General features: G+C 38.9%; 3 protein-coding genes, 1 long non-coding RNA gene and 1 other non-coding gene across 7 annotated transcripts; 3 read left to right on the forward strand and 2 right to left on the reverse strand.

The window, feature by feature from the left end:
- Nucleotides 1-8,596: 8,596 nt before the first annotated feature.
- LOC147844832 (uncharacterized) lies at nucleotides 8,597-13,613 on the forward strand. The gene has a single exon (XM_087248677.2). The coding sequence runs from the start codon at nucleotides 8,808-8,810 to the stop codon at nucleotides 10,404-10,406; it is 1,599 nt and encodes a 532-aa protein (XP_087104803.1). The 5' UTR covers nucleotides 8,597-8,807; the 3' UTR covers nucleotides 10,407-13,613.
- A 3,833-nt stretch (nucleotides 13,614-17,446) lies between these two features.
- On the forward strand, nucleotides 17,447-20,556 carry LOC110439400 (uncharacterized). Its single transcript, XM_087248733.2, has one exon. The coding sequence runs from the start codon at nucleotides 17,559-17,561 to the stop codon at nucleotides 18,969-18,971; it is 1,413 nt and encodes a 470-aa protein (XP_087104859.1). The 5' UTR covers nucleotides 17,447-17,558; the 3' UTR covers nucleotides 18,972-20,556.
- A 2,554-nt stretch (nucleotides 20,557-23,110) lies between these two features.
- LOC148680286 (uncharacterized) lies at nucleotides 23,111-24,617 on the forward strand. The gene is made up of 2 exons (XR_015942992.1): nucleotides 23,111-23,959; nucleotides 24,048-24,617. It is a non-coding gene; the product is annotated as an uncharacterized LOC148680286 (long non-coding RNA).
- Nucleotides 24,618-43,772: 19,155 nt separating this feature from the next.
- trnat-ugu (transfer RNA threonine (anticodon UGU)) lies at nucleotides 43,773-43,846 on the reverse strand. Its single transcript has one exon. It is a non-coding gene; the product is annotated as a tRNA-Thr (tRNA).
- Nucleotides 43,847-51,514: 7,668 nt separating this feature from the next.
- si:dkey-30f3.2 lies at nucleotides 51,515-58,742 on the reverse strand. Of its 3 annotated transcripts, XM_088649660.1 has the most exons (4): nucleotides 58,689-58,742; nucleotides 58,186-58,337; nucleotides 53,034-53,068; nucleotides 51,515-52,941 (listed from the first exon to the last, which is right to left on the reverse strand). In XM_088649660.1, exon 4 carries the CDS (start codon nucleotides 52,934-52,936, stop codon nucleotides 52,031-52,033), a length of 906 nt encoding a protein of 301 aa, XP_088505786.1. In that variant the 5' UTR covers nucleotides 52,937-52,941; nucleotides 53,034-53,068; nucleotides 58,186-58,337; nucleotides 58,689-58,742; the 3' UTR covers nucleotides 51,515-52,030. The 3 variants fall into 3 exon arrangements, with proteins under 3 accessions (XP_088505786.1, NP_001428641.1, XP_087101878.1); NM_001441712.1 differs by lacking the exon at nucleotides 53,034-53,068; XM_087245752.1 differs by lacking the exons at nucleotides 53,034-53,068; nucleotides 58,186-58,337.
- Nucleotides 58,743-60,948: the final 2,206 nt, after the last annotated feature.

Genomic DNA, 60,948 nt, shown 5'->3' on the forward strand with positions numbered 1-60,948 from the left:
AATTTACTAAAAAAAAATTTACTATTTACTAAGCTTTAAAGAGAAATACTGTACCATATTTTTAGTAGCAGTGAAGGTAAATCCAAGTTTACAATTCTCCAGGTAATCTTTTCTTCTGAGAAAAGGAGCCTTGTATTGGATCGCCTCGGAAAGGATTCTGGCAAAATCAAACAGTGTTTGGAGTCAACTAGGTAACCAATGAATTCATAAATGTAGAAACGGTCTTTTTTGAGGGGATATATATATATATATATATATATATATATATATATATATGCATTTATGACAAATTGTATAGAATTTATATGTGTATATATTTTTGTTTCTATTGTTTTTGTTAGGGCTTTCACAAGAAAACAAAGCTGCCAGGTGTCCAGCCAGCACAGAGCCTCACAGCCTCCAAAAAGATGCCACCTCTTATGGTATATTTGTCCTAAAAGTAACTTTGCTTTTATTCTGTGTTATTGTAACTGTAGCATTTCAAATAATTATTCACTTTAATATATATATATATATATATATATATATATATATATATATATATATATATATATATATATTAATCAGACCACAGAAAATGTATAATATTAAAAATATTGCAAAATTAGAAAATGTTAATTCTATATTACACTTTTGAGATTACTAATTGTCAAACTGTCAAAAAAGAATTTCCATGGTAACTACCCCGCCCCCTCCCCCATTGACTAAGGGTGCTTTCACACCTGTGAATTGATTCAGTTGTTCCGAAACAGAGATTACAATTGTTACATTGTTGCTCTTTGCTCTTGGAGCAGTTTGCTTTCACACTGCAAAGTTTCTAATCGGACCAAAAGAGCTAAAACAAGTCATGTGCGAGTAAACTCTCCTCACATTGGTCAGAGTGTCAGGGTTTATTTTGCAGCGTCCCGCTCAGCTGTCAGGAGAGGTGGTGGTTTGATGGCGATTAACAGGGTGCGCGCGACGTGTCTGAGGAGAGATGCAGTGGGGAGGGGTGAGAAGGGTGCGCGACGATGCCTATTTGAGGACCGGGAGGGAGACGCGAGATTACTGGGAGATCATCACTCGTTTGCGGGCATCCGGAGACTCGCCAAACTTCCTGCCCTACTTATAATTCTCTCTTCATATAGCCGTAAGCCTATTGCATATCCATAAAACACTGTGATATAACTGAGCTCGGATCGGATTGTTTTCTCACTGCAGTCAAACCACTCCAGGGTTTGTTTTAATCGAGCCGAGACCACCTCATTCAAGCGATCTCGGAGCGATTACTTTGGCGCGGAACAGAGCGCGATTGCCCTGTTCACATATGCCAAATGAACCGCGCTAACTGGGCAAACGAGACACGTTCCGAAACAAAAGTGTAGGTGTCGTAGCACCCTAAGACTTAATAAACCTTCCATATAGTTGAACTTGATTCTATCTTTTGGTTCAATAGATGACCTTAGTGAGCTGTGACTCTATTGTGGGGAAAATAATATAGAAGTGGGAGACCAAGGAAAGAAAGGGGAAAAGCACTGAAAACCACCACCTTGTTCTTGGGTAAGGACCTTTCGAAATAAGATGGTCAATCTCAGTGCTCTGCCTAACCCTGGGAGAAATAACATGTATTATTTCTTCATTACAGATTCAGTGTGACACGTGTGACCCTGACCCCACAAAGCCGTACAACAGTGCAGCATGTTAATCCCATACTCTTTAAGTTAATAGTTCAAGTTTTGTTAAATTAAATGTTATCTTGAATTGAACCTTTTTTTTAAATATACACAAATAAGTAAATAAAAACATTTTATTGCAAGTTTAAAGTATGGACTTTCTGTTTTAATTTGTGTGCCTACATTCTGTCTAATCAGCATTTCACACACATTCACAACATTTCACAATATTTTCTTTTAAATTTAAAACACAATTAAGAAATTGTATAAACCTATTTCAGGAAACATTTAAGAGGATCAACCGTAATCTACGTAACTGCTTATCGGGGAAAATGAAGGCAAAAACATACTGATTTATTTATTTATTTTAAATCATAAAATTAAGGTAAAAATGTGCTATACTGCTTATATTATAGTAAAATGGTTCTTGGATAGGCTGGTTTAATAGATATGAATTTAACATCTTCATATCAAAGGCAAGAAAAATATATTGAATGGAGAATGATGCGCGCTGATAGTGTTCACAGGAGCCTAGTGCGTTCACTTGATGGCATGTACGCTGTTTGCGTGTCCAATCCTGAATAAGGGAGCGTTTTCAAGCCAACTGTGAGAACAGCGCCTACTAGGGTTACAGAAAACAATAGTCACAGAATTTGGTGTAACACCGGCACCCACATGAACACTACCTTTACTTTTTCTCCTTTTAATTTATACTCTTGTAATATTTCAATAACTAAATCTTGACTACAGTCTGAGTGTTTTGTTTCAATACTTAAAAGAGCAGAATTACAATCTGAGCCAACTAAACTTTCCTTAATTCCAGAATCTTTCACCCATTGTAATGCTAAACTTATTGCCAACATTTCCCCAACTTTACCCTAATTGACCTAGTTAAGCCTTAAAATGTCACTAAGTTGAATACTTGCATCTTAAAAAATATGACGGTGTGAATTGAACAAAGCACTGCAAAGTGTTTCACGGATCAAAGAGCCCAACTAAATCAGCCCCTCACTCCATAATGGTGACACAAAAAACAACTAAATTTCTGTTGGATCTTAATCAGATTATGGAAGTCCAAGCAGTCAGTAATAAGTGTGTCTGCTGTTGTTTGTGGAGTCGTTTAAGGATCCTCTGCTGAGACTGAAGGTGTTTTATTTTACTTGATTTTATTTAATGCTGTAACTAAAGTCACTCTTTATGTTTCTTGTTTCTTTCCTTCAGTGATTGTGATTATTAACAGCAGGTGGTCATCAGTGTCTGAATTTACTCATTAGTGTTCATTAACTCTGTCAGGTGAACTATATTGGTGAACTAGTTGATGGAATAGTGAACAAGGGCACAAAGTGTGATTTCAAACACAGACTTCAAAATGTCGAGTCTGAACTCTGTTCGCTCACAGTTTTGGTTACTTTCTCGAAAACAAAAATGTTACCCAGAATGCACTGTTTTTAACAGAATACTACTGTTTTAGTGAAAAAACATTATTTAACCATAGAATCTGACCGTTTTTAACAGCAATGTTTTACAGTGTCGCTTCAACAACTGTCACTCCAACTGTTCAGCTACCCTTCACCTCCCTGCATCAGTTTTCAGCAAGCCGTTCTTTGAGCAAGCCGTTTCAGCCATATAGTAAAGACTCCAAAAAAATTGAATCCAACCCAGTCATGGGAGCACACCTTTTTTTGCTGTGCTCTAGTAAACACAGCAGAAATTCCAAGTGTTGAAGAAGGCATGTGCCTCCAGGCAAGTGGACTTGGGAAAAAAAGTGAGGTTTTCTGATGTGCATTGCACACCATAGAAATTCATTGATATTGTTGAAGATGCCTTTCCTCCTCTTAAACATTCTGGAGGCTTTAAAATAATGTGTTGCTGCAGGAGCAAGCAACTCATTGATATTGTTATGCCACCAGATGGTTATTCAGTAAACTTTCCCAAGAACAGAAGCAGTTTGAACAAAGCTGTGGCGTACATTGTTCCGCTGCAATGTAAACTTCCTCTGAATGGTGATCATCAAAAGGTAGGTAATGTCAATAACTTTTTGTTGTGGGTTATATGTAAATTTTCCCTTAGTGTTGTTGTGAATTACATTTTAGGAAGACAGTATGGGACAAGGTAAGCCTTTGCAGCAAGCATGGGTGAACTGCAAACAAGTAGTTTCACTATATGTTATGGAAAGTCACAGAATACAATGTAACACAAGGTAAGACAGAGTCAATCCTGAAATCCTATGTATTATTGCCAGAGAACGGCTAAGATTTTGTCCACAAACCTTTTTAAACTAGGAATACTGCTCAATCTAAAGTAACTTTTGTAAATATAACTAACAGTAGGAATAGTATAAAGTACATTGTAATGATCTTCCGATTCAATTCTATTCCCTGAACATGTCAATATGGCCATTAGTGAGTAAGGGTCTGTCCTCACCGACTGCATTTTTCAACTCTACCACACGGGTTTACCGTTGTTTTCTATGTGAACACATGGTTGATGGACATGTTTGACTTTTAAGCTTGAATCTTTAGAAAGGCCACGTATTTGAGCAACGTATTTTTTAGACTGTACAGTCATAACTCATTTTCAGAGCAGTGGGCCAATCAGAAGTAATCATAGGTGGGACAATCGTTGCCAGTTTCTGTTTGCACACACTGTGTGGTGGTTTGCAGTGTAGGCATGCGTGCAGAGGGTGAACTGTGAACCATAACATGCATCACAAACACACATGAACGGCAATAATTTTTCAAAGTCTGTTTTCTATTTTTCAGTCAATGTCACCTCGTCAAGTCTTTAAATGACACTGTAATGTAAATGCTAGTAAAACTTGTGTTTAATAAAATAAAAAAAATAAAAAATAAACATGCGTTTGAAGGCTTCGGCTGTTCTCCGGCACTTGCCGACTGTTTGCAAATTCAAGACCATGGTGTTTCCGAGCGACCAATCCGTTTCTGATTAATAATAGCCTATGCTTTGCCGAGTTCAAGTTCAAGTTGCTTTATTGGCATGACATTCAGTACAGTATTGCCAAAGCATTTCAAATATGAAATATATTAAAACCATTGAAAAAAAATAATAATGATAATAATACAGATAAGGTATAATGACAAAAACAATACATTTGATAAATATAACAACAACAACAATAATAATAATAATAATAAAAAGTTTAAATTATTTAAATAAGATACATGAACTTAAATTAACCATTTCTTATGGTGTGTAGGGTGTATACATATTTTCCAGCTAGTCTCGATGTCAATTCGTCCTCTCTCTCTCAAGTTCAAGTTCTTTTATCGGCATGACATTCAGTGCAGTATTGAAAAAGCACATCAAATATTATGTTTATTAAGAAGGTTCCAGTTGTTTCAGAAATTGTTGGAGTCAACAGATTTTTCAATTGTTTTGAGCTGTTTTTGGGTGTACTCTACTTTCTGATTGTGTTTTTATATTTTATTAAGCTCCTCATAGTACCGAAGACGTAAATCTGTATTTTCTGGTTGCCTGTGTTTTTGATTTGCTAGTTGTCTTAATTTTTTCCTCATTGTTTTAACCATGACTGAAGTTTTTTTTTTCCTTCTTCTTCTTTTCAGCAGCAGCAAAAGCCCCTACCCCTCCACAATGGAGGCGGATATGGCTAAGGTTGCCCGTCGCCTCAGCCAGCGGTGCGAGCTGCATCCCTGGACCCAGATGGAATTTCGCAGCTTCTGCGTGGCCACACTAGTGTGGCTACACCATCTGGGTCATGTAAGCATTAGGGAGCTTAAGGTAAGGCCAGAGCCAACACCTTTTAGTCGCGTTCAAAACACTGACTTGTTTGCTTTTTGAGCCCTGTAACAGGCCTCATATCTGTTCTTATGCTCTACACGCACAGGTGCGGGAGTGGCTGGGCAGGCGGCCAGAGGGGGACGCTGTCATTCTGACGCTTCCCAGCGAAGCCGTGAGCCTGAGCTGGAAAGAGGAAGAGGCAAGTTGATCCTAACCAAAGATAATTACCGTAAAAAAATTTATGACTAAAACTGTCTGGTGAGAAATGCCATTGTAGAACATTTTAATTCATGATTAAACTGATGTCCTTGTATGTTGTAAAGTGTTACATGTCTCGTGTGTAACCTATGCACCTCTCTCTTTTGCCGCAGTGGCTGGAGTGCTATTTCAGGCACGTCCGTCCACTCTGCCTTAAGGCTCAGGCTCCGGGAACAGATGACAGAGGATGCTTCTTCCTGGGAGCGTCAGGACTCCCCCTCACTAACCCCACCGCAGACATACAGCGCCTGAAAGCAAAGCAAGTGTTTTTAGCCTGTTATTTTGTGTGTAAATTTCTACCCATGCACTTTTCAGGAATTACATATACACACATGCATACATACATACATACTGGAGCTGCACGATTCTGGCTAAAATGAGAATCAGAATTTTTTTTTGCTTAAAATAAAGATCACGATTTTCTCACAATTCTATAAAGGTATGGTAAAAACAAACATATGGCACAACATCGATAATAATATTATGTGTAGATCTAAATAGTTCTATTCTACTTATAATAATTCTGATGTTGAATTATTATGTTTGAGATATATGTTTGCAATCTGTCATTGACAACATCATTAGACAGTTTTATTCACTGGTAAAATCAGACATTTGTCATTATTAGATTATATTCAACAATATATTGGCTAGAGTAGTTATACTGACACTGTAAACATTTATTTTCATGCACAACTGTGTGTTCGCTATGAAAGAAAAACATCAAATGCTTGTCATAATCATAACTCTATAATGCGATATGATCATTTAAATGAAGTGCACACTTTCGGATTCATTTTGACTGCTGTTCATACTTCGCATGCTGCTCCCAAACGATCACTCTGTGCCACAAACTGAATATTATTTACAACTTTATTACCTGTTACTCGCAACATATGCAGGTTCTGTTAACGAAAGTAGACACGCGCACGCCCTCTCTGTGATAACAGCTCACAGTCTGCAGCTCCTGTCACATGTGATTTCCTGACCACGAATACAGCATAATATTAATTTTTAGGGGAATTATACCTTATAAATACTGTATATGACTCATTCAACATCATTTGGAGGTGTCAATGTCACTGAGTAACGTGTGTGAAACAATAAAAAGACTCATGAAGCCGCCTTTTCTTCTCTCTGAACTTAAAAATATGATTGACAGAATCGTAGAAATGCTGGATTAAGATCGTTTAGGGGGTCGAATCGAGATCTTGATCTTTTTACGATTAATTGTGCAGCTCTAATACATACATACATGCATACATACAAGAAAGAAAATGACCTCAGATTCTGTCTGGCCCCAGCCATCACTGACATCTTGCTCTATACATTTCAACAGGTACGTCAAGAGGCAGCCCGCACTGCCCCCTACCACCGCCGCTCGATATATAAACAGTAAATAGTAGTAAATATAAATAAAAAATCTATAATAATACATTTAACAATCTGTATATTCAGGATAAAACAGTAATAAAAACAATAATAGTCAGTGTAAGAATTGAAATATTACAAATATTCTGATATCTTTGACAATTCAAAACATGAGCTGAAGACAGGGCCAATGGACTCCACAACCCACCAGGGGGGAATGTGTGAAAAACCAGTTCCTGCTGCATTTGCATCTGACTATGCTGAGACTCAGCTTCATCCCCCCAACTCACACATATGGTCATTTCAGTGTTTCAATGTTTTAGAATAACCAAACTGACTTTAACTATCATGTTTGATATCATTTGAAATGTCTCAGTGCGATTGGTACAATGGTCTCATTCTCTCAGAAATAGACATAATCAAAACAGTAAATATATAACTTCAGGCATCTTTTGAACCACTGTGAAGGGTGTGACTTTTTACACACACCCCCTTCCTTGAGGGAATTCTTGGATTATTTAAGGCAAGGTTTGAGAAAAACTCAGCGCGATTCTGCCTACCCAGACCAGCCCATAACATAGAGCTTAGGCTCCACGTTATGTAAAATTTACACATTATGTATATTTCAAAGTCAGGAATGCATCTTTTTCATCTTGGATTTATCTTTGATAATTTGATGTTTTGTATTGATCGTTTATGAATTGACTGATTGAATTGGCATAATACATTTACCTGACTAATAAATTGTTATGTTTTGAATTATTCAAATAGTCCTCGTGTTTTTATCACTGATAAATGTTGTTGTCCATAGCACTACAAGCCACTGTACAGGTTAGTAACGGACTAAAACATGTTAGACGGAGCAGCGTGGCACGCTATACAATGTTGTTAGAGATCCGACTAGCAAATTGGCATTATTTCATGTTTACGTAGACTGCAAAAGGCCAACTATGGGTTTTCTATTTAGAACAACAAAATATTGTTGAAACTACTTTAAATGTGGATATTTAGGCCTTCATCTACAAACTTATAATCCTGTGCGATTATTATTAAAATACTTTGTCTTGATTAAGTAGATAACAGACCTATGGGGACCACATAAAAATCTCCTAAATTGAGTAAGTAGAGTTCTGCCTTCTTAGGAGAGTGGTTAATCGCCTCTGTTTAATGACCAAGACTGACAAGCTTGTATTAAGAGATTGTATACCCGGCCGGTGCAAGACTCGGGATGCTATAGGAATCTGAGTAAATGAGAATAAGGTATAATAACAAATTAAAATAATATTCAATCATAATCTAAAATAATGTAAAAGGAAACAAAATAACTTTATCAATGTTTTCTTATTGGAGTCAGATAAAACGAAAGATATACTCCTATCAAATTTATATATGTATTTAACTCAATACTATTTGTGCTTAAAAGAAGACAGTGACGCGCAAGAATCCTTCTGCCGTCTGATTGGCTGCCGTCGTTGAACCAAACAGGCGGACCTTACAAAGTGGTGACCAACCAACGTGATCTCCCCTCCTGAGGCGAGTGACTTCTTCTCCAGCGCGAGTTTCAGTCTTGATTTCCAAAGGAAGTATGAGGTTTGATCTGCTCCTTCGCTGTCTACGACTATCTTGGTAAGTTCGTTCCTTTATCTTGTAGAAGTGTTGAGGGAAAGCCTTCGTTACACCCCACATATAGACACATTTGTAGAACGGGTCGGAATACCCAATTTTAGACCGGAGACCGAATCCGGTGGGAAATAATTAGTGGGAAACATGGCTTCGCAGGCACAGTACAGTGATAGTGTAGATCAGGGAATTATGGAGGATCATGCCCTACAAATAAAAGAAACCCTTTTCCAACTAAGAGGAAAAGGCTTAGATCTCACGTGGAAAAATAACGAAATAATATCCTGGTATATGACAGAAGGAGAAAAGTTAGCCTCAAAATCGAAATACAAAAAAACCCTAACTGCCATCGTCTACCTCCTGCGAAAAAATGATGTTAAGACAATAGCCGATTACAAGCACATGATTGTTAACATAAAAGAAATAGAAAGGACACGATCTGAGGAATTACAAAAATTACGAAAACAAGTTGAAGCGTTCGAGTATGAAAAGCAAGGATGGGCGAGACAGAGCGAGTTAATGGCGAGGAAAATAGATGGGCTTCAACAGAAACTCCAAACCGACGACAACTATATATCTGCTCTTGAAGACTGTTGTGATAATGCAGGCTTCCCAGTGGCTGCAGTTAAACAAGCAGCACTAGGTAAACTGAAAGATCAAGCGACAACTAATGATAATAATAATGATGATGAAGACGATAAAGATAATGTTGCTGCATTAGAGAGCCAAAGACCGAAACAAATTCAGAACCGAGCCTCCGCTCAAAGCCACGAACCAAACCAGCGAAGTCCCGTTGTAACCAGAACAAAATCAAACGAAGCGCCTCCGAAAGTGACAAAAGTTGCCGTCTTAAAAACCATCACGAATGCGAACGATGAAATAACCACGATCAGCCGTCCGCTAACATGCGACGAATGTTGTAAACACAAACAAGTCATAGGTATGATGCCCAATAAGGGACCATTTGAGCCATACTGGGAAACATTGATGCTACAGGCCACAGTGTACAAACTTGAAGTCAGAAATGTATGGCAAATCGCACTATTGACTATTCCTGAGGAACTCAGACCAAAATTAACTGCGGAGATGAAATCTGGGGACATCATAAAACGCAATAACAGGGAAACTGACGAAGCTATTTACGAGCGATTAAAACAAACTCTACTAGACATAAGGGGCCCAACGGTTTTGGATTGGAGTAAAATATTAGAGATAAAACAAGGAAATAGTGAATCATTTGAAAGCTACGCTGAACGCCTGTGGGTAACATATAAAGAGAATGCTGGTATGGAAAACGCTAGCCGGGATCACGATCCACTGTTACAGATAATAAAAAGCAATGCTGGCATCCCTGTACAGAGAGCTTTAGCAAATGGCGTAGACCCATCCGAAAATACTTTCAGATCCATAGTAGACATGGGTTCGAGAATAGAGAGTAGATGGAAATCAAAACCCAGAGCTGTAGCATCGGCTCAGTGGTTAACAGAAGGAAAAGGCGAAAATTACTCAAAACAGACAAAAGTATACTGCCATTATTGCAACAAACCTAATCACATAGCCAGAGACTGCCGTCGTCGAGAAAAGAGATGGGGAGAGAAAAAAGCCCACAAATCACCGGATCCTCGTGGTGAGGATTCCGAATTATTAAAACAATTCTCAAGCTTCATTTCTGAGTTCAGAAAACAAAATAGCCAAACTAGGACCGAAAGTGCCCGTAACACAAACGAAAGTTATCATTCACCATAGGAAACCGTGGCCTCCATAGCTGTCGGGAACATAGTCAAAAGCTGAAACCGAATCAAGATAAGGGCTAATCTAGGAGGCCGGTTAGCCGACATACTTCTTGATACCGGCGCAACTTGTTCCCTCACAAATATTCCATTACCCCTAACAGATAAAACAATCCAAATACAAGGCATTGACGACACATTAATGATTGCAACATTAACACCGCCTGTTCAACTCGATTTAGGCGTTACAACACTGAGAGAATCCTTCTGGTTTTCACCAGAAAATAGCGAGGGAACTGTGTTGGGGATGGACATCATGAGAAAACATGGCTTTGTAATTCATTGTTTTGAAAAACAAGTTGAGATACAGACAAACAAAACAACAAAGAAATGTCTGCCGAAAAACAAAGCCAGCGTCATGTCCATAACCATCACAGATCCCGTTCAACAACTAATAAACAAACATGAAAGCATTTGGGCTACACATGAACATGATTGCGGTCTTATCGATTACGTAGTACACCTTGAGGGGGAACCACCTCCCCCACAAAAACAATACCGCATCAAGCCAGAGGCAGAGGCAGCTGTTCATGACATTGTAAAACAGCTCGAAGCGAGGGGAATTGTTCGGCGACGCAGTTCAACCACAAACTCTCCATGTCTACCAGTACCGAAACCAAACGGCAAGTGGCGTCTTTGTATTGATTATCAACGTCTAAACAAAGTACTACCTAAAGCCACCGCTATAGTTGCCAACCCGTCGACATTCCTGTCCCAAATTTCAACCAGTGCGTCTTGGTTTACTGTGTTAGACATAAAGAACGGGTTTTGGTCTGTCAAAATTAGACGCGAAGATCAGTAGAAATTGGCATTTACTGTAAATCAGATACAGTACACATGGGAACGGATGCCACAAGGTCTCCATAACAGTTCCGCAATTTTCTACAGAGTGCTCGAAGATGCACTAAATTCATTGACAAGCACAGGAAATGTGATCCACTATGTAGATGACATACTCGTTGCAACAGATGGATCTGTTGATGATCATCTGCAACTTGTTGACGAACTATTGGTAACACTCGGCAGGGCCGGCTTCAAGTTGAACAAAGAGAAAGCTCAGATTGCCCAAAAAGAGGTCCAATACATGGGTTATACAACCACACAAAGCCATCGAGCGCTAACAGATGACAGACGCAAATGCATCGCAGAACTGCCCCACACGCTGAACGCATTACAAAAAGTTTTGGGAACAGCGAATTATTTGAGAGAATTTATTCCCGATTTCGCAAACATTACTACTCCTCTTTATGCTCTCGTAAAAGGGAAATCAAAGCCCTCAGACATAATTGAATGGTCAGACAGCCATGACAAAACGTTTGAAAAACTGAAACAACATCTATGCTCTGCGCCTGCACTCGGTCTGCCCTGTCCATCAAAGCCCTTTCACTTACAAGTTGACGCGAACGAAAACACGCTAAGTGGTGTCTTAGCTCAAGATCATGGGGGGAAATTACGCCCGATTGCATACTACAGCCGAAAAAAATCCTCCATTGAACAGGGTTTCGACCCATGTACACAGCACGTACTGGCGGTTCAATGGATGCTGACAACAACAGAACCAATCGTGGGTTTTCAACCTGTTGTCATACATACAATGCACACGCCAGTACAAATGCTGCTACAGGGACGAATAAAAGGCGTATCTTCACAGAGATTAGCAAGATGGCTAGCAGATATACAAGCACGAGAGATCACAACAATGAATAGCCGTATTTTACCACATCTGCTGGGGGATGTGGAGGGTCACCCACACACGTCAAGTCAGACCAGAGACAGAGTCCGGTTTATGACCAAAAGCTTCCAAATCAGACCCAAGTGTATATTGACGGGTCTAGATATTGGCATGATGGCAATTTTCACACAGGATGTGCTGTATGGACCCCCCACTCCCCTAATGCAGATGCTAGCCAGTTGCTAATCAAGCTAACCGCTAATACATCAGCACAGGAAGCCGAACTCATTGTGCTACTTGAAGCAATCCGAACACACCCAGAACCCATATGCATATACACCGACAGTCGTTATGCATTTGGCGTGGTCCATGATTTCATGGCTCAGTGGCAATTGCGAAAATTCTTAACATCCGCAGGAACGCCGATAAAACACTTTAATATTATAACTGCGATCTGGCACTCCGTTAAAACACACGAGTCTCCAATATCAGTTATTAAAGTGCGCGCTCACATCATCCGAAACCCAGACAAACACGAACAAAATAACAACATTGTAGCAGTGAAAGGAGACGAATGGCAGCTGGACAACCTAAATGCTCCTGTTGTGAGTGTGATCCGAACTACCCCCCTCGATTTAAAGCAGTATCAGCAAGAACTATGGCTCACAGAAGGGGAACTCGTTCCACATCTCCAACAGGATCAATTAGTAAATGTCACAGAAGGGATGATTTTGAGAGACGGGAAGTACATCGTTCCAGATGCTCTAAAAAAAACCAGTGATAAAACTATACCACGAGTATGCACATGTATCAGCTCCCAAAACACAGCAGCTGATTCAAAAAAATTTCTGGTGGCCAGAAATGACATCAGATATTTAAAGATGGTGCGATACATGCATAGTATGTGCCACCATTAACCAAGGCAGATCAGGGCGCACAAAATTATGCAGACCAGAACCACCCAAAGGGCCCTGGGAATTTTTGCAGTTGGATTTCATTGGCCCACTACCTAGTGCCAAAGGGGGATATCGTTATTGCTTAGTAATAATTGACAAATTCTCAAAATAGGTAGAAGTGATCCCCACACGCAACAACAGTGCAAACACAGTGGCATGAGTGTTAGCGAACCAAATTCTTCCTCTGTGGGGAGCCCCAATTCAAATTGAATCTGATCAAGGAACCCACTTCACTGGTCAGATAATGAAATCCATATGCAAAATGTTAAACATAAAACAAAGATTTCATGTTCCATACAGACCACAAAGCTCGGGAATGGTGGAACGTGTAAATCGTACCATAAAAGAAAACATCTCAAAACAAATTTCACAACACGACAACAAATGGATTGATGCATTGCCCACTGTCCTGACAGTACTGCGGGCAACACCCTCAAAAGCCACAGGCATCAGCCCATTTGAAATCATGACTGGGAGAGTCATGAAAATACCCATTGATCCAGAGATTGCTCCAACAGACATGGGACCTCTCATGGTTGCAACTAAACAATCTGAGCTAAAACAGTTGCAAGAAAGATTGGAAGTGCTTTATGCACAAACCACACTGAAACAACAGCAATCAGATTTAAATAATGATGCACAATTCAACCCAAACACTAAAATAAAATTTTCAGAAGGAGACATGGTAATGATGCGAGTATTTGTGAAACAAGGTGCTTTCACACCCAGATGGCATGGGCCATATGAGATTAAGGCTGTGTGCAACAGCTGTGTTGCCACCTCAATAAAAGGAAAACTACGATGGTATCACATGTCACAGTGCAAATTATTTAAAGGTACCCAGAAACAGTGAATAACCTATTTCCCTTCTCGCCTTCTAGGTTGACTGCAGCATTACCGTGGAGGCCGGATGAGAGAAAGGTGTCTGGACCAACATGCATCAGACTGGGTCAACGGGTTTCACTCACACACAACCTGAAATGTGGAAGGTGGGTGTGGAAATTTTCCAAGGGGCCATCCACACCAAACATCACAATCACACCAAAAGATGTAATTACATGGCCTCCCGGCTTAGCTCCGGACCAAATTTGCACACCAAAAATTTGTTGTGGTTTAGGTAGCACCCACCCACCAACAGAAAGCATTTCAGGTCACACACAAGCACCCAAATTTTTACACAATGTCACAGCCTGGTATCAACTTAAAATAGATCCAGGTGCCATAATCGGGAAAATGAAGAAGCACTTTAACATCGAGACCAGCAGCCTGTAAGTACATTTAAGAATTGTTTCAGTTGTTGTGTATGGTTTGAGGACTTGTTTTCAGCTGTTTGTGTAAAGTTGTAGGACATTTAAACTTGCTTTCAGTTGTGTATAATACTACAAGTGTTTAGCCACTGTTTCCTTGGTTACTATAAGAGCTTGTGTAGCGAACGCGGTCGGTTTCGCGTCGTCCGCCTCAGTTTCGGCCCTTGTTTTGACTCGGGAGGCGTGTCCAAACGCCAGGTAACCACTATATAGTAAGCACGCTAGCTTAGTCGGCAGGAGAAGCACTTTAACATCGAGACCAGCAGCCTGTAAGTACATTTAAGACTTGTTTCAGTTGTTGTGTATGGTTTGAGGACTTGTTTTCAGCTGTTTGTGTAAAGTTGTAGGACATTTAAACTTGCTTTCAGTTGTGTATAATACTACAAGTGTTTAGCCACTGTTTCCTTGGTTACTATAAGAGCTTGTGTAGCGAACGCGGTCGGTTTCGCGTCGTCCGCCTCAGTTTCGGCCCTTGTTTTGACTCTCGAGGCGTGTCCAGCTGAATTCAATCAGCTAACGCTAGTGCTTTGGGGTTATATAAACAACTAGTTCACCGCGGCAGCGGTCGCGGCACCCTTGTGTGAAGACCGACGAGTGTAAAGACCATCAACTCTACCTGCGCGACTCCACCGAGCAAAGACACCGACAAAGCACTTGAGTACTTTACTTTCTTTTTTCTTTTTTTTTTTTTACGTTATCTTTTGTTGTCAGTGCACTTTTATTATGTGTTTTCTAATTCCTGTTGTTACTAACACTCGCAAAACACGGGAGGTACGCTGCAGGCGTAATCCTCACAACCTTCGTTCAATACATGTATCTGCTATTTCACAACTCTCTCTCTCCGTGGGCCTCTGGAACTGTCAATCAGCTGTTAACAAGGCAGATTTTATTACCTCCATAGCTACATATTCTGACTATAATCTCATGGCTCTAACTGAGACCTGCTACACATGCTACTCTTTCTGCTAATTTCTCTTTTTCCCCACACTCCTCGTCACACAGGGAGAGGGGGTGGGACTGGACTACTAATTTCCAAAGAATGGAAATTTACTCTGATACCGTCCCTGCCAACAATCAGCTCCTTTGAATTCCACGCAGTCACCATTATCCACCCCTTCTACATAAATGTGGTTGTCATCTACCGCCCACCAGGTAAATTAGGTCACTTCTTAGATGAACTGGATGTTCTTCTCTCATCTTTTTCTAATATTGACTCTCCCTTGTTGGTGCTAGGTGACTTCAACATTTACGTTGACAAACCGCAAGCTGCAGACTTTCAGACTCTGCTTGCCTCTTTTGACCTAAAAAGAGCACCTACCTCTGCTACCCACAAATCAGGTAATCAGCTTGACCTTATTTACACACGACACTGCTTCGCTGATCAAACAATAGTAACTCCACTACAAATATCTGATCATTTCCTTCTTTCTCTCAACATCCACATTACTACTGAGCCGCCACACACTCCAACACTGGTTACCTTTCGCAGAAACCTACGATCTCTCTCACCCAATAGACTATCCACCATTGTTTCAGACTCTCTTCCTCCATCTTGCAAACTCTCTGCACTTGATTCGAACAGTGCCACTGATACACTCTGCTCCACACTAGCATCATGTCTAGACCAATTATGTCCTCTTGCATCCAGGCCAGCCCGTGCCAGTCCTCCTGCACCCTGGCTCTTGGATGCTCTCCGTGAGCATCGCTCAAAACTTCGAGCTGCAGAAAGAATTTGGCGGAAAACAAAAAATCCTGCACAGCTCTTAACATACCAAACTCTTCTGTCCTCTTTCTCAGCTGAGGTTACTTCGGCAAAGCAGACATATTACCATCTGAAAATCAACAATGCCACTAATCCTCCTCCTCCACCCGCATTCTCCACACTTACTACTGATGACTTTGCTACATGCTTTTGCACCAAAACTGCAAAAATCAGTGCTCAATTTGCTGCACCTACAACAAACATGCAAGGTACACCACCAACACCACACACACTCACCTCTTTTTCTCAGCTCTCTGAGTCTGAGGTGTCCAAACTGGTGTTATCTAGCCATGCAACCACCTGTCCACTCGATCCCATTCCCTCTCATCTCTTGCAAGCCATCTCTCCTGCAGTCATACCAACACTGACTCACATAATTAACACATCTCTTGACTCTGGTTTATTCCCCACTTCATTTAAGCAGGCTAGTGTAACCCCACTGCTAAAGAAACCCAACCTGGACCATACGCTACTTGAAAACTACAGACCAGTATCCCTGCTTCCATTCATGGCCAAGATTCTGGAGAAAGTAGTGTTCAATCAAGTCCTGGACTTTCTTACTCAAAACAATCTCATGGACAACAAGCAATCCGGCTTTAAGAAAGGCCACTCAACTGAGACTGCCCTGCTCTCGGTCGTGGAGGATCTCAGACTGGCTAAAGCAGACTCTAAATCATCAGTTCTCATTTTGCTGGACTTGTCAGCTGCTTTTGACACTGTCAACCACCAGATCCTGCTATCTACGCTCGAGTCACTGGGCGTTGCGGGCACTGTTATACAATGGTTCAGATCTTACCTCACTGACAGATCATTCAGGGTGTCTTGGAGGGGTGAGGTGTCCAACCTACAGCATCTAAACACTGGGGTACCTCAAGGCTCTGTTCTTGGGCCACTTCTCTTCTCCATCTACACATCATCTCTAGGACCAGTCATCCAGAGACATGGATTCTCCTACCACTGCTATGCTGATGATACCCAGCTATACCTCTCTTTTCATCCTGATGATCCCTCGGTTCCAGCTCGCATTTCAGCCTGCCTGTTGGATATTTCACACTGGATGAAAGATCATCATAATCTGTAATTGCCTCTCTGAATATCACACTAACTGTACAAAAAAATAAAAAAATAAAAAAAAACTAATACTACTAATACTTTCCTTCTTAGACTTTACAGACCTGAAACTTGCTTATAGCACTTATTCATTGTTGCTCTTGGTTGTGTAAATTGCTTCCTTGTCCTCATTTGTAAGTCGCTTTGGATAAAAGCGTCTGCTAAATGACTAAATGTAAATGTAAACACCCTCTATCAAAACAAAAACAATGGGACGGACCCAAAATTATGTTATTACATCAAAGACTTAGAACCAGTAACATATAGATGTACACACACAGAAACACATAACAACACACACATGTATTTCACTGAGTCTAATTACAACCTCACATTATACACACCTACTGAACAAAAGCCGAAAACTTTCATATGGACAAACAGAAAAGAAGGAACATACTGTGTGGGGAAATGTTCCCCAGATATGGAAAAATTTACAAATCCACAAAACTGCTCATTGACTTCGACATATTGTTTCAATATAACAACCTGTGGATATACGAAACCTCAAGTATGTCCAAAACTTTACCTAACACCACCTGGCGGATTGATTAAGGGAAATGTAAATAAGACTCTTTTGCATGATGTGAATTTGGTAATGACGCATATAACATACAATATTTCCAATATACTGTCTGCCTACTCTAAGCATTGTAATGTTGATGATGAATCATATGCATGGCTACAGTCACGAATCGATGATTTAATTTCTGATTATAAGAACAGACTTGCTGTCCAAATTCCACCTGTTTGCTCAAAACGTGACCTGCTCGGAAATATAGCAGGCCTATTTGGTTCGGCTAATTCATTAACTAAAACATACAAGATTTCTAAACAATTTAAATTTTCCACATGGTTGACAGACCAGATGACCGCTGGTTTTCAACACATCACCAATAGTAATGACAACCTAATCAAAGCGATCAGATCTGAGGCGCAGGCGCTTCTAATGATCAGCCACACATTGTTCAATCAGACCCGTACCATCGAACGTGACTTAGCCTGCAGAACATTTGCACAATATTTATTTGCTACAACCAGACAAGAAATTCTGGACCTCCGTCTCCATAAAACACCTAGACATGTTTTAAGTGACTTGATTGAAATCTTAGATTTAGATAGGTGGCTTTCATCAGAGAAAATGAAAAATGTAAAATATTTTGAATTATTAGCTACTGTCATGATATATACTGGAGAAGAATGTGTTGGATGCCTTGGGTTTTTTGGAGGACTAGCCTGGGTCTATGGAGGACTAGCCTGTCCTGCCAACCATTCATTCTGTTTGGAAATCACAGAGGACTTTTCAATGGGTCAAATCAACATCCTTGGAAGGATGCCAATAGATGCAGAAGTCTCCCCATGGTGGGACGACACTTTCTACGAACGAGGAACACGGACACTGGTTGACACCATGAATCTGGTGGAAAGAACCATCTCAGAGACTGAATATCATCTTTTCCAAGCACAGGTAGAGACAAACCTGGCCCGAAAGACTGCAACGATCCTGTCCAGCTCGTCTACGCGCTCTGCACTGAATGCCTACACATGGTGGGACTGGATACTTCGGAGCTGTGCCATTGGCAGTGCACTCATCTTTATGTTCACACTGTTCCAATGCTGTTATTTCAGATGTCTCATCAGATCGTTAAGGACATCAACGAACATTGCTCTGACACTCAGCCCATTACAGGTGCCAAAGCTTCAAGAACTCTGATGACCCCGCAGGATAAAATAGCCCACGGGGCCAAAGGGGGAAAACTGTAAGGCTGGTATCAGGAATGATTATTTACGACATCTGTGTTTTAATGAGAACAGCTACCTGATAAGCATCAAAGAGCTCACATCTGTCGCTCTCAGTGTGAGAGCGAAACTTCCCCCGGACACGTATCTCCTGTTATACCCTCTCCCCTTTTGTCTCTGTTTACCTAACGCATTGAAGGTTCCAGCGTGTCTGATAAAGAAGGTCTCACCCCTTTAGATATTGAAACATTTGCCCTCGGTCCGGTAATAAAATTATAATCAGGCCCCTCAAGCAAAACATCCCCTCACCAAGAACAAAGAAACACACAAATGGTAATACCACAGAAACCCCAACCGAAACTTCTTCCCATGAAAATGCCCTGTAGAGAGATGGCCAAATGTAAATATCAAAGAAACACCCTGAGGTGCAAAGACGGGTACTTAATGGAAGGTGGCAGAGAAGTCGGGGAATCTGTATCCAGATCTCCCGCACAATTGCTGTGTGTAGTCTTTTTCATCTTCAGGTAAACTTCTAAACTTTCATTTATGTACTTTGAATTGGCTAAACGTTTCACTAATGTAATTTTGATTGATTGATGTTACATAATGAATTGATTAATGTTTTGATTGCTTGAATTGATTTTGAATTATCCTGGTTACCTGATAAATAAATTGTTATGTTTTGAATTATTCAAATAGTCCTCGTGTTATTATCACTGATAAATGTTGTTGTCCATAGCATTACAAGCCACTGTACAGGTTAGTAACGGACTAAAACATGTTTGACGGAGCAGCGTGGCACGCTAAACAATGTTGTTAGAGATCCGACTAGCAAATTGGCATTATTTCATGTATACGTAGACTGCAAAAGGCCAACTATGGGTTTTCTATTTAGAACAACAAAATATTGTTGAAACTAATTTAAATGTGGATATTTAGGCCTTCATCTACAAACTTATAATCCTGTGCGATTATTATTAAAATACTTTGTCTTGATTAAGTAGATAACAGATCTATGGGGACCACATAAAAATCTTCTAAATTGAGTAAGTAGAGTTCTGCCTTCTTAGGAGAGTGGTTAATCGCCTCTGTTTAATGACCAAGACTGACAAGCTTGTATTAAGAGATTGTATACCCGGCCGGTGCAAGACTCTGGATGCTATAGGAATCTGAGTAAATGAGAATAAGGTATAATAACAAATTAAAAGAATATTCAATCATAATCTAAAATAATGTAAAAGGAAACAAAATAACTTTATCAATGTTTTATTATTGGAGTCAGATAAAACGAAAGATATACTCATATCAAATTTATATATGTATTTAACTCAATACTATTTGTGCTTAAAAGAAGACAGTGACGCGCAAGAATCCTTCTGCCGTCTGATTGGCTGCCGTCGTTGAACCAAACAGGCGGACCTTACACCATCTCTGGCAAACATCCATACACAATCATTCAAAACAGACAATTTCAGTCTACATAATTCACCTTTACCACTTGTGTTAGGACTGTGGGGGGAAAACGGAGGAAACCCACACGAACGTGGGAAAAACATGCAAACTCCACACAGAAACGGCAACTGACCCAGCGACCTTCTTGCTGTTAGGCAACAGTGCTGCGCCACTGAGTCGCCCGCAAAAGAATAATGTGTGCTGTTTTAAAATGTTACAAGCCCTGGTAGCCATTTGGCATGCAAATTAGGGGGAAGACAGATTTTCAACCTACTTCAAAATATATTTGTTTTTGTTCCTGTACAAAAATTAATTGCTCAAATGTGAAGATGCGCGTGTTCTTCTCAATTTTTCAGGAAGGAAAGGCTCCCGATTACAATAATGCTAAAGAGATGCGAGACGCCACCCATTTACAAGATGGAAATATGTCAGAGCTCAAAAGAAGAAGATTAAGTGTAAGTTTTTTTTATGTATAAAATATATAAAATATCTTGATTTGTTCATTTTCTTTTCGGCTCAGTCCCTTTATTATCCAGGGTCGCCACAGCAGAATGAACCGGCAACTTATCAAGCATCCTCGTTTTTTGTGTTCCTGTACAAACATTGATTGCTCAAATGTGTAAATGCGTGTGCTCTTCTATATATTTTTCAGGACGGACAGTCTGACCATGTTGTTGATGTTACTGAGAGGAGCCAGGAAAATAGCCCACAGCTACGTACAATTGTGAGCCAACAGACAGTGACTGAAAGAAAGAGAGATTGTGAGTTTACTAAAATATATTCATTCATTTTCTGTTCGGCTCAGTCCCTTTATTAATCTGGGGTTGCCACAGCGGAATGAACCGCAAATTATCAAGCATCCTCAATTTGGTTTCTGTACAAACAATTATTGCTCAAATGTGGTGATGCGTGTGTTCTTCTTAATATTTTGTCTTCTGATGACAGCGATGTGACAGTAACGCGAGAACCCACTTCAGAAAGAGACCTACGTATTCCTGAGCTGAAAAGAACCGAAAGTGTGATCCTAAGTTTCTTTGAATATTTTAGCACATCTTTGGAGACTTGGTGTGGAAAAAACAAGTGTCTTCATTTTAAATAGTGACTACTTATAGCTACAGTCAAAATACCAGTCCCGGCCGCGTTTTTAATTGTCAACGGTTATCCGTTGACTAGAACGTGTCCACTGCACTGTCGACTCAGGGCTCTATTTTGACAGTCCATGCGCAGGGCGCAAACGCATTCAGGGCGTGTCAATCCACTTTTGCTAATATAAGGACGGAAAATTTCGCTTTGCGCCATGCCACATGGTCTAAAAGGGTTGAGCTTATTTTCTTAATGAGTTATAGGTGTGTTCAGAGTCTCAGAGTTCAGATCAGAGTCTCACCTCATTCCTTTTAAGAGTCAGTTGCGTCGCGTCATGGCGCATTTGCTATTTACATGACGTAAAGTAAGAGTAAGTGGAAAAACTGAGCATTACACTAGCAAAAAAAAAAGTTAAACAGCATCTAAAGTGCGAGAATGAGAGAGAAATTATTAAATTTCACTTTCGCTCTTTTGAATAGGACAACCTTGTACAAACAGACATCAATTAGCCTATAAATAATTAATTTTGTTTGTTAAGCGCAAAGATTTGTTTCAAAACTTTCTAAATTCAGTTCTAATTTCCAGCAAACGGTTAAAAGAACAAATCACGAAGTGTGGTCAAAAAACTGAGTTATATCCTAATACACATGCTAGCTTGTTCTTAAAACAAATAAATACGCATATAATAAATAATACTGCTAATAATCATAACATTATACAAAAGCAAATTGTTATGAATGAACTGAAAACACCTCCCGAGATGAAGAAGGGATGAAGTTAGTGGTTTTTCTATTGATGTAGGCTAGTCTATTGAATACTGATTGTCTATTGATAGTGTAAGAGTCCATCTATTAGCCCAAAGACGAAACTAACAGCATGGTCGAAGGTTTAATGCATGTAAGCCTTTTCTAGTGCTTTTGAAAAAAATAACTGTTAGAAGAGTTGCACAGCTGGTTTCTTCATCACTTCTCAGATTAGATGTGTATTGGTGCATTGCATCTTGTCTCATGAAATTCCATAACAGTTCTCAGGGTCTGGTATTGTGGATTCTTACACTGTATGGAATACAGAGCAGAATGTCATAAAAAGTGAGCAAGGAAGACAGACACAAAGGGTCAGCATTTTATATCTAACTAATAAACTGAAATATGTTTTTTTATTATTATTATATTTTATTACAAAAATTGTCTGACTTTCCCCAGACTTCACAGTTATGGCAAGGAAATCTTGCCTAAAGACTGCCCTGCTGTTTTTGAGGCTGCGCTTAAAGACTTCAGTTCAGTCATAGGATAACTCCTGGAGCTGTCACCGGGGAGAGTCTAACCAAGAATGAACAGCTGCTTATCCTCTACTACCCAGGGGCCATCGTTCTGAGGCTTCTGCAGCAGCCTGGAGTTGTCACTAAGGTGACTAAGTCTTAACTCTTTACTACTCACTCTTTTCAAGAATAACTCAATTTGCAAACTAACATTTTTTGAACAAGTGTTAGTTACACCTTAGCATAGTTGTTCAGAATTGGACTATAGTTATTGTTATTTTACAATTTTTATTTATTTTTTATTATATTCTTTACTCTGTTTTAACTCTCAAAACTCTCTTTTTGCAGGTTAAGGAATGGGAAGGCATAATTCACAACGAGGCCGGTGTTTCTATTGCTGAGAAGAAGCACAAAACAACTGCATCACAAATAGCAGAAGTGCAACTGTAGGATATAATGAAACTTGTAAGTTTAAATAGGAATTGAAATCATAAAGCCATAATAGCAAGTTAAATATAATGGAAATTTACTTGTTCTTTGGTTTCTCTTGCACTTCAGTGAGGTGTGGCCAGTGATGTGTCAGCCAGCTCATTTTTTGTGTTGAGCACCAGGAGCCTAATTTATAAACTACCAAATGATTTTAAAAAGGTTTCAATACAGGTGACAGTACACCTATATTTCTCTTGACATTTTTGTATGTCCACTTATCGCATTCTCATGATGCCCTGCGTTCTATTTATCTCCTCAGTGTGATCTGTGGTGATGCTCTGAGGGAGTTTGAGATGTCAGTGAAGAAGCTTCCAGAAGCGAAAAGTGGTGGCGCGGCTGTCATGGCACACACCAGAGTCACTGGTAAAGCACTACAGAATGAGAACTCCTGGAGATGCATTTCTGGCTTCTAAGGTTGTTGACCAGGTTGCTGGTAAAACACAGTACACATCTAATGACTCCGATGATTCTTATTCTTAATTCTGCATGTCACAGCAGTGATTATTTCGCCCTTTCTTCAATATTTTTTTGTGATCTTACAACCATCTAGTGCACCTGCCAGCTGAGAGATGAGCTGACGGCCTACAGCAGTTGGGCAGAGTCCTATCCAGTGACCCTTGAGGTGCCTGCTCTGTAAAGGACAGGCAGGCAGGAGCTGTGTGAACAACAGCATGCCCTTGGTTAGTATACACCAGTTAAAAATCACACAAATGGTGAAATCTTTACAAACAGGAATCCAAAAATGATTTATGTTTTGTTTTTTCCCAGAACACTTTGTTGGCCGCTGACCCTCTGAGGACAAAATAGATGCCTGGATCAGGAAGCAGAGATGGACATCAAATGTCCCAAAGACTTCAGTTATTATGAAGCAATGGAAGCCTGTTTAGTGTCTGCACCAGGTAATGGACAGCAGCTTGTGCAGAGGATGGTTTTGAATCAACGCTGGAAACAGCGGGAATAAATCCTTGCGCATTAAATGCACAATGACCATTTCCACTGCCAGCCTCTGTCCTTAGTTTATGGATGATGCATTCAACACTCCAGCAAAAATGATAGAGATGTCATTCTCTTCATGGCAACCAGAGACATTGGAGACAATGAGGAGCTAGAAAAGAGCTGAAAGTGGACTGGATGTAAAACAACATATGTCATTTAGTCCTTTATTTCCAACACCTCAAACTTTTGCAACCTACAGATTTTTCCTGAAATATTTTAGTTAAAGCTCTAGCGAAGATAAGTTGCTGCAGCTAAAAAGTTCATAGTTGGATCTCCGGCGTGGGCTGGCAGTCACACACGAATACATCAATACACACACACACACACACACACACACACACACACACACACACACACACACATACCAACAATTTAATTCTAATAATGTTAGCAACAAGCAATTCTTTTAGTGTTGCTTTTTGATATGATATTTGATGTGTTTTATTGCATCTATTTCTATCAAACTTTCTGGAACAGTTCTTCGCCATACTCAAACCATGTTGTCGCAGTCAACTCCTTTATGTGTCTAAACCGACGTATGCTGCTGGTTACCTGGACAACCTGTTAACAGCAGAAAAGTCATCCATATGGAGTGAAGTGGTCTGCTGCTTGCTCTAAACGTCAGAACGGCGTCATATTGCCTCATAGCGTTCGTTTAAAAGATGAAACGCAGCCATACGTACATCTGGCTACATAATTCATGATGTCCATAAATGTATATAGGGCTACATTTTATGAAGAGCCTATGTTGGTTGTGGAACAACCTATCCATTACTATAAATAGAAAATCAGTATTTAAATAAGCATGGTATGACAAAAGGTTACATAGTGCTATTAAATGAAAATGGTCAAATTCATTAATTTATCTTTAAACTTTCTTTTGAGTTTATTTATCAGGGGTCACCACCACAGAATGAACTGCCAACTTATTCAGCATATGTTTCACACAGTGGATGCCCTTCCAGCTGCAACCCAGTACTGGAAACCACCCATACATTCTTACATACACACGCACATACACTATGGCCAATTTAGTTTATTCAATTCACCTATAGCGCATGGTTGGACTGTGGGGGGAAACAGGAGCACCCGGAGGAAATAGAAAGTAAACAGGGAGAACATGTAAACCTCACTCATATAAACCCCAACGCCAACAGACCCAAATCAGCAACATTTATTTATATATATATATATATATATATATATATATATATATATATATATATATATATATATATGTATGTATATGTTTTTTTTTTTAAGTTAATTATTTTTCAACTTCAATAAATCATTAAAATGGAAATCGTTTGAAAATTAAATCTTTAAAAAAAAATAGCCAGTATCTTAAATGGCCAATTTTATGAAAAATGAAGACATGCAGTTTAGGATAATCAATAATACATATCCAGCAGGTTGTTTTAAACATGTGGTTTTCACAAAAAAGCTAATTGATGTTAACATTATTATTATTATTATTATTATTATTATTATAGGTAAATATCATATACACAAAAGTAAATGGAATAACAGTAAACCTTGGTTAATTAATAGTTCTTTTCTTTTAAAAATACAAATGTATTATTCCACATTTAAGTTTGTAAATTGATGTTGTTAAAAGATAATAAAAGAGCTCTTCATCAAAAGGATTTAAGTGTGCTTATAAAAAAATGTAATTTAATGCACTTTTAAGTTGTAGTAATTGTGCATTATTTTAGGTGTACTTAAGTGTCACATAAGAAAAATGCAATTCAGTTTATATTGACAAACGCATTTAAATGATACCTTTGATAAGCATTACACTTTAAATATATTTTTATAGTAGACTTTATTGCAGCTTTTTGGTAGATCTGGGGCCGTATGTATAAAGTTTCTCAGAGTAGAATTTTACTCTTAAGTGTGTCAATTTTAATAATGACTTAAATTTATCTTTATTTCTAGACTTAAGATTACTGCAAAAATGAAAGTAATAATGACTCTGCATTTTTTGGTGACTGGAAAGATGCAGCAGTGCATCAACAAAGACTTATGGTGTACTCACAATATGTCCAGTTGCCTTGAACCGGGCCGAACCACCCTTGTCCCCACTCTCAGCTTCCCCGTGTGCCTGCACTCACATTGCATTCGCGCCGAAGCACGTTTACATTATCGATGATGCGCTGTTCAGTTAGAAGCGGGAAGGTATTTCACAGATTCAATCTTCAAGTTGTGTTTTATGCCAATTACAAGATTCTGGATCTTGTACCAAAATGGCTTGGGTCAACACGTGATGCTCTGGTTCTTTTAGCATCACTGGGTTATTTGAACAAAATTATGTTCCCCCTGGATGTCATCTAGAACACTTTTCTACTTGGTCCAGTTTGGTTTTCTTTTTGAATCCATATTTTAAGGGCTTTAAACTTTGGTTTTTCTTTTATATACAGCTAAGAGTGCAATTTACAATTATGTGACTTAGCAGCTTAGTAACTAAAGAAGCATCACATTTGTCCATGCAATCAATCAATTTGTGTACGATTATGTAAAATGCTTGTATTTGTTTGTATTTTCTTTTCACATAACACAAAACTGCTTCTTAATGATATTTTAGTATGTTGAATAATTTTGTGTTAATTCATCAGTGAATGGTGTCATGCTGCTTTGACTTCATTCTTGCAGGCTCCTGATAGACTGATTCAGAGGTCAAGGACAGCCATTTTGTTGTAATCACTGTAGTCCTTGATTTACAACACTCAAGTCAGAACTTAAGAATCAGTCTCAAACTCTACTGAAAGTGGCTTTTAGATTCTTTATAAATCTCTCATACTTATGAAAAAAAAAAAAAGTCCTACTTCTTACTGAGAATTTTTTGATACTTAAGTCAAAGTTTAAGACTACTCTTAGGAGCATTTTTAAGAAGTTTTATGCATACGGTATGGCCCCTGCTCTTTATTAATTACTTAGGAGTATTAAAGAGATTCAAGTGGAAAGTATTTAAAAAAAAAATAAAAAAATTTATTTATAGTTTTTTTTATTGACAGATTTTTTTTATATAGTGAGTAGCTGAGCTGATGTAGTTTGCATTCAAATTTTAGTTTTTTCTGCATTTCTTTTAATATAGCAACCTAGTGTAAAAAAGCCCATGGCTTTTCTGAGCATTTTATCCTTAACGGTTATTGAAATGTGCATGAATAAGTCTTATTCAGCTTGTTTATATATTGCTTTACATTTTCTCAAATAAAACAAACAAAATACACTTTCCACTCAAGTTGTGGTGAAAAAAACCCAACAACAAAAAAGCTTTACATTCAGACATGCTAACACTCCCACTATTTCATACTACTCCCACATGCAACTGCTTCAGGGTCAGCCATTTTAAAGTCTAGGCCCCACCTCTTCCTGGAACATACCATTATTGTAGTCCCAACAAATTACATAAACATAACAATTAAACAATCTTACAAAATACACAACATACTGCAAAATAGTTAACTCGCACTGTAATTCATAAAAACTATATTCCAACATACACATTTTTTCACAGCCCATTTAAAATATTATCAGTGCCAGTGCGATTACAAATCACCCCCGTGATGTGGTATTACTAGGACTCATTATATATAGGACTTATTATAGATGCAATCGACATGAACCTCAGCTGCAGCCGGTGATCAACGAGATTAGCGAGCGCAGGCGGGGGCGAAGTTGATAACGAAGCCGTCAATCATTTATTTATTTATAACAACAAAAGATTTACAGTACAAATAAAACAGAATACAGTCTCTACAAACTATAGTTCATTTTTTAACAATAATTATAAATAATTATCAAAAAGGGGAAGCGAGAGCGTAATATAAACATACAAATGAACAGGCCTATTAAATACAAGGCAATAAGCACACATTTTAGGAGTTTAAACATCCCTCTAGGCTAATACTTCTTGTTTGAATATGCTAAAGGGCTTTACATTTATCTACATTTTTGGCTATTAAACTTTCCAATATATATTAGTGTAAAACCCAAAACAAGGTGTTTTAATTAAGTCTTAAACAATGATGAAGATTATTTTGGATAATGAAAGCATTTTCAAAAAAGCACTTTAATCCAAAAAGATTGAACAAATAGACATTCCTAAAATAAATGAGCTACACTTTAAGGGTGCTTTCACACCTGTGGATCGATTTAGTTGTTCCGAAACAGAGATTACAAATGTTACATTGTTGCTCTTTGCTCTTAGAGCGGTTTGCTTTCACAATGCAAAGTTTCTAATCGGACCAAAAGAGCTAAAACAAGTCACAAGCGAGTAAACTCTCCTCACATTGGTCAGAGTGTCAGGGTATATTTTGCAGTGTCCCGCTCAGCTGTCAGGAGAGGTGGTAGTTTGGTGGTGATTGACAGGGTGCGCGCGACGTGTCTGAGGAGAGATGCAGGCCCCGTTTACACTAGTGCGTTTTAGTTTGAAAACGCATAAGTTTTGCTACGGTTACGCCATCCGTCCACACTACGCCGGAGTTCTCGAGCGCCGAAAACGGAGCGTTTCGAAAACGTTGGAGAGGCCGTTTTCATTCTGAAATGCAGCTGCTCCGTCTCAGTGTGGATGATGGAAAACGGAGACATCTGAAAACGGAGGCGGGGCTGCTGAGATTCGCTACCTGATTGGGGCTTTAGTGCCATTGCGTATCCTTCCCTTATTCGTCAAGCCCCCCTCACATGACTATAACACATGAAGACAGCTGACCAGCCTTCACTGTAAACAACAACATGGACACGGAAATTGGAGCGTTGTTTGCATTATTGTCTGTTTTAGGCGCCATTGTGCAGTTAAACTCTGCATTTTTTGCTACAGCAGATGCATATATTCGCAAGAGACAAGCTATCGTTCGAGCTCTCGCTAATTGCTCGCGTTTCAAGCGACGTAAGCCCTATTTAGAACGCCGATTTTGGATTACACCGGGAAGAACCAGTGCATGGTGGGACATGTTTGTAAGTGAAGTAGTTGTTCCCGAGGATTGGCATAAGAACTTTCGGATGTCTAGGTCGGGCATGATCCACCTCAGCGAAAAACTTCGTCCGTTTGTGGAAGGACAGACGACGAGATTGCGGGCACCAGTGGATGTACTCACAAAGGTTGCGTGTACCTTGTATTATCTGAGTGACGAGGGAAGGATCAGACAAACTGCAAATGCATTTGGACTGTCCAGACAGGTCGTTTCAATCATCATTCGACAAGTATGTAAAGCTATTACCACCACCCTGGGCCCCGAATACATCAAGGCACCGAAAACAGAGGCCAAAGTTAATGAACTGGTCGCCAACTTTTATAGGACACACGGAATGCCGCAGTGCTTGGGTGCAATTGACTGCACACACATCGAGATAAGAAGACCTCTATCCAACTCCACAGACTTTATTAATAGAAAGGGTAAATATTCTTTGAATATACAAGCATTGTGTGACTATAAGTACTGTTGCATGGACGTCAATGTAAAATGGCCGGGGAGCGTACATGACGCGCGTATATTTGCCAATTCTCAACTGAGTAGCGACCTAAAGGATGGAACGATACCCCCCTGTCCTAAGAAGTTGTTGGATGATGAGGAGGCTGTTTCCGTGTTTCTTCTGGGTGATCCAGCTTATCCTCTGATGCCGTATCTCATGAAAGAATACCCAAACGGCGGAGTTACACCACAAGAGCAGTACTATGGGCTATCACTTTGCAAGGCACGCATGGTGATCGAGTGTGCGTTTGGACGTTTGAAAGCACGATTTGCGGCTCTGAGAAGGGCAATGGACATAAATATGAATGATCTTCCTTTTGTTATTTATGCGTGCTTTGTGTTACACAACTACTGTGAAACGCTTAACGAACCCATAAACGAACACTGCATAGATGCTGCATTACAATATGAAAGGGACTTTCAGCCATCCAACAGAATAGTTGAGAGAGCAGACAAAGAAGCTGAAGGAAAACGAGTGAGATGCGTATTGACAAGATTTCTTGACCCCTGAGCCATTTCAGCTGTCTGCCTTTTTTTTTAAAGCATGTACATGTTTAAGTTTGAAATTTGTATTAACTTTTCATCATGACTATTGTCTTTTTACTACAATGTCAATATACTGTCAAAATAAAGTCATGACAAAGTGATTTGATGTGTGCTTGTATCTATTACACCTGATTACATAAACAATATAATTTGTTTGTTAGAGTAAATATAAGTAAACTTGAAACATCGCAACACAAGCATTAAGGCGTGTTGAGTATAAATACAAAATGAAATACAAACAAAACATTCAGTTTTGCTGTTCATTTAGTACAGACCACGTAGATCTAATTACAAAACGACATAAACACTAAAATAAATAGAAAGTGGTTTATTGACAGATAATTTGCGTATGATATAATGTAAACATTGCACAACACACACAAAAAATTATACATTTTAAATGAAATACAAAGAAAATATAACACTTATAACATTTTAAAACAAAAGCGCACTTATAAGTTTTATAGAAGTGTATATATATATATATATATATATATATATATATATATATATATATAAAGAGAGATATGTGCAAGTTGGTTTGTGCATAAGTATGTAATATGTGCAAGTTAGTACAATAAACAGTGGCATAAACAGTAAACATTACACATCAAATGTATACAGTAAAAGTTAAAATATAAACAAAATAAAATATAAACAAAATACTTTAAACATTTATAAACAAATCACACTTTTAACTATGTACAGCTGTGCATATAAGTTGCATAAGTGTATGTACACTCTGAAACAAAAACAAAAAAACTACAAATTTGTGTAGTCGCCATATGGCGAGGGGCTGTGTTGGGTTGTATGTGCTGCTGGTGGATTGTACTCTCCAAGTGGTCTTCTTGTGGGTAAGCGGTCGTATGAGTAATGGTTTGGAAATGGTGGGTGGGGTGATGGAGGAGGCATGTGACCACGGCTTCCCGAACCTACAATATGCTGCACCAGCATTTCAATGTTTGTATTCAGGCGGTAGATGGTTGATGACCACTTGCTCATCATCTGAACAAACTCGTTGTCAGAAGACTCGAGTTGCTGAAGAAGGCGTCTTTTCAGTTCCAGGTCCTCCTGAGCAAGGGCATCAGATGAGAGCTTGCGCTTTAACCTTTCGGTTCTGTGCCCGCTGAGAGTGGCATCAAGTCTCTGGCGACGATGACCACTTACTGCGGACGGAGAACCCTCTGTAACACTTTCTCCAGCAGAAATTGACATCCCTGTAGATGACTGTTCTGAGACTTCTGAACCAATGCAAGAAGTCTCTATGCCTTCCGACAAAGCAACTGTTGCTGGAGATCCTCCCCAAACCGACTCACAAAGCTCAAAGAAGAGTAGGACCACCCGTCCATGCCCACTTTTCCGGCCACAATCAACAGCTTGCCGATAACGGAGGCGTATTGATTTCAGTTTTGTTGTCACGTGACCTATAAGCACAAAACACAAACCAATTGAATAAGGGCAGATAATAAATAAATACACATTTAAATAAATACAAAATATTACATAGCAAGCATTAAATAAATAAAAACACACACTTACACAAACTGGTTAAATTTGTTCTTTTACATTGTTTTCCAGAACAATGTAAAATACCCATACTGTAAGCATGAGATTAGAGAATAGTATATTTCTCATATTTACCATTAATATATTTATACAATAGAAATCACACGACAGTGTGTGTGCAGTCTACATTTCAAAGCAAAAAGACTTAAAATCGTTTTGATGTTTCTAATATTGGACTATAATAATTATTAAAACAAACACATACTGATACAAACAAAGACACGTGGTCTAGCCCCTTTCTCCATCCCGACAACACAACAGATGTTTTGTTGCATAACTAATAGTTTTCCATTTAAATGTACATATGTTTGTCTGGATTTGTAGTATTTATAAGCCAAAACTAAAAACGAGTGAATAAACAACGTACCTTTTGTTATGTCCTCCTTTTTGTGAGGAAAATCTTTTCCCGTAGCCATGGCTTCCTCCGATGTCGGATAGTTCTCCAAAAATCGGTTGAGTATGTCGTTGTATTTAGTCTGACATGACTCCCAGTCGACATTTTCGATAACCATGGCCGTTTTATATTCATTTGTTACGTTTAGTAACAACTCGACCTCGTCGTCTGTCCACAAAAATACCTCTCTTGCTTTCTTTGCCATCGCGTTCATTATTCAAGCGGCGTTTGTTGACTAACAATAACCAAATGCCGAGCGAGACACATGCTTCCTGTTTATACTAGGACGCGCATGCCCAGAGTGCGCGAATGGTCACGTGATATACGTTTTTGGTGGCGTAGTGTGGACGGAGATAACTTCTAAAACGCTAGGTGAAACGCTAGTGTGGACGCGGATCGTTTTTGATCTAAAACGCCGTTTTCAAACTAAAACGCACTAGTGTAAACGGGGCCGCAGTGAGGAGAGGTGAGAAGAGTGCGCGACGATGCCTATTTGAGGACCGGGAGGGAGACGCAAGATTACCGGGAGATCATCACTCGTTTGCGGGCATCCGGAGACTCGCGAAACTTCCCGCCCTACTTATAATTCTCTCTTCATATAGCCGTAAGCCTATTACATATCCATAAAACACTGTGATATAACCATGATCGGATCGCTTTCTCACTGCAATTGAACCGCTCCAGGGTTTGTTTCAATCGAGCCGTGACCGCCTTATTCAGGCGATCTCGTAGCGATTACTTTGGCGTGGAACAGAGCGTGATTGCCCTGTTCACATATGCCAAACGAACCGCGCTAACTGGGAAACGAGACAGGTTCCGAAACAAAAGTGTAGGTGTGAAAGCACCCTTAGTAGAGGTTTCCCTGAAAAAGCAGGTACATCAATGTGTGTATAAACGGCCTGACAGGAAATAAAATATATTTTATAATCATATAAATAATTTTATAATTATTTAATAAAATAGTTCTTTAACTTAATTTGTCAAGAAAACTTTAGGGTATCAGGATCAATGATGATCATTATTTTATTTCAAGTCCTTAAGACTAATTTGAGTTAATATTTAGGTTATTCACTAAAATATATCGTTTAAATCGTTCATGGAGCTAAATGCAGTAAATAGTCTGTATAAAAAAGGTAGAAAATAAACCCAACAATCTGGCCTTTATAAACAAATTATTTAACAAAACATGATTACTGCAGTAAAAATATTTTAATAATGTTAATAATTTTAATAATTTAATATTTTAATATCTTTTAATAAGCATGATATATACAAGATAGAGAGGGCATGAAAAGTGAATTGTTTGTTTTGAAACTTTTGAATCGAAAGTTGTCCAATAATAAACTTGAAACACACGTGGTTGTTGTCATGTGGTGAACTCGGCCAATCATGTAATATCAGAGTCGTCATCGCAGTTCCAGCTGTCGCTCTTCAGACGCTGCACGGTCTGATTCAGTTGTCTGATCTTGGAGCGATGTCGCAGTACTTTGATGCCACATGTGACAGTCACGTGGCGTCGGCGCAGCATCAAGCCTAACAAAATTTCTAACCAGCATGCACCACTTTAAGACAGATTTCGATCTATCTGCGCAGCACTGCATAAAGTTGAACGCACCTTTTTCTGTTGTAAATGCCTAAAAACTAAAAACAAGATAAAACCCATGGTCTTCCAGCAGTCCGCTCAACTGAGACCTACAACACAAACACTGTACATTGAGGATATTTATAACAAGTTTCAAATATAGATGTATTGAATTACAAAAAGGACTTAATGTCAAAACCTCCAGGATAATTTCAGACTTCCTCATCTGATGTGGAGAGACCAGCATGTCTGAGCAGAGCCTTTAGGAGGCGGATCTCAAGTCTGGCCTTGATTTACTGGAGTTTGGTCAGAGTCAGTTGTTCCTTTGCCAGACGAAGCTCAGCTTCTGCCCTTTCTGTCTCTTTTTACAATTGTTGAAAGTGATTTAAAAATCAGTGCTTGCCATTCTTTGCAATTTTTTGGTTATTCTGTAATCATTGCAGGCATCACTAATAAATATTCTTAAAACAATCAATTAGTGACAGAACAAAGTTTTTTTTGTGAAGTTTATGTATAAACAAATTTCGAGAGGATCACGTGCTTATGATTGCTAGCAGCTGACCCGCATTATCCAATTCACTACGATCCAATCAGATGACTCCTAAACTACTATAAATACCCTGGGGTTTATTCCATTGCTATCTTCGTTTTGAAGAGGCAGCTTCACCGTAGCTAGCGCCGTTGAAAAACCTACTCTAAACCAGCATAGACAACCAAAGCATCTACAAGCTATCACCTACCAGCTATCACCTACCAGCTACAATCTACCAGCTACCATCTACAAATTACCAGCTATAATCTACAAGCTACTAGCTATAATTTACAAGCTACAATCTACAGCAACAACTGCAGCAACAACAACTGCAGCAACAACAACTACTACTTCAAAACAACTCCAACAATTGCATCAACGACTTCAACAAACATCAAACCTTCCACTTCAACGCATCTGCTGTGTCTTCAACCCTATTCTCCAGCAAATGACAGCCAAAAACTCCAAAGCCATTGCAATGAAACTGAACCATTACCTTTTTCCTAGCGGTGCACATGCTATGCACATGAAGGGAAGCTTTGCAAAATAACTTTACCAAACATTTAGACTAAAACATTTATAAATCTTTGAATAACAAGACTAGTGTAAACAATGATTTTAACTAAAGATACTCGCCTCTTGCCCGTCCACTGATCCATAACATCTAACAGCTTGTTTGCTGGAATGTTCAGCAGAGCAACAGCTCAAGTCATAAACAATGGTGAACTTGATCAACAAAATGGCCGCCGGGCTTTTTCACCTTTGGCACGCTTGACTGGCTCTCCTTTAAGCCAATAGCTGTAAGGAGAAGCGTCACCACCCAATAAGCTCTCTGGAGAAGGTCCTGCCCTCTCTCTTGACTCTGTTGCAAGTCTTATGAATGAATTTGGACCAGACAAGCTTGTGAATGAAGTTAAGATACCAACAAATGTTATTCATGGATTAAAGTAAAGCCAATTACTAACATTCCATTCACAGTTTTACTAAGTGGTGACACCGCCCTTGAAGTCTTATAGAGTTCAGAGTTTGATGTTAGCAATTAAAAAAAAAAAAATAAAAAAAAAATAAAAAATAAAAAAATAAATAAATTATACACAGAGCACTGGGGTCCAATTACACTAGACCAGTGACTCATTTACTCATACACTAGTGTCTTATGTAAGCTTATAATGGCAAGTCAGTTGGATGTGAAACAGCAACAAACAACTTCCTGATTGGCTGCTATGAATAGGCGGACATTTCTGACAACGGATCTTCAATAAACACTTCCAGGACCACCAGACAACCATACCCCTTATCCTCAGCTCTCCATCCAGTTGCCATTCTGTGGGGGGATGAATGCTCACCTCTACCATCCTTGCACGTAGCGACATCAAGCTATCAGACCATGCATTAATAAAAAGACCATGACATTTGGCTGCAGAACCTGACCCTCATCCAACCCATTACATTTTATATGCTCTTCAAATACAATCACACTCTACATAAAGGATGCATTTCCACTCACATAGCTCACATCCACGATGCCATATTTCTCAAATTGCTTGAATTGCATTGTCACCCTGATACTAACTTCTGATTCCTGATTTCAGATCTAACCCAAGGATCTAACCCGGGCGTTTCAGCTCTCCCTTCCTTAACCTTATTCTGCTCCAATCTACAATCTGCGACTACCGAACCTGCAACAGCGAATTCGTTAATCAAAAAGAATCGATAATAAACTCATGATAGTACTATTCTTGCCCCACTGTTCAGCGTTCTTCTATTAGTCCTATTGACATTGCGACTTGAGAATTCTCTAGCAAAAACCCTTGATTATTGGTCTCCGCTCCTCACAATTCTATATTCCTAGCATTAACAGCACCATTCCATCAGACGAATACTCGCTGAATTATCATGATATAGACCAAGCAATTTCGCTCATCAGTTTAGCTGGCCGCAATGCTTGGCTTGCAAAAATCGACATTTCATCCGCCTTTAAAATCATGCCAATTCACCCAGACTTCTGGCACCTTTTTAGCATTCATTGGCGCTCACAATTTTACTTTGCAGTCCGATAAACTTTCGGCTGCAAAAGTAGTCCTAAAATTTTCGATATGCTTAAGAAGCATTATGCTGGATTTTATCTAATAACTACGAAATCCCGCATATCATCCATCTCCTCAATGATTTTCTCCTTATTTCCCTACCTTCTCACCCCCAGCTAAACACCTATCGATCACCCAAAAGGTTTTCGAAAATCTAGGCATCCCCCTCGCAGAGGAGAAACAGCCGATCCCAGCACTTCCATAGAATTTCTGGGCATCAACTTAGATTTGAATAAATTTCAAGCATCCCTTCCCAAAGGAAAGATTGACCGTATAATCTCTTTATCTCAAATTTTCCTCGAGAAACCATCATGCACCAAACGCGAACTGCTATCTATTCTCGCGCATTTCAATTTCGCGATGCGCATAATTCCCCAAGGCCGCCCGTTTATTACTCACCTCCTTCAGCTCTCCTCCTCGGTCCCCGGTTTAGAAGATACCATATATCTTTCTAAACCCAGTCGCAATGAACTCAGCTTATGGATCTGCTTCCTTAAGCAATGGAACGGCTGTTCCTTTTTCTATAGCGACCTAATTTCTTCCCCGGTGGATATTAATTTATTCACTGACCCTGCCCCCTCAGTCGGGTTCGGCGGCTTTTATCAAGGTCACTGGTTTACTTCAACGTGGCCCCCGCAGATGCTCAGTCTACCCAGAAATCAGCAATCATCTGCACTTTCGAACTCTACCCCACAGTCGCAGCAGTGCTTTTATGGGTAGATGAATGGTCCGCCTCTAGCATTCTCGTTCATTGCGACAACGAAGCCACCGTTTATTGCATTAATAAAGGACGCTCGCACGCACTTCCAATTATGCCCTTACTAAGACGCCTCGTTTGGACGGCAGCCAAAAAGCAATTCATTATGACTGCTAGACATGTTCCAGTTTGCAAAAATCAAATTGCTGATTCTCTCTCTCTTTCTTTTCCAGAAATTTCGGCTCTTGGTACCAGAAGCAGACCAGCATCCAACACCTGTTCCACTCTATTCACAAATGATATTGCCATAAAACTTCCATATCTCTGATCCTTTACGCTGTCGCACCAAGGACCCTTGAGTCATATTCAGAAATGGCTATCACATCCAATTTCAATCCCGCAATACACCCCACTATATCTGATCTAACACTGCTGAATGCTGAAACACTCGCCTTTTTCATTAAGCAAAGCAAAACAGATCAGACAAGCAAAGGGCATTTTATTTACATATTTAACATTTTTTCCCCCACACAGCCATTCCAAACTCTCCTAGCCTTTCTCCATTCAAGGAGAGCAAAGGAGTCAGACCCACATGCCCCACTTTTTACTGATGACGCTAACCGTCCAGTAACCCGTTTTTGGTTTCAAAAACATCTGAAAGAAGTCCTTCGCCTTTCGGGCGTTTCCCCCGAATTGTATTCCAGCATTCATTTAGAATTGGTGCAGCCACCACAGCAGCTCACAAAGGTCTATCCTCGCACCAAATCCAGACCCTAGGCCGCTGGTCCTCCGATGCCTTCAAAGCTTACATTCGCCTCAGCCGATTCCACCTCAAGACAGCCCAGCTAGCCCTAATCAGCTAAATTCCAAACTCCAACTAGGGGTACGAGCTCGACCCTAAGTAGGCTGGAGTACGTGTGTGTGTGTGCTTGTGTATGGGTGCGCATGGGAACGTGTGAGGTTGCTCGCGCAGATACAGCGTGCGTTTGCACACGTATACATGCTTATTTGCACGTGGATATGTATATGGGTGTGGGCGTACGTCTAGGTATGCATATGCACGTGCAAGCAAATGAGTATGTGAGCCTATGGGCATTACATGTTGTGCAGCTTGCATGTATGCTATTAACTTTCCTTTCAATCTGCTATGCTCCTTCCCTCACCATGCTCTGACCCCTGCAGGGGTCCAATCTGAGCTTCTACTCTCGCGAGTCACCCCTAGCCCATCCCCGGCCACCCCTTCACTACCACCCCCAGTAAGAGCCTGCACTACCCCCTCCCTCTTCCCGACTCTTACTGCCCCCCCCCCTAGCTCTGACCCCCGCAGGGGTCGCGCTGAGCTTCGACTCTCGCAAGAGTCACCATTTGCGCCGCCCCACCCAGGCCATTAGAAATGGTATGTATGCGCATGTTATACGCATATATCCGATGTATACCTGTTCCGATGCGTGTGCATGCACATGCCGAAACAGGAATAGACGCACGTGCATGCTCACGCACGCAGGTTATTCCCTCTCTCCTTTTCTTCCTTTGGCGTCGAGTTCCTCCGCCCTCTCTTTTCTTCCTTTCTCATAGGCCATCAATCCTCAGCTCTAACTCCCGCAGGAGTGACTAAAACGAGCTTCGACTCTCGCAAGAGTCCCGGCCACCTCCTGCTGCAGTCTCCACCACCCCCTCCCTTTCCCAGACTTCAGCAGGGAAAATGCCCACAGCAGCTCTGACCCCCGCAGGGGTCGCTCCGAGCTTCGACTCTCGCAAGAGTCAATCACCACCCATGCCCGGCCCTTACCATGTAATAACCATATATATTCATATATATTTATATATGCATATATACTTCTATATTCTCCTTTTCTTCCTTCTGGCATTGAGATTCTCTGCCTGGCAATTATTTGCCCCTTCTTTCTTCCTTACAGCGTGAGTGCTTCCGCTACTTTTACCCTTCTCTGATCTTGCCCCTTATCTCCTTACCCTCCTATTTCCTCAATTCTTTTCCAGCGTTGAGTTCTCCGCTAACTGTCTTTCTTTCAGCGTCACTCTTTCGCTATGTTCTTCCTTACGCTTAGGCCCTCAATCCTCAGCTCTAGCTCCCGCAGGGGCGACTAAAACGACTTCAACTCCCGCCGGAGTTCAGGCCCTGGCCACCTCCCACCCTCTCATGCAAGAGTCTCCACCGCCCAAATCTTCCCGACTCTTGCTTGAGCAAACTAACCCCAGCTCCCACCCCCGCAGGGGTGTATATATTTGAGCCTTGACTCCCGCGGAGTCAATCCAGCCCTGCCCTCACCCCGCCTAGGCTCTAGCAGTCTACTTTGCTCTGCTCCCTTAGAAGCTTCTCTTCCTAAGCTATCAACGCTATATCCAGCAGCCGGATATGGCTTGTTACACCTGCTTTTTGGGGGGCTCTTCAATACGCGGCTGCTGTCCCGAGCTATTCAAAGGCATTTTTGGGGAGTTCTCGAGATCTACCTGAGCTCAAACTCCCCTCCCGCTTTGCAACGGGAGGGAGCCCTGGGCTCGAGGATCTCATGAGCTCAGGGCTCTCTCCCGGGACAGCATGCCAAACAAGCTTATAATTAATCATCAGCTAAGTGTGAACTCTTGAATTTTTCAATTTTGACAGCTTTTTGGGGATTATTTCATGAGGCCAAACTCTCAAAACCAAGATTGGATTAATTGATCAAGTTTAATTAATTTAATTATGTAATCCCTTATTATTTTTATTTTGAAAACCCCATTTTAAAAATTTCATCCAATCCGTTATGCAAAATCCTAGTGGATTACTTTCGAAAAAACTATAGTGAGATTTGCTAAAATCCCCAAAATATGGAAATTCAATTCACCTTTATTTGTATAGTGCATTTACAATGTAGATTGTGTCAAAGCAGTTTCACATAGAAGATCATAGTAAATTAAAACAGTGTCAGTTCAGATTTCAGAGTTTAAGTTCAGTTCAGTGTGTTTTAATAGTCACTACTGCGAGTTCAAACACTGAAGAGCAAATCCATCGATGCGCAGCTCTGCAGGGCCCGAACCATGCAATCCAGTGGCGACAGCGACGAGGAAAAAACCTTCACCAATTGACAAAAGCGAAAAATTTAAAAACCTTGAGAAAAACCAGGCTCAGTTGGGCACGACTATTTCTCCTATGGCCAAACGTCCTGTGCAGAGCTGCAGTTTAGGCGCCGGAGGCTGGAGAATGCTGGATCTCAACGAAGACTCTTCTGTCCCTGGAGCGTCACAGGAATCAGTCTCATGTAGAGGTCTGCATTCCCGCGGACCGATTTCTACGGCGCGGGTATACATTTCCGAATAAATCACGGGAGCGGTCGGTAACGGGTTTAGTTTGGGGCGGGAGCGGGCTGTCTAGCAATATCGCTTTCGACTCCCGAGTGAGCACGCTTATGTATGTGTGTAAATGAAATAGCGCGATGCTGTGTTTAGCTTGTTTGTTGCAGTGTGTGTGTGTATGTATGCGCACGCGCGAATGTGTGTGTGTGTGTGTGTGTGTGTGTGCGCGCGAATGAGAGATAGAGCTTTGCCTGTGTTTGTGCTTGGTGCTTATGAGTGTGTGTTAGAGGGCGCGCGCGAATGAGAAAGCTTTGTCTGTGTGTGTGTGCTTGGTGCTGTGCGTGTGTGTGTTTATACAGACAGCTTGTTATAGGCTGTCTGGACTGTATAACTGGGTGATTTTCGGTTTTGTTCTCCCCCCCCGCTCTTTAGTGGGATTGGGCGCGGCGGATAGAAAACAGGGCGGGTCGGGCAGCGGGACATCAAGTGCTTAATATAAGCGGGAGCGGTCGGGTTCCGGCTAAAACCTGGCGGGTGCGGGGGGAGCGGGATTCAAAATTTAGTCCCGCGCAGATCTCTAGTCTCATGCTCTCCACTCCTCCATGACCACCACAGCAGCTGCTCAGGATACGGCCTGGTCCAGGATTATGGAAACCTTGGGATCATCTTTTTGCTGGTCTTGGATTGCATCAGTGGCACTGCAAAGTCTCTGGGGGTTTCGGGATGAGTATCCCCAGGTGAAGATAGAGAATAAAGAGAATAAATAGTGTAGCTGCTGTTCACAGTGTTTATAAACAAGATGCAAAAACCTGCATGGGGCACATTCATGCATCATAACATTATGTGAGAGAATCGCTGATGAGTTGCCGATGCCAGTGCGATATTTGGAATAAAACATCTAAATATCTGGAGCTGTCGACAATTCAAATCATGCCGTCTAAAATGGGATTTAACTGAAAATAACATTGGCGATTGCCTACAGCCAATGAGAGAGCAGCATTCACTCTAGTGTGAATACCTGCAGGCCAGCAGGAGGTTGGGGGAGAAGTTAAAAGCGCTCATTTTCGGTTTATTTTGACCCAAGAAATGGAGGAAAAACTAGTGGAGGTTTGACAGCAGAACCTGTGTCTGTTTGATGTTTCATACAGAAAGTTAAAAAAGAAAGTTAAAGAGAAATAGCTAACTCCCTTCAAACCCAGGTGAGCAAATATGTACATTTTCTACCCCATTAAAGGCTTCTTTCTTGTTATGTAATTAATAACAAAATATATACTATGTGTTTTAGTAGACCTAACGCTAACTTTGTATCCCTCTAACTGCACGTTGAGTTGTGAAATATTCTGTAATAATTCTGTTTAAGAAAAGGAAATTGTTGGTCAAACAAAAGATAACATGTGTTGTTGTGACCACAAAAGAGGTTGTTTAACTCTGTTTGTTGCTCTATCCATTACGCCTCAAAGTTATATAATGTCATGATTCATTTCATTTAACTCATTTAACAGGCAGAGAAGGACACATTTGCTTGATCAAAAAAAAAAAAATGAATCAAGAAAAAAACAAAGCAACAACAAAAACAAGCATGTCAGGATGCAGAAAATGCAGACAAGATATACGTGGTCTTTTAGAGTCTAGACGATTATCTCTCAAACCTAACAGATATACTGGCCTCTATTCAAGATCAAAGCAAAATGTTTAAACTATGCTTAATCATGTGTTAAGTGTTTTTTGGAACCTCTATTTACATTACATTCAATCCCAGCACTTACCTGTAATATCTGAGCCGGCAGCGTCCAACAGAACGACAAAGAATAAAGCATTAAGGAGGCTTCTGAAATTCTTTAAAGAGCACACAAACATGCCGGTCGATTGAAGTCACACTGCAGATGGATATTATATCGAGTATCTACCCAGAGATGAAACCTCAGCATTATAACCAAGCAGTTGGAAACTTCTGGAAACTACATGCTACAAAGAATACTTCATCTGCGTTTGTTAAAGGAAGGATCAGTAAAGAGTAACTTACTGATGAACATGTCAGGATGGGTTTCTTCCTCCATTTCTCAAGTGTAAGTACGTGCGATTAAAGTTGCCTCATTTACTCTAGCTTGCAAATGTATTTAGTTGTGATTTGGGAATAAATTTACGAATAAATCGCGGGAGCGGTCGGTAATGGGTTTAATTTGGGACGGGAGCGGGCTGTCTAGCAATATCGTGAATATTGCTATGCGAATGAGACAGAGAGAGAGCTTTGCCTGTGTGTCTGCTTGGTGCTTGTGTGTATGTGTTAGTGCGCACACGCGCGTATGAGAGAGAGCTTTGTCTGGCTGTCTGGACTGTTTAACTGGGTGATTTTTGGTTGTTCTCCCCCGCTCTTTAGCGGGATCGGGCGCGGCGGGCAAAAAACGGGGTGGGTCGGGCACCAGGACAAGAAATTCTAAATATAAGCGGGAGCGGTCGGGTTCAGGCTAAAACCTGGCGGGTGCGGGCGGAAGCGGGAGCGTTGTCATCAGGAGGTGTGTGTGTTTGTGTGTGTTTGTGTGGCAGCTAAAATCCACGCCTACACTATCGATATCTATATTGCTGATTAGCTGTTGTGCATTTCACTCTCTGACTGAAGGCAGTCGACCAATCGCAACAGACTGTCATCGGTCCAATCGGCGCAGATTAGCTTCGCGCTAAGGAGGGGTTTGGGAACAAATGAATCACTGGACGATTCATACAGGTGTCGCTGAAATAATTAGGTAAAAATAAATGCAGATTATAAGACCATGAAAGTGTTTTTTGACCTTGCATGCATATTAGACTGTTGTTGGAAACCCTTACAACCAAGATATGACCCTATTTCATGTATAATAAGGGCTCTTTAAGTCATAAGTGTCATTGTAGATACCTAGTAGCTGAGCCTGCACTGTGCAAGGAAAGAAAGAAGCAAAACGGGATGGACAGACGCCTAAAATGTCGGAAAAGCCCCGCACCTGAGTCAGTAAAGAAAAAGGACATCGCTTACAACTCTGGTGGGACTCGAACCCAGAACCTTTGAATGCCTCCATTGACAGCCTAGACAGCCTCCTGTTTACTAGACAGGCACTTTGACCAGCTAGGCGCCAGGCACTGAAAAGAATGGTCAACTGTCAAGCCGGTTTTATATAGCTCTGAGGGAGGTAGCATTTAAACTTTGTGGCTCAATTTCTAGGCCTGAACTCCAGTGTGCTATCAATTGTGTGCTCCAGTGTGCTATCAATTTGCTCAGATACATGCTGTTGGCCATCAAAAAAGATTTAATATGTGCAAAAGTTCAATTGAATATTTATGGTCTACGTATCTGAGGAAAAGGCACTGCTGGGATTTGAACCCAGGATTTCCTGTTTACAAGACAGGCACTTTGACCAACTAAGCCACAGCGCCTGATGGTGATAAAAAGTGCTAATTGTTTGTATGAAAAAAGAAAAGAAAAACTATATAGTTGAAGCGCTGCATGTGTGAATGTCTCAACTTGAAATATTAAATTCCAATTTGTTATGTGTTACCACACCATGCATTATGAAGTCATCGCCCAGAGCCCACTTGAACGAGCAGCGCTTTTAAGATTTTGAGTTTTGTTAAGAAACTAACTGCTGAAGAGTTTGCTGCGAAAACACTCGCAATTCTGAAGAAGAAGCTTCTCTAGGACATGAACATTAGGCACTGTTAGGACTTGAACCCAGCATCTCCTGTTTACAAGAAAGGTACTTCGACCAACTAAGTACACTCTTATACATTTGCAAATCGTGTTTTGCCCATGTGAAACGTATTTTATGAAAATGTATTTGAAAATGCACGTGAAAATTTTTTGTGAATATAAATAAATGTTTTACGCGTGAATTTGGTTTTATGCACGTGAATTTGGCTACGCATGTGTACATCGTGTCTTTTGCATGAATTCCTTTTGAGACTAATCTGATTCCATACGAAAAGTCTAAAAAGAGGCAGACTGTCCCCTCTGAAAAGCTCCAATTGCCACCTAGACCACCAATGAGCTGTCCGTTGAGCCGCAGAGCCATAAAACACCATATTTTGAGGTTCTACGGCAGGGCTATTCAATTGGCGGCCCGTCAGCCGAACTTTTCTGTTGCACGGAAAAGTCATGACAACTTGCAAACTATGCACTAGTTTAAAGTTCCAAGTATGTACACCGAGACTAATACCCACACACATCAAATTAACTATAGCATATCAGGTCTTTTCCGCTTGCAAGTTTGTTATTTCTAATGTAAGAATGACAATATGTGCGCACAAGCAGGGCAACGCGCTTGCCTCTGTCTGGGCGCAAGCAGTAGAAAACATCTCATGGTGAGATTTGTGCGTGCCTTTCAGTGCAATGTAAACAAAATATATGTTACAAGAATTATTGGCAACACTTTCTTTTACAACCCGCAAAGTACCGCGTAAGTACAGTGAAATAACGGTGTACCTTTCTGTACGTATGGTATAAGTAAAATGAACGTACGTGTAGGTACAAGGGAACAAACTGTAATGCTTGGGTGAAAAGGGGGTAACAACTAGACATGCTACACGCAAAGTACCGTGTAAGTATATTAATTTTACAGTGTACTTTTCTATAAAGTGCAAAGGAACAAATGGGTAATGTGTGGGTAATAAGGGGGTAACAACCAGATATGCAATGCTTGGGTAATATGGGGGTAAGAACCAGACATGCAACACGCAAAGTACTTTGTAAGTAAATTAATTTTACAGTGTACTTTTCTATAAAGTGCAAAGGAACAAACGGGTAATGTTTGGGTAATAAGGGGGTAACAAGCAGATGTGCTACACGCAAAGTACCCCATAAGTATATTAAATTTACGGAGTACTTTTCTTTAAGTATTATATAAAGAACGATGCAAGGTTGGTCACAACCTAATGCAACCTGCAAACACCTGCTTAAGTACATTATTAATAGTACCCTTATTCAGTGCTTGGGTTTTTATAAGGGTTGTTTACTAAACAAAAGATTCACAACCCGTATTGTATATTGTTTGTATTTCAAATCTGCAATTCAATACAAATATATATTTTCATACACCACTTACCTTGTGAAAGCTTACACCATCACCAGCAATTTCTCAACAACACTATCAACAAATACTTTTGCATGATATACGGTCAGGGTTTAATGCCGATTACAACAGGCTTGCATTTTTACTGCTGTCTGCAGAACAGGGGGACCAACTGTTACATTTCAGTGAATGGCTGATGCTTTATTGAAAAATGTAGTGTGCAATTTTTCATTCAATCAATTAAAACTGCAGCTGTAGTTTTCTGTTCTTACTGTTCAAATATACACTTGTGCGTTGAAGTCCAGCTTGTTCCCTCCTTGTTCCCTGTAGTTATAAGGTAAATACAGCATTTGCGGGTTGTAAAATAAAGTGAAGCCTTGTTCCCTTTAGTTACAAAGTAATTAAATATGCTGTAACAGCATTAGCTGTTTCAAGTTCAAAGTACTTGTAAAAGTGCATATCATAATAAGCACAAGCAAAAACATCAATTTCATCAACTTCAATAACAATTATTTATTATTAACATTTATTAACAAACGCATAAACAAACTTTCTTACAAACTTTTATCACACAATTATTATAAACACTTGAACAGATGGAAAAAAAGCTGCTTAATTATTCACTCAATTGAAAGAAAGAAAAAAAGAAAGAAATAAGAAAGAAAGAAAAAAGAAAGTAAGAAAGATCAACGCCTGAACTTGTTTTTTATAGGCAACAACTTGTGTTCCTTCTTCATTGTGATGATCTTTGTCTCAAGACTGGGGCAAGAGACAAGGAACTGTTTTAATTCTTTGGAATAGCACTGAAGTGTTGTTCCATTTACATATGGTGGAACTTGATACAGTTCTCCCTCTGAAGCAATTGCCACCTGTAATCAAAAGTGCAGAAATTTAATTTGTAGAATTTCAAAAAGGTATAGCAATAGAAACCAATTAATATCAGTCTAACAGATTATGCAACCCTCATTGAATTATTAATTACTGTCAGTAGTTCTCAAGAGCCCTTTCAGATTAAAAGTAGTTTGTTTTGTTGGGTTGTATCTAAACTCTTCAAGAAGGTGAATATGCAGTATTTCTATTTCCAATATTATTTAACTAGAGGCTATGTTTTATGCTGCTTTTGAACTGTATTGCAATAAAGAATTTATTTATTTTTTTTTGGTATTTAGATTATGCTCTGATATAGATAGGGTGAACAAAAAAGATAAAACCAGATAATATAAAACTATAATTTAGCAGCAGTTTACATACCAAGTATGATTGCACTGATGAATCACTCAATAATCTTAACAAAAATATAAATGCATCACCTAAAGGAAGGTGCCTTGTTGGAACATATTTAGATCAGGCTGTAATTTGCTAAGAATATTTGTTTAACTACTTAGCAACAACACTAAAATTATTACAACATCTGTGGTCATACATACCTCTGAAATTATACTGGTCAGGGCCAAGGTAGATTTATCCTACTTGTGCCTTTTTAAGCAATCCCGAATACTTAGAGCCTTTTTTTATATGTTTTAAGTACAAGTTTCATTGAATGATAATTTTCCTGTTAATCACCAAAAAGTTGCTTTTAAACAATCTATTAAATGCTATAAATAAACAAATGCTATAAGAATAAAAGTAACACATTTAATCTCTAGAGTTAAAAAAGTAGTAAAATGTAAAACATTACATTTAAACAAGCAAAACTGGGAAATTATTTATCAAAATCACTTACTCCTTTCATTCTGTTTTTCAATATCGTCTGGTATGGAAAGCTGTTGTTCTCCAGCCGTTCCATGCATTCTGAACAATTGTCTGCTATAAATGAAACAAACAAAAAAAAGAGTACATTACAAAAGTAATAAATACATAGCATTTTACAATTATGTTTTTACACCTTTAACACATACCAGCAAAACATCATATTTCTGTACTAGATATTAGCCTTTAGTTATACTTCACCTTTATGTTTCTTGTCTTTAATATTTTTTTTGTTGACTCTAAAAAAGGATTAGATTGGTAAATTAATATGGGATAAAATGTTTTACATTCACAACCGTTTAAAAACTTTGGAAATACATTTGCCTTTTTTCTTTTCGTTGAAGCAGTGGTGGGGTTAGGAGCAGTGGGGTCCAGCACAGGTACAGGGGCGGTGGGTTCCAGCACATGCACAGTCACAATTGGGTCAAGCACAGGCACAGTAGGATCCAGCACAGACACAGCGGGGTCCAGCACATGCACAGTCACGATTGGGTCAAGCACAGGCACAATAGGGTCCAGCACATGGAGTCACAGCAATGCATGGACCGATGTATCCTCTTTCGATTGATCTCGCATCCATCGCAGAGCAAAAAAGGATGATTATAGCTCTTGCTCAACCAGGGACAGGTCTGCCCAGCCTGTGAGCTACATCCACTACTCCATTCATCCTAGCCGCCCTCTCAGGCATCATTTCTTTACATATCTCCATTACCTTACATTTTATTTTCCATTTTCTGTACAGACATAGACACCATCTTCATTTGTATTGCTCTGCATCCATAATTCTTTTTTTCCAGTTAAGGAATAACTTTTGCTTGTTCTGTGATTTTGCTCGATGTTGTTAATATTATTATTATTATACAGAATGTTGTACAACATTTGAATGTTACAGAATCGTGGTAACTTCGAGCACAATGTAGAAATCGTGAAAAGTGGAACAGGGCAAGTCAAATTAAAATCAGTCAAAGTTCCTAGCAGTCAAAATTTTTTTCACTGCATCTATTGCAAAGGGATGTTTTCCCACAAAAAGCTGTGGCGACACACGCGCAGATGCCGAAAAAGAACCTCAGGTGAGCCTACAAGGGGCAAAGGCTTGAGCTTATAAACTGCAGAGTCTGTGTTCTCTGAAAATTTCTGTTAGTGTGTTTGGAAGCTTCTGGACCCCATTAGGCAGGATGAGTCAGTTGTCCGTAATGACATTGTACGTGTCTTGTTGGCTTTCCGTATTGACTTCATATCACCATCGAAGAAACTGTAAAGCCTGCAATTTTTCACTAAGTTGTAAAGCTGGGAAAAAAGTGTCTGATTTTGACGAAGTAAATCACACCTACACAGAAACCAAGTCTAGCGCTCAAATTAGGGCATTGTTTGCAGAAAATTTCAGCTATCATTCACTGCAGGGCTCTGATGACAGAAAATGTGGACTTGATCAAATCAACGGAAGTCTCTATATGCTTCTAGATGGTGTGAACTTGTTTCACACTTCGGCTTACACACACTTAGTGAGAAAAAGTTCAACAGACCATCAACTTTACCCTTCACACAAGACGTACAGCTTCTTCACTCACCTGGAACAGGCTGCAACAGTTACCTCTGATAAACTGAGCCAGAAGTCATCTCCGTAAAAAATATGCTGATCTTGCGAAAGCCACTTTTGCGCAGATAATAGTTTTGAATTGATGACGTGCGGGGGAGGTGTCTGAAATGCGTTTAGAGAACTTTACTCACAGAGATACAATCCATTTCTCAATGACGTGTCTTTAGGACTTTCCCAATTTGAAAAAAAGCTCTGCAAACACTTTTCACATATTGAAATCCGAGGCAAGTTTGAACAAAAAGTTGCTGTTCTTCTAACACCCGACATGGTTTAATCCTTGAACCAGCTAATTAACAACAGAATGCAATGTGGTGTAGAGAAAACAAATGTATATCTCTTCTCCAGGCCAAAATGTTTCACACACTACTATGGTCAAGACAGGTTGAGACAAATTATGAAAAAACAGAATATCTGCGCTCAACACAGCTAAGGAAACGCATCGCAACCCTGTCACAAATATTAAATCTTATACACAATGAACTTGATCAGGTAGCTGACATCCTGGGACATGATATATGTGTCCACCGTGATCACTACAGACTCACTGAAGCAACAGTTCAGCTCGCAAGAATTTCCAAGCTGCTCTTTGCAGTGGACAAAGGCTGTCTTGGAATCCTCCAGGAAAAGTCACTTGATGGCATTCAAATTGAAGGTCTGTGAAAATTGTTGAAATACCATCCCCAAAAAGAGAATAGTTACCAAATATATAAACATGGTATGATTTCAGATCAAATGCATTGAATGGATATCGAAGAAGATGAGAATGGGGAATCTGCTTGTGACCATTTCCTAAGCAAACCAAAAGGGACGGAAGCCTGCCTGACAGAAGCAGTGACAGAAGCCTGCCTGAATGAAGGTAATTATTGTATCAGCCTAAAAAAGGTATTGGCAGCAGCCTTTTAGGTACAAATCATCATCAATTGTTCATCAATAAAAAACTAAATCGGTAGTACTTTATAACTGTACACTATGAATAGTTAAGCATTAGCAAATATTTAATTCATCATTTAAGAAATATTTTTGCATTAATAGACATTAGTATGCAGTTATTACAATATGACTGTAAACATAAGATGTATAAATGTTAAATAAATAAATTCATTCTGAATTATCTTAAAAACCACCAACTACTCTTGACAGGCACATATTTTACTCTTTTTACAAGATGTAAGATATATCTTTGTGGTTTCCAGATGGTCTAAAGTTTCAGCTCAAAATACCAATCGAATTATGTATTACAGCCTGCTGAAGATGAACATTTATAGTAAGATGACATTCTAGCATATTTTTGTTGCCTTAATATGCAAATGAGCTGGTTCTCCCAACCCATCGTTCCTACATGCATGTCTACTTTTACTGCTTCATGTTCGGATAAACAGTAAAGAGACAGACATGATGAGACAGATGAAGCCGAGAGTCAAAATAACAAGGTTATTTGATGTATTTGTGGTGGAAAACATTTAAGCCTTTTTGCAACAATTAACTTTTGTCTAAACAGCTTCCAAAAGGTGAATTTGCATCATAGATGCCCTTTAAAGGTAACTAGTAAGCATGATATCTTTTAAATATGATCCCTCCCATGTCATCCAAAGCCACGCCACCTGAAATCGTGAACATGCTCATTACAGATGACAGAGAACCATTAAATCATGTCATTCACCAGTTGTACTTTATAATACTACAATTCTGAACAATATATGTTATATCTTGCATGTTTTTAGTCATTTCCCAGAGATGGGTTGTGGCTGGAAGGGCATGCACTTTGTAAAAAACTTGCTGGCGGTTCATTCCGCTGTTGAGACCCCGGATTAATAAAGGGACTAAGCCGACAAGAAAATGAATGAATAAATGAATGTTTTCAGTCATGTAGTTAGCAATGTAGTTAGCAAGCAAAACTTGTCATCAGTCTCTCATCAGACTCACTCTCTCACACACTTTGTCCTAAAGCCGCTACTGTATGCTTAGTGTTAAACCTGCGGCATGCAGGAATTACACTTTTTAATGAGCCAAACTTGTATGCTATTTCAGACCGAATATTCAAAGTAGCATGGTGAACATTATAGGGACCACACAGGTTGTCATTGTTCAAAAATAAAGCAATGTGAATAAAAAAACAACTTCAGCTCAGTAAAGCAGGCTAAGCGGAATAGCGCTATTTACTGATGTTTTGTTGTTAAACTAAATAAAAATCTACATTATCGATGCTGTAAAAGGTTTCTTATAAAACTGTAAATAGTCACATAACTTGTTCATCAGAAGATTTCAGTGGCTGAGCAACACTTCTGTGCATATACCCCATTCATAACAACTCAATCTACATCAGCTCTGCATGACTGAAAGATTTTTAAAACAGAACATTACCTGTCTAACAGAAATACTTCAGCCATGGTGTCGTCCTTTCAGGATTTGTAAAAGTTTTGATTCTGCATTTGTTTTGACTGTGGCTTGTGTAAACGCTCATCAGTGGATCTGCGTGGACATGTGCGCAGTAGTTCAAACCTACATTTGTTCACAGTTTGGGCTACTTATCAGAATTATGGGAATATTCGGCCTGATATTTTATTTTATTTTATTCCTTAAAAAACTTTTTAAAAAGTGCACGTAAATACATTTAGATTTGCATTTGAGTACTGAAATTACCATGTAAGCTAACAAATCACTCATGTTCTCATTCACAATAGAGACACTGGGTTTCCCATACAACGATTTATTTGAAGTAATGTTGGAGTTTTCATATGAACGTATATTTAAAGGCAAGCAGTTGTCTATAGAAAGTTTAATTGTCTTCATGAAGAAAACTTGTTTCTTTTCAGAGATGAGTCCATCAAAATAAATGTGTAGTGTTTTAAAACCAAAGTCTTCATTTGTTACCCACAACACATCAAGATTTGATCAAGTCAAAATCTCATAATCTGACACAAATCTCATCTGTCGTAACTGACAAATGGCATTGTGTAGTCTGAACAGGGCTTTAGGGAGTCTAAAAGATAACGACGAAGATAACAGAGGTAAGAATCTCTTGTCCTTTATAGGAAGTCAGGAATCATCTGATTGGTGAATCGTGTTAGCCAATGCTGGACCAGTCGTGAACAACAATAAGCATGTGATCCTCTCGAAAGTAGTTTATAAATAAACTTCAGGTCAATGAACAGCCAAACTACATGAAAAAGCTGCCGTTTTCAATATACTCGTGTTTGTGTGAAGGTCTCAATGTTGAGGACTCTGCTCTGCATAGTGAAGCTTCATGTGAGCGCTGAGGTTTATTTTTTGTTTAAAGCTTATTCCACACTCACTGCATCTAAAACGATCCTCTCTTGAGTGATTCTTCATGTGTTGCTTAATGTAGTCTTTGCGTGTGAGACTCTTTCCACACTGATCACATATGAACACTATGATTCCAGTGTGACCATCCATGTGGTTCTTGAGGCTAGTTTTGGTTGTGAAGCTCTTTCCACACTGAACACATGCAAACGGCTTCTCTCCGGTGTGACTTATCATGTGGTTATTGAGTGCGCTTTTACATGTGAAACTTTTACCACACTCTGTGCATCTGTAAGGTTTCTCTCCAGTGTGGATCGTCATGTGGGTGTCATACTTTTGTTTTTGAGCAAAACTTTTTCCACACTGTGTGCAAGTAAATTTTTTTCCTCCATTGTGAGTTCTAATGTGGTCTTTAAGGTTGCCACTTTGCGTAAAACTCTTTCCACACTGTTGGCATGTGTAGGGCCTCTCTCCAGTGTGAATTCTTTTGTGCACTGCAAAGTTTCCTGCTTGACAGAAGCTTTTTCCACACTGTTGGCATGTGTACGGCCTCTCTCCAGTGTGAATTCTCATGTGGGTTTTGAAGCTTTTTTTTTGACCAAAACTCTTTCCACACTGTTCGCAAGTGTAAGGTTTCTCCCTAATGTGAACTCTCATGTGAACATCAAGGTTAAGCTTTTGACTGAAACTCTTTCTACACTGTTTACTGCTGAAATTACACTCAGTTTTGGATTTCCGAGATCTTCCGAGTGATGAAGTCTTTTCAGTCAGTGTGGGTTTTTCATCAGCTGTTATTTCTTGGTGTTGCTCTTCCATTTTATTCCAGTGTTGAGTCTCTTCTTTCAGCACCATCAGGTCTTAAAAAAAAAAAAAAAAAGAACTTAAGTATGAAGGCACAAAGCGACAAGCATGAAATGGATGTTTCACCCAAAAATTAAAATGACCTTACCATTTACTCTGCGTCTTTTAAATATTTCCTTTCTTCTGGAACACAAAGTAAGCCAGCATTTTTTCACAATATCTTCTTTTGTGTTCAGCAGAATCAAGAAACTCAAAGATTTAAAGCCACACGAGGGAGAGTAAATGGTGAGGCTATTTTCATTTCTGCGTTAACTATCCCTTTAAAGGGTTCCTATTATGAACCTTTTTTTACAGGATGTAAAGTAAGTCTTTAATGTTTCCAGAATGGGTCTGGGGTTTCAGCTCAAAAATCAGATCATATACCTTGCAGAATATTTAATTTTGGGGGTCAGAGATAAACCAAGCTCTTTTTGTCAAAGTCAAAGTCAGCTTTATTGTCAATTCAGCCACATGTACAAGACATACAGAGAATCGAAATTGCGTTACTCTCAGACCCAAGGTGCTTAACATTAATATAAAATATATATATAAAAAATAGTAGAGTTTAAGAAAAAAAGAAAATTTAGAAAATTTACAGTATATACATTGCACATAAATGTGGTCTAAGAAATATACATATGTAATAAAAAATTGTAAACAATACAGTGACATTAAGGGCATATAGCAATGAGTGCAAAGTAAACCAGAGTTGTGCAGATAAAAAACAGTATAGTGCAAAAAGAACTTGTAAACATGATAATTGTGATAAAGTGACAGTGACATATTGGGAGGTAATATATGTGTCTGCATAAAGTGACCAGTGCAGATGAGTGTGTGTGTTTGTGTGTGTGTGTTTGTGTGTGTGTGTTTGTGTGTGTGTGTGTGTGTGTGTGTGTGTGTGTGTCAGAGTCCAGAGGTGCGTGGGGAGGGAGCGGGGAGCAGAGCTGGGAGAGAGTTCAGCTTCCTGACAGCCTGATGAATGAAGCTGTCTTTCAGTCTGTTGGTCCTGGCCTGGAGACTGCGCAGTCTCCTCCCTGATGGCAGCAGACTGAAGAAGCTGTGCTTGTGCCTGTGGCTTTAAATGCAAATGATCAAATGCACTTGGTCTAGATTACTCCTGTTGTGTCCCCTCATGTGTATCTTCCACTCAACATTTTTAACTAGCTTGGAAGACCTGGTTGAGACAAATCCTGCATGTTCATAGCAAGTGCGCATAATTCACACTTTTATTAGTGAGTTTGCATTATTGTATATAACTTATGCAAATGTTTCCCTCTACTGGGTTGCAGCTGGAAGGGCATCCGCTGTTTAAAACATATGCTGGATAAGTTTGTGGTTCATTCCGCTGTGGTGACCCCTAATAAATAAAGAGACTAAGCTAAAGGAAAATGAATGAACTTATGCAAATGCTTAATGCCACGTTTGCTTTTAACTGTAGTGATGAGAATATGGCAAGATGACATACTTTGCTACTTGTTTTCATTCATTTGTACTTTTGTCTCAGTTTTCTTGCCTTTGTGCTTGTCCGGAGGCTTAGCTGAAGACCTTTATGGTGACATTTTATATACTTGACAAGATGCAGAAATGCCATCTAAAAAGGTTACCTGCTGTTTGTCTAATCGGGAACAGTGACAATGTAAATATACAAATAAAAGCGTTACCCCGATGTTTACCAATGTGAAACGTCTGTTAATGAACACCCAGGATTATTTTATAACCCCTAGGGGCTGTTTCATAAAAGTGGTTTAAAAAAGCGGGGATTAAAGTCAAAAACCTGACTTCAGTGAGCCGAACTAAATGTCCACACTTTAATTGGTTCAATAACAGCAAGTTGAAGATCATTTGATGTAACTAATCTGAGTACAGCTGAAATAATCTAGATAACAACTCGTGCACGTTACTGTCATGAAACCCTCAAGGTCGAGCACAGATGCATCATTATGATTATGTTGTATGCTACCTTGGCAACTACGATGAATGAAAGAGCTCTGAAACAAGACACCACAATGTTCACAGCGAGTGAATAGCATTTGATTCAAATATAAGTTCAAATATATAATAATTTAAACAATCAAAAAGTACGGCTTGAAACAAAGCAAGAAAGAGGGCTGACAGGAAACTGCAGATTTTAAAATATAGGTCATTATTTAGGCCTATTAACGTTAAGTTAAATATTTGTCACAATACATTGAAATATTTGCTTGTGCGCAAGAGAGAGAATACACGCTTACTGCAAATTGTAGCTTGCAAGGAAAAGTCTTAATGCATTGGAGGTATACTGTAACATTCAAAATGTACTTAATTTCAGCACAATAAGTTTAAAATAATGGCTACAAAGAGCCGTGCACACACAAGCAGTGGGATTTGTTATTTGCTCTCGAAACTGCAGCAAATTGCTGCTTTCTATTTAAAAACATTTGTTGCCCTTTAAAAACATTTGTTTATTTAAAGTGCTGTCAAAATTAGAGCGTTAACTCATGCAATTAATTTGATATATATATATAAAATGTTTTTAAAAAATGAACGCAGCAGTTGCTGTTATACTTCCTGTTGTAGTCATGCAAAGAAATATGCATAAGACCAAGGAAGCACTTTTAGAAGGAACGTTTCAGTATAAAATAATTAATGAAAAAAAATTAATGCTGCCTTACCAGGCTTTCCAGCATTTCATCTAATTTAGTATGTTTCATTTTTAATCTTTAGACTTTTGCTGTAATAGAAATTGATACCCCATACCTAACGGAAAGAAAAACCTCCGGATTTCGTGACTTCGGTGTTCCTTTAAGGTAATAAAAAAAATAAATAAAAAAAAAAACTGTTTACATGGTAGACTCTTAATAAGAGTATTAATCATATTAAAATGGGAGTATTGGTGTCCATATAAATGTACTCAGTAAAAGTGCCAGATAATGTCGCGAGCTGTCCAAGACATCTGCATTCGTCTGCCTTTAAGATGATTCCATGTGCGCTCCAATGTTTTATTAAGTTTGATGTGTTTTCCCCTTAAACGGAAATTTTGTACAGCGCCTGCTTCACGTTGCTTTGTCAGAATCCTTGTGGAATATAGCCATACTTAAGAACACATGGTTTAAGCAAATTTGATGAATGCGATCGCAATTAAAAAAAAATGCGAAAATGCATTAGTGTAAATGGGGCTATAGTAGTGACCTGATCTCATATGCCATTTTTTTTAGAACCTCCAATTTAGTTGCCTATTGGAGAAATGACCTGGAATAATAAATGGCTACTTGCTCTACAAACAAATGTGTTCATGACTATTCATACAAAGAAAAATAATAAAATGAGAAAATATGACTTTGCAACATCAAGCAGCATTAGGCATGGGCCAGTATAAGAATCTGACGGTATGATAAGCTTGGATATAAATATCACAGTTTCACTGTATTGTGATTACTGCTCTAAAATGTATTCTTTTTAATCTCTGGGTAAAAAAACAAGAACTTTTTCCCTTTGAACACAATATATATTTTTTTAAGAAACTTTGAGGCTCAGTTTCACAAACAGGGCTTAGATTAAGCTGGGATTAATGCTTAGTTAAATTAGGCTATTTAAGCCAAATTTATAAAAATGGCCTTAGTAAAATATATTACTGATGTGCACCTGGAGAAAAAAATACACTGATGTATTTTATCTCACGGAAAGTTATTTTGAGTTGAGACCACTCAAACATGCAATTTAATATTGACTAGCCTTAAACCTTGTTTGTGAAACCGGGGGAGAAAGTATTATGGAGCAGTAAACATATCAGGCTAAATCATTCAAATGAATCATTCGTTTACAAAACACAGATTTCTTTACAATTTAAAATGGAATCTTTGGATATATTTTTTGCTGGAGATACTGTTGTCCTAAAAAACTTATAACAAAATGTAAAAAAAAAAACCTTACATATACTGTTGTACTGTGGTATACCTTGAAAACGGTTATCGTTCCATACCTAAGCAGAATAACCCTGTTTTAAGGATCTAAAAATAAATTCTTTAAAAAAGTCTCAAGCAAAAAGATTCCAATGGCGACGCCTGCTGGTACATGAAGAATTTGGTCAATACTGACGAACTTCACACTCTAATGTTTGCATATTATCAGCATGCTGTAATCCATTTCTAACAGCAAAAGTCATTTTTAGACTAGTTTTTTTGGCCAGTTGTAGTCAGTGTAATGCTAAACGTTATTGTTCCACTATAATTAGTTTGTTTTGTCTCACGTCGTCCCACAGCAACATCTTATAGCTTAGAATACTGTACAATGCTTTATAACAATTATTGTAGTGTCCATTTAATTCAGCATATTTAATATTGGGGGCATCCACATCATTTGACAAACTGTAAACCAGGGTTTCTGCAGGTTTCTTTTTATGACATTTTTAAGACCATTATGAATGAAATTTTAGACCCATAAAGGGATAAAGCTAAAGAATTTTTCCAATGGTCTAGATGGAATTTTTATTTGCCCCATTAAAAAAATAAAAAAATAAATGAAAGAAATTATAAATTATATATATATATATATATATATATATATATATATATATATATATATATATATATATATATATATAAATAAACAATAATAAATAAATAAATAATTTTTTATATGTATTTTAGATATTTCTAGCTAAAGATTTTAAATATTGTGTTTGATTTTGGATCTTAAGACATTTTATGACGCAGCGGAAACCATGTTTATACACAATAGCCCTGGTAATTAGTTATTGTAATAATGATGTAATTCTAACTCAGATATTATCTGTGAGAACTAGTAACAACTACTAGAAACAAGTTTAAACTCATAAACAAGTTGATGAAAATAGGGGAATTGTGATCAACGTGACGTATGCAAATGGAAAGTACTAAGCCAACACTATCACTGTAATAGCTGATATCTACTAGGAGAATACTGTAGGTCAAATATCGTCAGCTCAGTTTAACTTTTTAAATTTATTTTATAAAGCGCCGGTGCTCAAGGACGCTTCACAAACAGCAGGAGAACAAGAAAAGCAATAACCTTAAGAAGGTACAGAAAATGGGAGACTAATAATACATAAAATAATGACAAAAGACATGAGAACAAGTAACAAGAAAGAAACTCATTTCTGTCTTTCAATGAGTGCTTATGTGCATTTAGAAGAACTAGGCAGCACACTCAGGGCTGCAAGATGGATTAATTTAGTATTCTTATTATTAAAATATATCTGAATGAGGATCAAATGACTGAGTTGGTCTTTGAGAATGAAAAAAAACCTGTTTGTTCCTGTGGATCTTCCTGTTTGACTGTGAATGTTTCTTCAATCTTCACATCTTCACTCTCCTCTTTAATAAACGACATCTTTATAACAGTGTGGAGATCAGTCGCTTCAGCAGGAGTTTTTGCTCTGTGTTTTGGACACTTTATCCTGTTTAAAATGAACAAAACAATAAAAATGTCCTGTTAAAAATTTATAAAACAATAAACAGAAATAAAATAACTTCTCTTCAACACTTGCTTCAACAGTTTATTTTAATCAGAGTAATTAACAAAAATAAATCAGGTAAAATGTTTCATTAAAACACGTATTACACACTTTTCTGTTACTTTAGTCAAACAATAGCCCTCGATTACTGATAATAAAATAGTACTATGTTGTATAAAGGGTTAAAATAATATTTCCAACAGCAGGAACATAATTTAGCATCGTATAAAACCCCTAAAACTGTAGAACTTTAACTTTAAATCGGGTTATATCTGTAAAACTTTTAAAGCAAACCTTTCTCCAGTTGAATCACCGCGCTGTAGCGGCGCCGCCTGATGACGTCACGTCACGCCAAAATAAAAGTCTTTTGTTTAGCTTTTTTGCCACTCTAGGCAGGGCAAACTTTATTTATAGAGCACAATTTTACACAACCGTGGTAGATCCAAAGTACTTTACAATAAAATAAACTACACAATAAAACTAAAAAACTAGTATTAAAAATACAAAAAAATGTATGTTTAACAGTAATACTAAAATACAAATAAAAAATAACATGCATTTGTCACTCAAAGGAAAGAGAGTAAAAATAAGTCTTTAAGTTAGATTTAAAAGCATCCAATGATGTAGCAATCCCGATGTTCAGAGGGAGACTGTTCCAGAGCCATAGAGGTAAAGTTGGTTTTATAATCGCACATTCTGACTTTCCCCTATTATTTTTTTTATAAAAGTATTATTTGCAAACTCTAAATAGTAAAATCATATTAGCAGCAAATGACTATCAAAGTACATTGTTCACAATCAAATAAACAGTGTCAATGTTGTTTTCAAGCCACACTTGCATGCTCATTCCAATCTAATAGTCAAAGTAACATGGTAAACAAAACAGAGACTTCTAAATGAACGAATGTGTGAATATAAAACTTTACCTCTATCACAGAAAGCTCTATCACCTTTTGATTTGCAGCGAGACCGAGGGACAGACAAAACAGACATGCATGGGACATGGAACATGGGATTTTAACAGTCTACAAGCTAAATAAAGTCTAATAAGTTCACTTCACTGACATAGGCTAGGGCAAAATTGTGCGCAGCTTTTAATTAACAAAAAGAAATTGAGTAAAACGTTTCATTAAAACACTTATTACACACTTTTCTGTTACTTTATTTAAACAATAACCCTTGGTTACTGAGAATAAAATAGTACTACGTTGTATAAAGAGTAAAAATAATATTTCCAAAAGCAGGAACATAATTTAGCAAAAGTTTTTTTTCTTTACATTTTTTCCACTTACTGTTGCAGTCATGAATTATTGATACATTTCTCCCATGTTTTTATAGAAGTAAATTTGGTTTTATATTCGCACATTCGGACTTTCCCCTTAATAACATAATTTCATAAAAAGTGTTATTTGCAAACTCTAAATAGCAAAATCATATTAGAAGAACAGGCGTAAATCTGCTGCATTAGTTACTTAGTTATTAAGTATTAGGTATAATTAAGTATTAGCTACTTAAGCTAAAGCCGTTTCCCATGTGTTGTTTCATTTGTGAAGACTTGTCATAATGTTAACTTTACATTAAGGACCACAATAAGCATTTTGTCTAGCGGTGTATTTGCTTAATGAGCACTGTGCTACGTCCAAACTAACCCCACTGTATTTTTGTATAATCAATTTCTATTCTGTTGTTAAGTGACTCAATTAATTTAAAATTAAAATGTGAAAAAATTTAAACATTTTTTAATTCTTTGTGATTATTTTTGTGATTATTTTAATAATAGTTTTGCATTCTTTATGTAAAGCACTTTGAATTACCATTGTGTATAAAATGTGCTACAGAATAAAGAAACTTGCCTGGCAGTTTCATGTATTGGATAAAATGACAGAGAAAATAGACATAAGATCATGTTTCAGTGCAACTAAACCCCAAGTACAAAAAGTTCACAAATTAAGCAATTTGGCTTTAAGAATGAGTTGTTAAATTCTAATGTCACATTATCAATCACAGCAGGGTCGACCCGTGGCATAGGCAGTATAGGCAATTGCTACGGGCGCAGTACGGCCAGGGGGGCGCCAGAAATGGGAGAAGAAAAAAAAGTAACTTCCACTATGCCTAAAACAAGTTGGTATGAATTCAGAAAAGAATAAGCCCACATTAATATAACTGCATAGTGCATAGCCTACTAAGTAGTAGTAGTATAATAATAATAAAACCTACTCGCCTAAGACGCCCCCTCTGAATAATTAGACTGTACCTGCTACGGTGTTCATTTTTTTTTTTTTTGATGGGTCAACATGCTCAATATGTCAAAACGTCCCAAACCCTCTCAAACAGTCTAGTGCGCAGGGGAGGCAAAAAAAAAAAAAAACACAAGAAGAGGAGGAATAACGCAACAAAGACAGAGGTAATGTTACAACAAAGATGATTATTTTACTGTATCCGTGATCGATGACGCCATTAATTAGCTAGACACATACTTGTCAACTCTCCGGTTTTCCCAGCTATCATCAAGTTTAAGTATTTCCCCGTAGTTGCCCTGTATGTTTAAACTTTC

This window comes from Danio rerio, chromosome 4 (assembly GCF_052040795.2).
Source record: "Danio rerio strain M-AB ecotype USA chromosome 4, GRCz13ab, whole genome shotgun sequence".
Taxonomy (NCBI): Eukaryota; Metazoa; Chordata; class Actinopteri; order Cypriniformes; family Danionidae; genus Danio; species Danio rerio.

Excerpts from the sequence above, each read along its gene's own strand:
- LOC147844832 (XM_087248677.2), top strand. The coding sequence starts at position 8,808 with ATGGCTTCGCAGGCACAGTACAGTGATAGTGTAGATCAGGGAATTATG.
- si:dkey-30f3.2 (NM_001441712.1), bottom strand. The coding sequence starts at position 58,270 with ATGTCGTTTATTAAAGAGGAGAGTGAAGATGTGAAGATTGAAGAAACA. Across the intron at positions 52,942-58,185 it reads AGATCCACAGGAACAAACAG|ACCTGATGGTGCTGAAAGAA; the intron begins GTTTTTTTTCAT and ends TTTTTTTTTAAG.
- LOC110439400 (XM_087248733.2), top strand. The coding sequence starts at position 17,559 with ATGTATTTCACTGAGTCTAATTACAACCTCACATTATACACACCTACT.